Below are 62,714 nucleotides of genomic sequence, written 5' to 3'. Positions count from 1 at the left end.
GGCTGATAGCATTCTCTATCACTGGCTGACCCATGAGCATAGTTAAAGGTCATCCTTATAAGTTACTTTGGAGAAGTCCAATATAAAATGGTAAATTGAGGCAATTAATTCAAATTAATCTATTCCTCTTGACTCTTACACTTTTTTTAACCTGAACATTTTAGTTGAAAATGGTGATGGATGTCTGAATTATCCAGATAATTACTTCATTCTCACTTCGTTAATGCCAGAGCTGTGTCTTCTTGTTAGAGGGCAGATGAACTACTCCCTTACTGCTCAGAGAAGCTAGAACCTTCCTGAAAGGAGGGAGGTAGACAGGTGAGGAGTTTTATGACTAGAGCAGCTTCTGAGTTCATCCCACTGATGACCCCCATCTATTGCTCTCCTCAGCTAGATGCTGTGCTTCCATCTCAGTGCTCCCCTGCCTTATCATTCTTGCATGGGTGGAGAAGAGGTGCTCCTATGTGTGTCTCCTCCCACATGCCCTCACCTTACTTGGGTCCCTCTCAGTACTCTCACTACCTTGCCCTGGTCACCAAGCCTTAGCCCTCATTTCCACTTTGTCTCCAGGTTGTCTGTTCTATTCCTCCTCCTTCTTCATATTTTCTTTATCACATCCACCATTTTCGTACTCCATTATCTCTGAACGAATGATTGTTTTGAGCTATTTTGTGGCCTGTGATGCTGGCACATGTGGAATATACCAAAATGATTCCCCAGATAGCCTGAGTATTAATTTTGATAGGGCTTCGATAACAAAGTACCACAGACTGGGTGGCTTAAGCCACAGAAATTTATTTTTTCACAATGCTGGAGACCAGAAGTCCAAGATCAGGGTGTTTGCAGAGTTGGTATCTTTTGAGGGCTTTCTCCTTGGCTTGTATGTGGCTGTCTTCTCTTCCCTGTGTCCTCACATGGTCTTCCCTCTATGTCTGTTTCCTAATCTCCTCTTTTTATGAAGACACCACTCATATTGGATTAGGGCTCACCCTAATGACTTCATTTCACTTAATTTCCTCTTTAAAGGCTCTTTCTCCAGGACAATCACATGCTTTGAGGTACTGGAAGTTGGGACTTCAAAATATGTCTTTGTCTGCTTGGACTGCCATAACAAAATACTGAGTGCTTAAACAACGGAAATTTATTTCCTTACAGTTTGGAAGCTGAAATTCTGAGATCAATATGGTAGCATGGTTGAGTTCTGGTAAGAGCTCTATTCCTGGCTTGTAGGAAGCCTGTGTCCTCACATGGCAGGGGAGTAGGGATGGGGTGAGGAGAGGAGAGGGAGAGAAGTTCTGCAAATACCATTACATTAGAGATTAAGCTTTCAACATATGAATTTTTGGGTCAACACTGTTCAGTCCACAACAGCATATGAATTTTAGTGTGTCTGTGGGGGGATACGCTTGAGCCCAGAATAGTCTGAATAGGGGATTAAAAACACAAGTATATGATTTCCTTACAGTGGGCTGTGATATGGACCCATACTTTCTTTGTTTCTTGAGAAGGGTTTTGAAGAGCTTCAAGAAGATCCTGTTAGTTGACTACTTTACTGTAGACTATGGTCCAAATAGTTTTGTATCTGCCTCACAGAGCTAAATATGGCTTCCTCAGTGTCTGAGTGCTTCCTGAGTTGGGTTTTGGCCATGGTGCTTGTTGCACTGGAAGAATATTGTTGGAGAATGCTCCTAGGGCATATTAGTGGGCAGCATTGCTAATGCATTCCGGGGGCCACACAGCCATGAAATCCTGGGACATTTATTCCAAGGGTAAGAGAAATCCAGAAAACAACTATCCTGGGACATTAAGACAGTCTGTCAACAATAGCAAAATAACCCAGGAAGAAGAATGATAAAGCTTGTTGACTTTTGCTCTCTAGGAGCTATTTTTCTTCTTGCAGAGTAAACTCATCTCTGGGGGATTAAAGGCAGCCTCCCAGAGAGCTATGGACTCCCTTCCACCTCCAGGCCAGCAATTCACTTAGCTCAAGAGACAATGGTGCCAGTGACCTGAGTCTAATCTGGAAGGGCAGATTAATGCTTGACACTGTGGTTGCTTTGGGTAGGGAACAGAGAAATAAAGGTGTCTCTGGCAAGAAAAGATTAAGTATAAAGACTGTAAATTAGGAAAGAATCATTTATGTGAGATATCAAGCTTCTTCAAGGAAGTGCTGGAAGAAATATTTTTGGTTATTTAGGAGATTTTAAAAAGTGACACTTTGGATGTAAATCAGCCTATGAAAAATAGTATGGTAATAGTATATTTGGTAAAAATGATATCAAAATATGGCAAAAATAGAATTATATTGCTTGGCTGAGTAGTCTGATTGAACCCAACCATAGTTTGATTCCATTAGGGTCAGATAATTATACTGTGTGATTTTAATTATTTTAAATATGTTGGGGTTTGTTTATGACCCAGTCTATGGTCTATATTGTTAAATATTTCATGGTTACTTGAAAAGACTATATTCTACTGGGTTGGGTGTAGTTTTCTATAAATGTCAGTCAGATTCTGTTGGTTGATGGTGTTGTTGAGTTCTTTTATATCTTTTCTTATTTTGTGTATTGATTCCATGAATTGCTGAGAGTGGGGTGTTAAAGTACCTGACTAGAAATAAAGCTGGGACTCAAAAACCAGAAAGAATGAGGCTTCCTCCTATCAATCAATCAATGAATCAATCAATTAGTAAAAAAGGCATTTTGAGATACAGATGGGCCCAGTTAAGAGAATTGGATGTTTTCTTTAGGTGTGATATCAGTGTATATAGGCTTATGCTGATATACTGAAGCATTTGTAACTTCCCTTTATCAAGATTTTCTATGTTTGATTAATTCATCTGGTTAGCCAGACTTGGTTCAAGGCAACCTATGGACTAAGGAGGATGGCAGAGCTTCCACATGTTGGATGGTCTACTAAGGAACTTACTCTTGTTGTAGAACAAGTTGATGGCAGGCAGCCCCAGAAACCCACCATTTTTTCAGAGTTGGGTACTGGTGCTTCCTTTGCTCATGTATCTATTCTTTTTAGGAAGTGGACCAGCAGAGTGGTTAAGAGCATAAATTCCCAAAGCCAGAGCTTGGGCTTACATTGGCTGTGTGATGGGGACATGTTATTTAGTGTCTTCCTTCTCTTTCCCTACCTATAAAAAGGGAATCATAATAGATGTTCCTGCCTGATAAGGCTTTGTGATTATTAAATGAGTTAATGCAGAGAAAGTACTCAGCCCAGCTCAGGAACATGGTAAAGCGTAGGTAAGTATTAGTTATCATCACTGGTCTGTCAGTACATCCTTTCTTCTTTTTTTTTAAATGCTTATTTTTGAGAGAGAGAGAGAGAGAGAGAGCAAGTGTGTGTGGGTGGGGGGCAGAGAGAGAAATACAAAGATATTCCCACAACATTGTTTGTAATAGCAAAGTTTAGAAACATATTGAATGTCCATTCACAGGAGACCAATTCAATAAATTACTGAACAAATACATAATGGAAAACTATGCAGTTCTGTATGTGCACCAATATAGAATGATCTCCGAGATACACCGTTATGTGAAAAGTAGATGAAAATAATAGTTATAGCATGTTTTCTGTGTAAAACTGTGTATACATGTACAATATTGCTACATACAAATGTATGCTTGTATATGCTTATGCCTTTTTTTTCTTTTTATGAAATTTATTGTCAAATTGGTTTCCATACAACACCCAGTGCTCATTCCAAAAAATACCCTCTTCAATACCCATCACCCACCCTCTCCTCCCTCCCACCCCCCATCAACCCTGTTTGTTCTCAGTTTTTAAGAGTCTCTTATGCTTTGGCTCTCTCCCACTCTAACCTCTTTTTTTTTTCCTTCCCCTCCTCCATGGGTTTCTGTTAAGTTTCTCAGGATCCACATAAGAGTGAAAACATATGGTATCTGTCTTTCTCTGTATTGCTTATGCCCTTTTTATTAGAGTTCTTCAGAGAAACTGAACCAGTGGGAACCTAAATTTGTGTAAGTGTATATACTTAGGTGTATATGTGTGTATATAGTATATATATATATATATATATATATATATATATATATATATATATATACTATATGTGTATATAGTGTATATATACTATATGTGTATATAATATATATATATATACTATATGTGTATATATACATATATGTGTATATATGTGTATATAGTGTATATATATAATATATAGTATTATATATATTAAATGTATTTTACATCAGGAGTAAGTATTACCTATTAAAAAACAAGTAAAATATAATTTTTAGAGAGTGGTAATGGGTAAGATGGTGACGGTGTGGCCTAGAAGATGGGGAGGAGAGTGCAAACCTTGCTCAGAATTTACTCTTACATTTAGGAAGATAAGGAGTAAAAACAAGTTGCTCCAAGTGAACCTTATGGTAATCAAGCACCCAGAAACATTTATGTTCCAGTGTATCTTATATGTGTTTTTGATGCAAGGAGGCACGAATGGTAGAAAAGTTTGTAGACCTATGAGTCGCACAAAGTACCTGGAACATAGCAAATATTCAACAAGTTTTTATTGATTGAGTAAACAGAGAGGTGGACCCCTCTGCCCAGTTATAGATGATGAAGTTCTTTTGAGCTTCAAGGAGACTGCAAGGTGAAATAAATAAACTTTCCCGGAGACTGTATGAGCTCTGGGAAGTCCCCTTGGCATTTGTGTGTTTTGCAAATATTTCAAATATGATGTGTTTGTTCAATGAATAGATGAATGAATTTGTTGAACAAAACTTTTCCATCTTCTGTATCTCGCGTGGGAAGGAGCTATCTTTGTATATGGTGGCAAATATTTAATCACATGTCTTGATTGATGGAGATTCATAACTTAATATTTCTCATCTATCATTCACAATTTGTTTCCTTTCTGTTTTGTTTGCCTATGAGATGTGACAATTAGACTGTTTTCCTCTAAGGTAGTTTCCATTGTTCCATGGAAAGATCACCTCTTGGGGGCACCTGAGTGGCTCAGTCGGTTAAGCGTCTGACTTCAGCTCAGGTCATGATCTCGCAGTTTGTGGGATCGAGTCCCACGTCAGGCTCTGTGCTGACAGCTCACAGCCTGGAGCCTGCTTCAGGTTCTGTGTCTCCCTTTCTCTCTCTGCCCCTCCCTTGCTCACACTCTGTCTTTCTCTGTCAAAAATGAATAAACTTAAAAAAAAAATTGAAGAAAGATCATCTTTTGTATTAAAGCACAGAGTTAATAGGAATGCTTCTGGATGCTCAACTGGATTTGAAAAGGGTATTGGTATCTTAAGAGAGTACACATGTATTTTAAAAGATCAAGAGAATATCTATGGCAAAATTATTTGCAGCTTACTTTTAAGAAGTTCTGTTGGCACACACACGCACACACACTTTATTCACAACTCTCAAAAAATTACTGAATAAAGAAGGGGAAAAAATCCATATTCTCTTGGTGCAGTAGATGGTTTTTGGTAATTTCTACCATCTGTGTGGCCAGACTTAACTTGGAGAATGTTCTTCTTTAGTGCTATGTGAAATTCCTCTGGCTCTACCCTTTAAAGTATTGTGCTACTCTGACCACCAGCACAGAATCCACTTTTTAATTCATTTTTATGGTTAAGTAGTGTGATATAACTTTTATTTGAGTAAAATTCTTGGGGATTTGAAAAAAAAGGAGTAGTTTAGAATTGGAAATATAAACACCCTGGTACATAAACCACTGGCTCACTTTTTCAGCAAAATAACCTATTAATTCATACCAATGAACTATAAAGCTGCGAAGGGGAGAATATATTTCTCATTTCTCAGCTATCTGAAAACTGTCACTGGGCCAACCTTAATCAGCTTTCCCATTATCGTCTAAATGTACATTGAAATGTAGCATCATAAACTAAATGGATATTTTACATTATCATGTTAGATTTTCACTGGTTGTATAGCTGTCTGATATTATTTTCTATTATTTTAGAAGCCAACCAGAGCTCCTTTTATACAATGCTTACACAACTCTCCAAATCAACTTTATATAACTGAAGTCACACAGTGTAGTTAACTGTTAATTTTTCCTACTCTTTATTATTCTATTGGTAATGACCCAGTTACAACAGAGATAGTTATTGATTTAGAATATTAGAAAAAATAAATAGAAGACAACTTATGTTTTATACAGCCTAAATTTTTCACTTGTCACACCAATGTTTTAAAAAGTGAATGAATTAACATTGCTAGTGTTAATTATCTGTAAGAAACTTACTACTCTAAATAATTAGGTTTTTTTCATACAAAGAGAAAGAAGCATCCCAATTTAGGTATGGAATTAACCTTCTTTGAACTCAGGAAAACTATACCTGTGAAATTAGGCCACAGTTAATCTTCTGATTAAAACACATGGATTCAGCTTATACAATTGTGTAAAAGTTATTTAGTGATTTAGAGGATGCTTCCTACAGATAAACTTTCCCCTCAGGCCCTCAGTAATGAAGAAAAAAAAATAAAGAAAAAAATGCTTCTCCCACAACAAAAGCAAAAAGAAATAGACACTTTCAAAGAATAAGTTTTAGATTTGCTTAAATTCAAATTTTTAAAAAACAGATTGTATGTACACAATGCAATCAGATAACAAATAGCCAAACAGGACTCTGAATTGCAATAAGCCTAATAAAAAAGAAACATTGTGGCCCACTGGATATGAGATAGCCCACCTAGTCCTTTGTCTCCACATTTTCAAAAGCAGCAGTCACAGTGACAGACTCCACTATGGGGCAGTCTGTACTCTTCACAATGATGACAGAAAGGGTAGGATTGGCTGCATTGCACTACAAATTGATTACGTTCAATTTACTTGTTTTGAACCTGCTGCCACAGTAGGAGAGACACTGGAATGCTTGCACAGATGTCACAGGACTTAGTGACATATGACACTATATTTTCAGAAAATGAAGGTCAGCCCTTGGGTTTGGTCAAAGCATCTCTAATTGATCTTCCACAGGGTACATATTTTCATGGAGGCAGTGATACCCTATCACTAGGGTCTGATAACTGACCACTCAGCAAGTTGATGTTGGGGCAGTAAACTGGAGAGAAGCATGCTTCTGTTACTCAAAAGCACCTCTCACCTCCTGCTTTTTATCCAGGATTGCAGGAAATACTCTTCTTAATATAGGAATATATAAAAACTACAGTGGAGAAAACTAATCATTTAATAAACTTGGGGGCACACAGAGCCCTTTGTTGATCTGATAAGAGCTAGTAGCTTCTTACTATAAAAACCTAGATGTCCAGCAAATTTTGCACAAAACTTCAAGGGAGTGAAGCCCCTGAAACCCATCCATGGACCCTAACAACTCCTTAGTTAAGATGCTTACTGTACCAGCTAAAGGATAAGGTTCATACTTAATTCCTCTTTGTATCTCTAACCTTTCTAGTGCAGTGACGGGCCTGGAGTAGATTTTCAGGTATTTTGGGAATAAATAATTTACTGGGGGTTGGAGTTGGTGCTCTCATTCACAGGGAGCTCCAGAGCACCTGTAGAAAACCTCCTAGAGACTCAGTGCTCTCATGTCGGCCATTGCCAGAGGTCTACTGCTTTCCTGTTACTGCCTCTTGTCTGTGTGTTCAGGAGAGAAGGATTCCAAGAAGATAATGAGTGATGGATGTGGGTGACAATCAAATGCAAGCAACAGCAACCCCAACCTGACTACACTGGATAAGTCATGAGTGAGGTCATTGCTGTCAAGCTGACCCTGTTTTTGGCTCTTGCCCATTATGTTAGAATATTAGAATATCATTGTACTTCAATAGATAGTATAGTTAACTGCTCCTGTGTCACCAAGAAATCTTTGGAGTGAGCCAGAGAATCAGTGCACTGAGGTACAGGTCCAGAACCAATGGTCTTGGCACGGAATCTGTGCTATAGAAAGAATACAGGAAATGGCTTCAAATTTATTCAATGCTCTGGCTTTAGAAGCATGTCTTTTTCAGGGTGAGGAGAGGATTATGATTGCTTTGTGTGTCTGTGTGACAGGGGGATGGAGAAGGAGGTCCCAAAGCTATGGACTCAAACCATGCTTTGAGAGATATTTTGAGGCTATACTTTCTAAAGCACATGTGACCTGTGACATGATTTTAACTCCTGGTCCAGAGCCTTCAGTATTGTCTCAGAGATCCCCCTTCCCCCCCCCCCCATGCCTTGGTAGTCCTTAAGAGTGGAGTCACACTGAGCCATGAAGCAGGATGTGTCATTGATAGCTAATCAGTGCAGATATCAGGTTTTGATGAGAATGCCCCAGTGGCAAAAGTTTGGCTCAATTACAGTACATCAATAACACAAATGTGGCAAGTCTCCAATTACAGATTGTTTTTACTGCCTGCTTCTTACTCTGTCCTGGCCTATAGATACTATGCATAGTGACTGGCCAGGGTCAGGACTGAGGGAAGATGATCCAAAGAAGAGAAGATCTAGGCTCTGCTTGTTGTGAGCTGGTAGCTGGGGTCAACCAGGCAAGCAAGGACCACAAAGGGGAGAATGGCTCCACATGGTGGCCCAGGCAGATTGTTCAGGCCCTGTCCTAGTTCCTTCTCTTTTGTTCTTCTGTGAGCCAAATGTCACTCTTTCTCTAGGGTTTGCTTTCATTGGACCTCCTGGAAATCTCCCCTAATATCTCAGCTCCACCTCCCCTTCTGTGATCTCCTGTTACCAAAGAGGAATTATTACCCACGTGGCATTTAAATGTTCTCAATAGTCTGCAGTGTTTCTGGTCATTCTCCTTCTAGTTAGATCCTTGAGCACAAGATATCTATAGACACTGTCCCATGGGGCTGAGCAAGCGTAGAAATCAAGAATTTGTAGATTGAGTAAGTTAGGTATCCGACTATTAAATAATTAGAGAGCTAACAAGGCTGAATCCAAATTATTTTATGAACATTGGCATGGAGAGGGCATGTAGTCTCCTCAGCATTTTTCAAACTTTTTGAAGATGACCCAGATTAAGAAATTCTTTTCCCACCACAATAAAGTATTCACAAATATAAGTAATAAAAGCAAAAGTTACCTGAAACAAAACTTACCCTTACTACATGTGATGCACTCTGATATTTTCTGTTATGTTCTATTTCATTAAAAAAAAAATGTTGGTCACCACCCATTGAGTTGATTTCATGATCCACCAATGGGTGGCTACTTTTTGTTTGCAAAACATTGGCTTGCCTCATGGGATTGTAGTAAACCCGATAAGGAATTCTACCCTCCTTTCATTCTTCTCTAAAAACCATAAAAATATTTTCTATTCGTACATAGTTTACATAAAATCCAGAGCAAATACTTATAACAGTTCTGAAGTAGGTTTAACTGTATTTCACAGCTAACAAGTGGTGAAGTTGAGATGTAAGACTCCAAATCTTGGGCTCTTTTCACTTTATCATGCTACATCCATTATCATATCTGTGTCTTTCTAGTTGTAAGTGCCTAAAGGACCAGGGATACACCTAGCATCAGGCTGCATGCCCAGGAAGTGCCTGGTGAATACCTGATAAACAGAAGGTTATAATAAGGTTTGTCAAAGGCCATGCCTCTTATGAGGTATGATTATACTTCATGTATAATCTCATACCTATGACGGTATATGAGCCATTGGTCGATTGGGTGGCTCTGGAAAAGTCTCCTGAGCTTAGAGGGCTTCTTCAGTGAACACATAAGAGGGACTGACAGAGGGATACTGTTTGATTCCTCCCTATATTTGAGCTTTTCCTAGAGCTCCCAAAGAAAGTTCCAGAAAGGCATTAAAAGCACCAAACAGGAAGATCTTTATTTCTGCTAGTTTTCCCAAGCAGCTGGTTTTCCAAGTCTGTTATTTGTAGACCTGGCTTCTACCAAACCCTAAATCCATGACCAGTAAACTATTGAGAACATGCCCCAATTTCTGTTGGACCTCTCCAGCTAAATCTGATGTCCTTGGGAAACACAAACATCTGTCCTAAGGTATATATATATATGTGTGTGAGGAGGTAAGGTAAAAGAGTTAAGACTGAACAGGCACTGAATAATCATCTGTTGAATGCATCAATGAATGACTATATGGATGAAAAAACTCAAAGTGTAAGCATATGCTACACATATGTAGATATTCAGGATTTTTTGTATGTGCTCGTATGAGGCTGTTTTCCTCAGTGACCTAGGAGGGGGAAATGTGACAGTCCTCTGGGTACTTGGAAAGGAAGGGACAGGTAGAGAGAGGAGTTGAGAGAGGAGTTGAGAGAAAAGGGAAGATAAGAACTGGAAAGAAAAATGAGAGGGAAATATGTGGCTAGAATAACAGGAAGAGGACCCAGCGACACTGAATGTTGATCACAATCTTTGTTAGTTCTAGAATTAACTTTATCTTACCTGTTACTCTGTATACTTTGTTGGATTCAAAGTACATGTTTCACTGGATGGAAAGTTCCTGTTTACTTATTCTTTCTGACCTAATTTTAAAAGGCTATTTAACCATTTTGGTAAGTTTCTTATAGCTGATATACCTCTGAGCTGAGGTGAGGAATGGGAGGAAGGGGTGTCATGGTGGCTTCTTAAATCCAGTTCATGTGGAAGGACTGAGAGGGGAAGTCTTCTCTAGCATTGAATCAAACAGAACCCTCTTAGCAGGAGCAAAATAGGTGATGTTGCAATGAAAGGATTCACCTTTCAACCTCATGTTTGATATGGTTTTGGGAAAAGAACAGCATTCTGTCCAAAAGTCAAGTCAAAAGCTTCTCCACACATTGATTTCCCAATCCAGGACTGGTAATATCAAATAAAACAAAGGCCCTTTCCCCAAATGAAGGCATTAGTAAATATGTCTTTGCTCTCCTGGGAATTCTGTTCTCTCACAACATCTTTCTGAATAATCACTTTCCATCGAGAGGTGAGTTTAATCTTTCCATTGAACTATATGGTGATGGAAGAGGCCAGTGGTTCCAAGGGCAGAAGAGAAGTCTGGTACTACCCTTGGGCATGGGAGAAACATTAGGATCAAGAGCACAGCTACTGGAGCCAGACTGCCTGATCTGAATTTCATTCTGCTACCAGCTATGTAAGTTACATAACCTTTCTGTGCTTTATATGTGAAAGAGGGATAAAATAGTTTTATTTCTAGGAATAAATAAGTTAATACAGGTGATGCACTTAAAACAGTGACTTAATCAGGCATTTAATAGGTCCTAGATATTAGAGGATATAAGAAAAGAAATATTCATTTTCTAAATTCAGAGTTTATTTTGGTAATTTTTTTTCATTTTAATGATGACTAGTGGCTTCCAGAATCTTGTAATGATAGAACTGAAAGGAATGTTTATTTTACAGATCTGCAAAAAAGCCCAGAGTTGAGCTCTCTAAGGCCACATAGCTACCTAATGGCACATTCAAGTCTTAAAACCAGACTTCCTGATTCTAGACCATTCCCCACTGTACCATACTCCTTCCCTAGAGGAGGATGTCCAGGACCAAGAAAGTTCTATCAGAACAATAATTATAATCAGAACTACAGTACCTCCCCCAAGGACTCCCATGTCACTCCAAAGACAATCTTAAGCCGACTCATTCATTCATTTGTTCATTCATTTACTCACTCAGCACTGAGTTAGGCTACCCACAGAAGGTACAGAAAAGTAAAATATAGATGTTGTCCTTAAAGGACTTCAATTGAAATTGGGGCAATAAGGTAGGCAGAAATTAAAGTGATACAATAATGTAGTTATTTCTCTAAGGTGAAAAGTATTGGAAAGGTTAGGCATCTTTTGCTGTCTAACCAATCACATGTTCAATAAGAAGTTTCTGATAGGGTCAGTAAATTTACGAATGACTAAAATAAATGAAGCCAAGTAGATCTCCTATGAGTTGGACTGTGCTTAATGTTTGCTGTAGCTATAGGTGTCAGAGGCTTCAAATTTCTGTCGTGTCTGTTTTTGTCTCCCTGTTATCCGGGGATTCCCTACCTCTTCCTTAGACAGAGTCAGTGGTTTGTGGTGGTGAGGTGTTGGGAAAGGGAAGCGCTCTGTAATTGTATGGTAAATCTCAGTGCTTTAGTGTGCCTGGGTCCTTGGGATGTGACGTTCATAAGTGCTTCTTAGAATCCCCCCATCCTGTAAGTAAGAAAGGAAGGGTCCAGGGGGATGGAGTCAGTGGAGTGTACTTCTTCCAGGTAGCATAAATCTGGTTAAATCATTCCCCTGGAGAATAGGACTTTGTTATGGAAGAGATTCTGACTTTATTTCAAAAAAAAAAAAAAAAAAAAAAAAAAAAGAAAAGAAAAAAGAAAATTTCTTTGTTGCCTGTCAGAGCTATGAGGTTATCTTTCTTGGCTCTTCACCATGAGAACCTGGTGGGGTCTGAGAAGTAAAGCCCATGAAAGCAAGAGAGACCCCTAAGAGCGCTGACTCCAAGAGTCTATTTCTCTCATACTAGCCTACACTCAGCTCTAGTGATTTGTCAAAATTAGCATGAAAGTGTTCCTATCAAAGTATGGCTCCAGTGCTCCAGGTAAGCAGATCTCAGTAACTCTCTGGATTCCATTCTATGTCCAGTTTTCTGGGTGGCTCTTTGCCATGCAACCTCAGCTCCCTCACGAGTCCAAGAAAAAGTTATTAATTTTTAGTTTGTTCAGTTGTTTTTCTTTGTAAAAGATTGGGAGTGCTGACAACATCTACATGTATGGCTGAACCCTGAAGGTCCAACTTGATTAGTTTTTTGCATTTGCATATGCAAATGCCGGCACCATTTATTGGAGAAACAGTTCTTTCCCCATTAAATCTTTTGGCATTCTTGTCAAAAACCATTTGACCATACATTTGAGATTTTATTTCTGGACTTTCAATTCTGCTCCCAATCTTTATGTCTACTCTCATTCCGGGACGACACTTTATTGTTTGCAGTAACACTGTAGTAAGTTTTGAAATTGGGAAGTGTATCCTCCAAACCCACTATTCTTTTTAAAGATTGTTTTGGTTATTGCATTTCCATATGGATTTTAGGGTCATCTTGTAATTTTCTGAAAGAATCCAGCTGGAATTTTGAAATAGACTGCATTGAATCGAGATCATTGGGGAGTTTTGTTATCTTAATAGTACTGTCTTCCAGTTCTTAAATATCAGATGTCTTTCCATTTATTTTAATATCTTTCAATGATATTTTATAATTTTAGGTGTACAAATGTTATACTTTATACTGTATTAAATGTATTCCTAAATATTTTATTCTTTTAATACTACTATAAATGGGATTGTTTTCCAAATTTCATTTTTGGATTGTGCATTGCTCATGTATAGAAATAAAATAATTAATTTTTTATTTTAATCATTTGAGTATAGTTAATATACAACCTTATATTAATTTCAGGTGTATAACATAGTGATTCAACAGCTCTAAACATTATGCTCTGCTCACCACAAGTGTAGCTACCATCTGTCACCATACAATGCTATTACAATATCATTGACTGTATCTCCTGTGCTGTGCCTTTTATTCCCATGACTTATCAATTTCATAACTGTAAGTCTGTCCTAGTCCCCTTCACCCATTTTGCTCATCCCCTTTCCCTCTGGGCAACCAATTCTCTGTATTTAGAGGTCAAATTCTGCCTTTTTGTTTGTTTTTTCATTTGTTTTGTTTTTTAGATTCTACATATGAGTGAAATAATATGGTATTTGTCTTTCTCTGTCTGACTTATTTCACTTAGCATAATATCCTCTAGGTCAATCTATGTTGTCTCAAATGGCAAGATCTCATCCTTTTTTTATGACTGTGTAATAGTCCATTGTATATGTGTGTGGGTATGTATGTATATACGTGTTTATGTATGCCACATCTTCTTTATCTGTTTATCTGTTGATGGACACTTAGGTTGCTTCCATATCTTGGCTATTGTAAATAATGCTGCAATGAAATAGGGGTGCATATATCTTTTCAAATCAGTGTTTTCATTTCTTTGGGTAAGTACTCTGTAATAGAATTATTGGATCATATATTATTTTTATTTTTATTTTTATTTTTATTTTTATTTTTATTTTTTTGAGGAACCTCCACACTGTTTCCACAGTAGCTGTACCACTTTAGATTCCCACCAACAGTCCACAAGAGTTCCTTTTTTTCCACATCCTCACCAACACTTACTATTTCTTGTCTTTTTTATTTTAGCCATTCTAACAGGTATAAGGTGCTATCTCTAAGTTGATTTTTTTAAATGTTTATTTTTGAGAGAGAGAGAGCACAATAGGGGGAGGAGCACAGAGAGAGGGTGACTGATGATCTGAGGTGGGCTCCATGCTGACAACAGACAGACTGATGTGGGACTTGAGTTCACAAACTGCGAGATCAAGACATGAACCAAAGCCGGTGGCTTAACAAATTGAGCCACCCAGGCACCCCTCTAAATTGATTTTTGTATGTTGATCTTGTGTCCTGCAACCTTGATGACCTTGTTTATTAGCTCTTATGATTTTGGAGTGTTTATTTTAAGGTGGTCAGTTAAAGCTTCTCTACGGTCCAGTGAAATTGGGATTTAAAATACCTACAATATTTACCCATTAGAACCATTGTTATACTAAGAAAGCACAATCTTTTTTTTTAACATTTTATTTTTTTTTAAGAGAGACAGAGAGAAAGAGAGAGAGAGCAGGGGAGGGCATAGAGAGAGGGAGACACAGAATTTGAAGCAGGCTTCAGGCTCAGAGCTGTCAGCACAGAGCCCCATGTGGGGCTCAAACTCACAAACTGTGAGATCATGACCTGAGCTGAAGTCAGACGCTTTACCAACTGAGCCACCCAGGTGCCCCAGAAAGCACAATCTTAATAAGATGGTGATGATAAGATAAACAGTAGCTAGAAAAGTCATGTGGTCCAGATGATTCGTTTTTATTATGGGCCTAACTAACATGAGCATGTTTATAGGCTGAAGAGAAGGAACAAGTGGGAAGAAAGAGATTGATATTTGAGCAAAAAGAAAATGGCTGGGGTGCCTGGGTGGCTTGGTCAGTCAAGCATCTGACTTTTGATTTCAGCTCAGGTCATGATCTCATGGTTGTGGGGTTGAGCCCCGCATCAGGCTCTGTGCTGAGAGCATGGAGCCTGTTTGGGATTCTCTCTCTCTCTTTCTCTGTCCCTTTCCCACTTGCGTGATATCTCTCTCTCTCTCTCTCTCTCTCTCCCTCTCAAAATAAATAAAGAAACTTAAAAAAAAAGAAGATGGCCGATAAAGTGTCAAAGGAGTCAGAAGGGGGTGAGTTAAGTGTAGGCACTGACTTTAGATACCTTAAGGTTTACCTTATGTTCTTAGACGTTGAGAAAGGAGTCAAGGGTACAGATATGAATGAGAATGTGAGCTCGAATGTACATTAAAACTGCTGACTAAAAGCAAGAAGGTGATGGAGAGTAAGCTTGATGATTTCAATTTCTCCATGACATAGGAGCCTTGGTGATCTGCTGAGGGGAGGAGTTTTGGGGAGAATGGCAAAAGTTTGGAATAATTGTTGGGGAGGTTGAAGAGCAGTCTGACCAAGAGCAAACCAAAGGGTTAATAGGTGTTGCTAAGGGACATGTGCATATATAAAGAGACATAGAAGTAATAATGCTGCATCAATCTTGGGCTAGAGATTTACCGTACAGTTGCTGTAGCAGGGAAAGTATATTAACAAAAAAGTGTTAAAGATGCTGGTAAAGAATAATGGAGACAACTAGTCATGTTATCACAGACTAGGTTGGCAAGGGAGCTTTAGAAGGTCCCCATAGAGTGTGAAAAAATTGTGGCGTTAAAGAACTGGAGGTCCTTACAGTCAAAAAGTAGGTTTAGTGGAAATAAAGGTACAAGGAAAGTAAGTAGAAAGATAAGATGTTAAGACCCATAGTAGAATAATGGACTTCAGAATTTCTGATGTGGTACAGCTAGTAAGATTCCAGATGTGACTTGGCCAATTATAATAGAAGTGACAGCCACTGGAATTGTGGAGGTCCAAGTCCGTGTTTCTGGATGGCTCATTTACGTGAACCTTGATATCACCCAGAATTATGATAGTAACTGGGGTAGAGAGAAAGATCCAGGTCCTGTCATTGTCAATTAATGAAGAGCGGTAACTGGGAAGTTGGTAGATGTCATTAACAAAGTGAGGCAGAGGTTGGTATACCTGAATGACCCAACCTCATAGATTCACATTTACCCAACATACCTGAGGGGATACAACATTCCCATTAAAAAGAGTGACACACTCTGGAATGGTTCTTAAGGTGAGGGAACATCATAAGAGAATGTTTGGGGGTGACATAGGGGGATAGTCCATATCTATGCTAGAAAAACTTAGTTTGATAACTCTGATTATACCCCATTAAAAAGTGTTAATTTCCACTGTCCCTCTCTTCCTAGCGAGAACTGCTCTTTTACGGATGGGTACAGAAATTCAGGGAGAGTTCCTGAGGAGCATGTAGCTTTTATCCCATCCATACTCCTGCTTGCTACTGAAGACTATATAAAGACATGAATCTAGATTGCTGACAGATCTTTTCAAGGAAAAATGCACATAATTTTCATAATTACACTCAACTTGATACAAAAGAGCCTAAATTCATATATTCGCTTTTTATAACTGAGATGTTACTTATAGTGAAGTGAACAGATCTTAACTGTTGGTGAATTTCTACAAATGCATAAGCCCTCAAGCTATAGAATATTTTCATTACACCAGAAAGTTCTCTGGTGACCTTTCCCGCTCAATTCCTGCCCTTCTTGAGGCAACTGTAATCCTGATTTCTAGCATCAAAGGTTAGTTTTGCCTGTTTTAGGACTTTATATTAATGGAAACACAGCAGGTACTCTTTGGTGTCTTTTTTTTTTTTCTGCTGAGACTAGCAAGGTTTAAAGTTAGAATTTGGGGATTAAAGGAAGTCATTTTAATGGAAAATTCTCATTAGTACTAAGGTGGCTAAATTCAGACCAGAACAAAGGCAGGTGTGTGAAAGATCTCTGGTGTGTTTCCACCTCCTGTATAGTTTGCCAAGAAAGGCTAAGACAAATTTTAGTTAAGCATTACAGGAACTATCCTGTGGCCAAAGCCCAGTAGGCTTTGTGGCCCCATCACCTGAACTCCCCATTCCTGAACTCTTTATTGTCTCTGAAATGTATCAGAGGAAACAGTTCCTTTCTGTACCTTCTGAGAGGGATAATAAACCTGCTATGTGCTTGGTAGGATGGTACTGTTCCTGCCTCAGGGCATAAAAAGAAAACCCTAGAATATATTCTCCAATGTAAAAATGAAATCCCAGCTTAAACATGGTATCCTGGAATAGATTTCTTAACATCTGTTTTAATAGAAACCAAAGTCTGAGCAAGTATCTTTCCCTTCCTTAAAACTGTGCTTATGTACGTGGTGATGCTATGGATGAAATGTTTGTGTCCCCTCCAAATTCAGCTGTTGGAGCTCTAACCCCCAGTGGGGTGATATTTAGAGGTGAGGCCTTTTGGAGGTAAGTAGGTTGGATGAGATCATGAGAGTGGGGTCCTCATGATGAGATTAGTTCATTTATGAGAAGAGACCCAGAGAGAAGTCTTTCTCCCACTCTCTCCCTCTCCCTCTCTTCTTCATCTCTCTCTATATCTCTCCCTCAATATTTCTCCCTCCTCCCTTCTGTCTCTCAGTATACTGCCCCTGCCCGCCATCTTCCTCCCTCTCTCCTTCCCAAGAGAAGACTTAGAGTGAAGTTATCTTCTTGGCATCTTGATCTTGGACTTCCAGTCTCCAGAACTTTGAGAAATCCATTTCTATTGTTTAAGCCACCCAGTCTGTGGTATTGTGTTCTGGCAGCCCACGCTGATTAAGATAGGAGGTAAAATTTATTAAGCACTAACTACGTGTGGGACCCTCTGTCACATGTAATCTTTGAAACAAAACTAGGAGGTAGGTACTAGTATCTCCATTTTGCCAGGAAGGAAGATAAAGCTCAGCATCACACAGCTGGTAAGTGATGACAGATATCATCGAATCACCCTCTGCTCCAAGGAAGTTGTGCCCATTTATTTTCTCACTACAACCCTCATACACTTACTAATCTTCATAAATAACCCCAACCCTTTAAGAAATTCCTGATGGGTCTGTCTCACCATAAGGTCTTGATATCATTGCTTCCTTTTTTGAGCTAATGGTTGAGAATGGTGACAGCTTCTGCAACCAATGAAATATTGGCTTTGATGCTTCCGTATCAGCATATACTCATCTACAGGAGGATTCTTAAGGAAACAGAAGGGGGCTGGGTACTTGTACAGACAGGCAATGGTGCCTTGGCAAGGGAAGGCACCATGGGCAACATTTAGGGAGGCAGCTGGAGGGAGGGATATTCTGGTTTTGTCTTGTCTCAATTGCCACATTATTCTAAGGGGGTCTTGGATCAGAGATGAGATTAGGGGAGCTGAGACTGCTTTGGGATTGAGTGGTATGTCCCTAATACAACATACATTTTGACTGAAGTCTGCTTACTAGGTGAGGAACTTAGGAGCAGAGTCCCACAAAATAGGGGCCTCAAAACACAAAACAAATAAAAATACAACTGAAGGAATACACAAGGATGTATCATCTCTTCCCTATTGCTTTCTCAATATGGAAAGTAGTGGCATTGGCCTGAGTCAGTAGGATAATGTCATGATGGTGAAGGCCGTCTTGGATGGGTAGCCTTTACTAAGATAGGTACATATCAGTGTTACACAGCTGGGAAGAGGCTGAACTAGTATTTGAACCTAGTTTCTTTCTCTCCCTTTCAGATTTATTGAGTTATAATTGACATAAAATTGTAACGTATTTAAAGTGTACACTGTGATGATTTGACATATGTATATACATTTTAAAAAGATTTCTCCCATCTAGTTAATTAGCACATCCATCACCTCACATATTTTTATGTGTAATATATATTGTAATGTTATGTACATATTTTATACATATATATACATATATATACACGTATGTATGGTGAGAATACTTAAGTTCTACCCTCTTAGCAAATTTTAATCATAAAACAAATATATAGTGTTACTAACTATAGTCACTGTGTTATACATTAGATCCTTACTCATTTTATAGCTGAAAGTTTGTACCCGTTTACCAGCCTCTCCCTATTCCTTCCCCCCACCCCTGCTCACTCCCATTCCTGGCAACCGCTTTTCTACTTTATGTTTCTATGAGTTTGGTTTTCTTTTTAGCTTCCACATATAAGTGATGCCATGTGGTATTTGTCTTTCTGTGTCTAACTTAATTCACTTAGCATTATGCCATTCATGTTGCTGTAAATGGCAGAATTTCCTTCTTTCTCATGGCTGAATAATACTCCCTTGAATATATAGCCTATATCTTCTTTATCCATCTGTTGATGAACACTTAGGTTGTTTCCATATCTTTGCTATTGTGAATAATGCTGCCATGAACATGAGAATGCACCTATCTCTTATATTTCCTTTTTTCATTTCCTTTGGATATGTACCCTGAAGTAGGATTGCTGGATCATATAGTAATTCTATTTTTAATTTTTTGAGGACTCTCCATGCTGTTATCCACAGTAGCTGTGCCAATTTATATTCCTACAAATGGTGTTAAATGTTTCCCTTCTCCCCACATCCTTGCCAATGCTTGTTAGCTCTTTTCGTTTTGAGGAGAGCCATTCCAACAGGTGTGAGGTGATTTATTGTGGCTTTAATTTGTATTTACCCAATGATGAGTGATGTTGAGCACCTTTTCATGTATCTGTTGGCCATTTGTATGTCTTCTTTGGAAAAATATTCATTTCTGCCTATTTTAAAATCGAAGTGTTTGTTTTTTGCTATTGAGTTGTGTGATTTCTTTATATATTTTGAATATTAACACTTTGTCATATATATGATTTACAAATTGCCTTTTTAGTTTTAGTTTAAAAATTTTTTTTTAATGTTTATTTATTTTTGCAAGAATGGCAGAGAGTGTGAGCAGGGGAAGGGCAGAGAGAGGGAGACACAGAATCTGAAGCAGGCTCCAGGCTCTGAGCTGTCAGCACAGAGCCCAATGCAGGGCTCGAACTCACATACTGTGAGATCATGACCTGAGCTGAGGTCGGACGCTTAATCGACTGAGCCACCCAGGTGCCCCTGCCTTTTTAGTTTTTGATTATTTCTTTTGCTGTGCAGAAGCTTTTTCATTTGGTGTAGTGCCAGTTGCTTGTTTTTGCCTTTGTTACCTTTGCTTTTGGTGTCAAATCCGAAAGATCGCTGCCAAGATTAACGTCAAGGAGCTTACCACTGATGTTTTCTTCTAGGAGTTTTATGGTTTCAGATCTTAAATTTAAGACCTTAATCCATTTTGAGTTGGTTTTTGTAGATGGTACAAGATAGGGATCCAGTATCATTCTTTTGCATGAGGTTGTCCAGTTTTTTCAATTACCATTTGTTGAAGAGACTATCCCTTCCTTACTGTATATCTTGGCTCCTTTGTTGTAAATTAACATTTTTTAAAAAGTTTATTTATTTCTGAGAGAGACAGAGCATGAGTGGGGGAGGGGCAGAGAGCCAGGGAGACACAGAATCTGAAGCAGGCTCCAGGCTCTGAGCTGTCAGCACAGAGCCCGATGCGGGGCTCGAACTCACAAACTGTGAGATGAAGTATCATCTCTTCCCATGACCTGAGCTGAAGTTGGACACTTAACCTACTGAGTCACCCAGGTGCCCCTCCTTTGTTGTAAATTAAATGACCTTACTGGAGATAGGAGTTTATTTTTGGATTCTTTGTTCTGTTGATCTATGTGCCCATTTTCATGCCAATACTATCCTATTTTGATTACTATAGCTTCATAATATATTTTGAAACTAGGAAATATGAAGCTGAATCTGGTTTCTTTCATTATAATAACTATATTCTTTTTACTATGTAATTTTTCCGCTTTACCCTAAGGGGTTTCCTACTGCCCTGTTACATTGGCCCCAGTAGGTATATAGGTAATTTTCTTAATTTCCCACAGCACAGCTGGGAAATATTTTTTAAAACAGTTGATTTATTCAGATTTTCTATTCCGTCTTAGGTCAAATTTAATCACTTGTATTACAGGAAATATATTCATTTCTTCTAGGTTTTCCAGCGGATTAGTATAAAATTGTTATATTCTTGTAATTTCCTTCTATCTTTTACATATGTAAAACTCATTCCTAATTTTTTTTGTGGCTTCTCTTTTTCCCTTGATTAATCTTGTGAAAGGTTTTTATTATATTCAATTAACAATGAAAAAGAAAAAATAGGGGGAGTTTGGGGAGTTGACAAATGCCACCTATTTGATAAATATTTTTTATGAACTCTCTGCCATGCACTGATCCTAGTTAAATGCTGCTGATAGGTGGGGTGACCATATGCCCCAATCTATGCCTATTTCAGGTATAAAAATTAACAGAACTCCCTTTTACTCTCAACAGTAATTTGGGCCAAATTAAAGTTGACATGTACAGTGGTGGCTTTAAGATAAATTTTGGTGGAGTTTTGAAGATGGAACCCTGGTTGGAAGGACTTACAAAAATGGAGGCGAACATCTGGAGACCATAAGAGATGATTATTTTGAAGAGTTTTGCTATAGGAAAGGGAAGAAATGAGGTAGGAGGCAGAGGAAATGGAGTTGTTTGCTATTTTACCTGTTTCTGCCTTTATTATTTTTATTTCTTCTTTATACTTTCTATGGGCTTATTTGAGTTGTTTATTTCCTAGCCTCTTAGATTAATGTGTAATGCATGGGAAGCCATATATATCTTTCCATGAACAAAACATATAGGTTCTGATATGGGGTGCTTTCATTTTCATTAATTTCTAAATTATATGAAATTTCAACGTTGACATTTTCTTTAAGCAATGAATTATTTAGAAGTGACTTAAAATATCTAGATGCCTGGATTCAATTTAAAAAAAATTCTAGTTTCAGGGCACCTGGGTGGCTCAGTCAGTTCAGCATCTGACTCTTGATTTCAGCTCAGGTCATGATTTCGTGGCTTGTGAGTATGACCCTCATTTCAGGTTCTGTGCTGACAGTGCATGGAGCCTGCTTGGTATTCTGTCTCCCTCTTTCTCTGCCCCTCTCCTGCTTGCTCTCTATATCTCTTTCAAAATAAATAAAAATAAACTTAAAAAAAATTTTTTTTCTAGTTTTAATACACTATTTTCAATTAAGTGGTCTATATATCTCTATGTATCTTCTTTGTTTAAAAGTTTTTAACGTTTATTTATTTTTGAGAGAGAGAGGGAATGAGTGTGAGCAGGGGAGGGGCAGAGAGAGAGACCAAAACACAGAATCTGAAGCAGGTTCCAGGCTCCAGCTGTCAGCACAGAGCCCAACGTGGGGCTTGAACTCAAGAACTGTGAGATCATGACCTGAGCAGAAGTTGGATGCTTAACCGACTGAGCCACTCAGGCGCCCCTCTATATGTCTTTTTTAAAAAAAATTATTGTAATTTCCTTTCTGACCTTCTATAGGACCAATTTTTATAAATTTTAACTGAGTAAAATGAACAAATTGTGTATTCTCTATTGAGTATGAGTTCTATGCCTATCTATTAGCATCAATTTGTTAACTATATTATTTAAGTCCTCTGTATTGTTACTCACGGTACATCGTAGTGGGAGACTTTAACAGACCTCTCAGATGTGGATTTGCTAATTTCCTTTTGTGATTTTACCAATTTTTCATGTACTCCAAAACCATGTTAGGAGCATTTAAGTTCATGATTATTAGATCTTCATGGTGAATTATTTAAAATGTGAAATATCCTCTTTTAAACTTGTAATCTTTTTGACTTTCGATTCTGTTGTGTGTGATGCTGATGCTGCTCTTAGCAACTTTCTGTTCGTGGTTGCCAGGAATATGTTTTCAAGCCTAGAGTAATCACAGTTTTGGCTTTTCCTGGCAAGCTGCATGTGGCTGGATTCATAAAATCCAGCCGATTTTACCTTTTATAAAACAGACTAATCCAGTTCATATGTATCATTATTTTGGATGTATTTAGACTTATTCCTGCCATGTCATTTTGTGTTGCAGTTTAACATCCTTTCTCTCATTTCCGCTTCAGCCTTTCCATGGATGGCTGGGATTTCCCTTGTTCCTCTTTTCATTTACTGGTTTGAAAACCATACACATTTTATTTTTATGCTTCTAAGAGGTTACACTTAAATTTTTATCATTATGTTTAAATTTATATTTTTCTAACAGCGTGAGGCTGCTCACTACCTACTAACTTTTTTTTAAATTATTTTTTTTAACTTTTCACTTGTTTTATTTTTTATTTTTTAAAATTTACTTCCAAATTAGTTAGCATAGAGTGCAACAATGATTCCAGGAGTAGATTCCTTAGTGCCCCTTACCCATTTAACCCATCACCCCTCCCACAACCCCTCTAGCAACCCTCAGTTTGTTCTCCATATTTATGAGTCTCTTCTGTTTTGTCCCCCTCCTTGTTTTTATATTATTTTTGTTTCCCTTCCCTTATGTTCATCTGTTTGTCTCTTAAAGTCCTCATATGAGTGAAGTCATATGATTTTTGTTTTTCTTTGACTGACTAATTTCACTTAGCATAATACCCTCCAGTTTCATCCACGTAGTTGCAAATGGCAAGATTTCATTCTTTTTGGTTGCCGAGTAATACTCCATCGTATATATATATATATATATACCACATCTTCTTTGTCCATTCATCCATCAATGGACATTTGGGCTCTTTCCATACTTTGGCTATTGTAGATAGTGCTGCCGTAAACATGGGGGTGCATGTGTTCCTTCGAAACAGCACACCTGTATCCCTGGATAAATGCCTAGTAGGACAATTGCTGGGTTGTAGGATAGTTCTATTTTTAGTTTTCTAAGGAACCTCCATAATGTTTTCCAGAGTGGCTGCACCAGCTTGCATTCCCATACCTACTAATAACTTTTGACAAATCTTCTGATACTTTTATTTTCCTGAATTCTTCATTAGCATCCCTGCCTCCATCTTCTATATCCCATGTTGACATAATCTGAATTTTGACACCAGAATTTTGTTTTTAAAAAATAATTTTAGGGGAACCTGGGTCGCTCAGCCAGTTAAGCATCCATCCGACTCTTGATTTCGGCTTAGGTCATAATCACAGGGTCGTGGGATTGAGCCCTATGTTGGGATCCACGCTGAACATGGAGCCTGCTTGGGATTCTCTCTCCTTCTCTCTCTCTGACCTTCCCCCGGCAAATAAATTAATTAAAAAATTAAAAAAAATTTATAATTATGTCTCATAGAAAAAGTAGTTGTATTATTTTCCTGCAACTACTACAGCTCGTTGTTAAATCTTGGATTCATTTTCCTGTAGAGTCTCTAATAGTTCTCTTAGCTTTCAGACAGGATCTATTGAGTTATTAAAACTCTGACTTCCTGGGTATTTGAAAAAAATCTTATATTGTTCTCACATTTGATTAATATTATGTATGAATATAGAAATTTAGATTTGAACTTCTTTTCTTTCAGTGAAGATATTATCGAATGTCTTTTCTTCATCCAATACTGTTGATGAAACACCTAATGTCAAATCTGATGAGAATGACTGTGAATAGTCGCTTTATCACCCTCTCTGGAAGCTTCGGCAACTTCTCTTCACCCTCGTAGCTATCCTCATAGCTTAGAATGTTGGCTAATATTCTGAATTGTCACTACCTTTGTAATTGGCTTTTGTGTGTGTGTGCGTTTATTTTAATCCTGCTCTATATTTGAAGGACCATTTCAATCTGAAGATTTATGCTTCTTCAACTGTAAGAAGAAATTCCATTATTTTTTTTAGATTTTATCTCTCTTTTATCCTCATTATTCTCTATTAGATAGATGCTATGACATACAGAACTTTCCTCCATATATCTTCAAGTTTTCAACTTTTCTTCACCTTGTGCTTCATTCCAGATATCTCATTTCCTTCTCAGCTGGGTCCAGTCTTCTAATCCTATCTACTGAATTTTTTATTTCAGTAATTACATTTTTTTTATTTCTAAGGTTTATGTTTGGTTTGTTTTACACCAGACTGTTCCTGATTGTCACTTCTTCTTATCACTCTATTAATTTTTCATGATCGTAATTCTTCTGTTGGCTTGTTATCTATTTTTCATGGTGGCTTCATGTCAGATGTTGGTGATTTTGGCTATGGGCTCATCTTTGTGGTTTGGATACCCTGTTGGAGTCTTTATACTTCTAGTCCCATGGCCAGCCATCAGGGAGGTATTGGGGTAGCTACTGAGGTTTGTGCTCCATAATGTTTTCTGTGAGAATAGGAGAAAGGCTGCGTGTGTGCTGGGTAGGATATCTTAGAAGCCAATATTCTGGGCTTAGTCATTCCATCTGGGCATTTTCAGGCTCTACTCTCCTTGAGCATGGCCCCTGCCCAAGAATAGGCCTGAATGGATGCGGAGGAGGACAGCAGGCTGTACCAGGCACAACCAGTGTGGGTACCCAACTCCTTTCCCTGTCATTTGCATTGAATGCCTCCTCTCGGAGCCTGGCTTCCACCACCTGGAGGCATGAGATAGGCTTGGTGATGCCCCTATCTTCTGTGGCATACTTTCCAAAAAGCTTCAGAACAAATTCCAGGCTGCTGTTATCTTCTTCAAACTAATCTGGTGTATTTTTAGACCCTCAGGAATTTTTCATAATTTTGATTAGCTAAAAATTTCTCTTTGAATTTACAGAGTAAGGTATGTATTCTCATACTCAAAAAAGAAATGTAAGGCTTAGAGTAGAAATATAGAGAGCATTGGGGAAGGAGAGAACATCGCTGTCTGCAATTAGTTTCCTATCTGGAAGGCAAAGCTTCCACTTTTACTTTGGGTTATTTGCCTTTTTCTCATCTATACTAGAGACAGTAAGCAATTGTCACTTATATTGTAAATATTTGTTACAAATGCCTTTTAATTTTGCTTATGGTCACTTCTGAGATACAGAAATTTTATGTTTTTATGAGGACAAACCTGTCCATTTTTTACTCTAAGATTTCTGGATGTTGTGTAATGCTCAGGAGGCCTTCCTAATACATAATTGAAACCTATTTTTATTATAGTGCCTTTTAATATTTCATGGTTCAATCTTTTGTGATTAGATATTTCATGTTTAGGTATGGATTCATCAGGGTTTTAATTTTGTGTTTCGTGTGAGATTTGATGTGTGTCCCATTCCCTCTTTTCTAAGATGAAAGCTTTTATTGCTAATTTCCTTCCTTGCTCCGTTACCTTGTTTTAGGTGGGTGGGTGTGCAGGGGCAGTTAACATTTTTTAGTGCATAGGTCATCAAACCATAATGAACCAAACTGGTATTTGATGGATGGACTGTGCAACACTCAGAGTTCTTGAACTTTGAGATGAATGTAGTACCTGCCTGGAATTTGGGGAGGAGACGAGTGTGAAGAAATGTAGGTACATGAAGCCAGAGAAGCTGACTGTGGCAGAGAGCACCAACCACTGAAATGATTTTCCGGTTTTCCCCTTGGACACATAGCTAGAGTTCATCTCCCTGCCCCCCTCTCTACATAACCAGGTGACTACTGTTCTCTCCAGTAACAGTGTGAACAGTCTTCATGCCAAGCCCATAAAAACCTCTCACTTGTACTCCTTTTTGAAGCCTGGATATATAGGTGATGAGGTTCTAGGAGATAGGGTCACAAGATGAAAGGATTTTAAATACGGACAAGGCCGTGTGGAGGAGAGTTGCCTCCTGGCCAGAAACATTCTCCTTGGACTAATACTGAAGTGAGAAATAAGCTTCTTTGGTGTCTGCCCAAATAAGACAGGGGATTTAAGTTTCTGGAAGATATGCTGTATTGAGTTAGGGAAGTTTCCTTCCATTTTTGACTTACTGTTGTTTTTTTGTTTTTTTTTTAATTTTTTTTTTTTTTACATTTTTATTTTATTTTTGAGAAACAGAGTGAGACAAAGCGTGAGTGAGGGAGGGGCAGAGAGAGAAGGAGACAGAATCTGAAGCAGGCTCCAGGCTCTGAGCAAGCAGTCAGCACAGAGCCTGATGCGGGGCTTGAACCCACAAACTGTGAGATCATGACCTGAGCCGAAGTCGGATGCTCAACCGACTGAGCCACCCAGGCGCCCCGACTTACTGTTGTTTTAATCAGTAGAGGGTACTGATTTATTTTATTTCTTATTTTTATTTTTTTTAACATTTATTCATTTTTTTTTTTTGAGAGATAGAGACACTGTGAGTGGGGGAGGGGCAGAGAGGGGGAAACACAGAATCCGAAGCAGGCTCCAGGCTCCGAGCTGTCACCACAGAGCCTGATGTGGGGCTTGAACTCACAGATGGCGAGATCATGACCTGAGCTGAAGTTGGATGCTTAACTGACTGAGCCACCCAGGTGCCCCTTATTTTATTTTATTTTTTTAAGGTTTATTTATTTTTGAGAGAGAGAGAGAGAGAGAGAGAGAGAGAGAGAGAGAGAGATAGATTGGAGGGGTAGAGAGAGAGGGAGATACAGAATCTGAAGCAGGCTCCAGGCTCCAGGCTGTCAGCACAGAGCCGGATGCTGGGCTCGAACTCATGGACCACAAGATCATGACCTGAGCCAAAGTTGTATGCCTACCCGACTAAGCCACCCAGGCACCCCTGTTGTTTTATTTAAAAAAATCTGACAACTACTTAACTCTAGAGAAAAAACTGATGGTTACTTCAGAGTATCATAGAAATATTATTATGCTTAAATCCCCCAGTGTAATAAATTATAATTATTTTGTTGAGTTTTGATTTAACAATGTCACCATTTTCTAATTTATTTATATTTGCTTTTATTTTTATGAATTCCTTCCTTCTACTTGGTTTTATTTTGTTTTCTTTTTCTAATATCTTGAGTGCTGTTAATTTTTTGTTTGTTTAATTAGAAAGGTATTCAGGGGTAAGAAGTTTCCTATATTCCATGAGTACTGATTCATAATATTCTTTTATTATTTGCTAACTGGTGTGTTAATTCTTAAAGTTCTCCATTAAATGATTTCTGTAATAAACACTGAAATTGTGTGCCTTATGCCAGTCACTGACCAGCAGGATTTTGGAGTGTTCTGGGCCATACTTTACTTTTTGTAACTTATATCAGGGTAATGAATGAGGAGGCAAAGCAATCCCACATTCCTCTATAATATGTTTGGTATTTTTGAGGTAGGGTTTTACCCATGCAAGTCTCTTTATAGGTAATCTATTTCTTTTTCAGTATTAATTGGAAAAATGTACATATTGAACAATAGCTGTATTAAAACTTTTGAATTCTAAAATAATAAAAAATATGAAAGCCTTAAGCTATGAAAATTGTATATTTCTGTCCTTAAATATTTTAATGCCTATAGGTGAAAATTAAGTATCTTATTAATATGACATGGTGATTTAGGTTTCTTTATTATGTTTATCTTTAGAATAAGTTGCTGGATGGAAACTTAGTATGACCATAAAGTAACCTTTACATGATTTGCTATGGGGATTTAAAGATGCATTTTCTTCTGTCCCCTCTGATCACCTCCTTATTAAAATCAAAGTAACATCTTTTTATGCATAGTGAATTTGTTCCTTAGGGAACTATCAAGTATCATCTTTGGTCTATATTACTGCACTTTAGAATATGGACTCCAGTGCTAACATTTATCAGCTCTGTGACATTTGGCGACTTTCTTATTCTCTCTGTGCTTCCGTTTCCTCAGATGTAAAGTGGGGATAACCAGGGTCTCTGCCTCATAGGATTTTCCCAAGGGTTAAGAGTTCAAAATTTAAAGTTCTTAGAATAGTCCTGGGGATGATGTTAGTTCTATGTACATTAGCTATTTTTATTATAATCTAGAAGCAATCACAGCTAGCTTCTCTAAAAACTTTTTTTTTTTTTGCTAATATTCTCATTATTAAACTGCCCTTTAAGTTGTTTTTTTTTTTTTTTTTTTTTTTTTTTACGTTTATTTATTTTTGAGACAGGGAGAGACAGAGCATGAACTGGGGAGGGTCAGAGAGAGGGAGACACAGAATCTGAAACAGGCTCCAGGCTCTGAGCTGTCAGCACAGAGCCCCATGCGGGGCTTGAACTCACGGACCGTGAGATCACGACCTGAGCCGAAGTCGGCCGCTTAACCGACTGAGCCACCCAGGCGCCCCAAACTGCCCTTTAAGTTTAAGGGAAATTATATAAACTGTCACAATCTTATCACAAACCCAGGATTTAGGTATTGTTATGCTATATGAGAAGCTAAGAGTGTGAAATAATTTTGAGGTTCACATGGTAAAACGTGACAGAATTGGGATTTGAACTTATGTCTGTCACTGAAGTCCACACGCTTCGCATTATAACACTCAGCCTGATGTGACCACTCTCTATAAAATCCAGCACCATAAACTTTTCCTGTCATTACCAAACCAGAGCTTCATCTTTTTTGGTACGCCAAAAAGTTTGTACTTATAGCACCAAGGTAGTATGTCTGTAGTTCTTTTAAGACAGTAGATAGCCCAGCACTGTTGACCTGGAGTAGTGCTCACACTAGCTCTGCCTGATGAAGGACATTCACTCTTTAGAACCACAGAGAGGAGAATGCAGACATTAATGGTTTACTGCTGCTTATCTTAGTTAACCCCAGATAATTTGTCAATCAATACCTAGCCTTTTGATTTTCTCTATGTCATAACTCTCCCAGCCCCTGGTTTCAAATGGGTGTTGAAGATTGCCTGTCTCTAACTCTCTGGGCAGTCTCTTGGCATGAAGGCACTACACAATATCACACGGGTTCCTGGAGTTCATGTAGGAACAGGAGGATAATGGGTGCTTTCTGAGGGAGAGATAGGAGAGGTAGTTGCTGGGAAAATGCATCCTAGGCCTGAAAATAATTAAGGCTTTGATTGTGGCCATTCAAAAACCTATGCCCAGACTATGTCGGTACCTCCATGATGAAGCCAGCATTCTCTGGCCCTTCTGATCCCACATGCTCACTAGTGTCTCCTTCCACCTCTCAGAGCAGCCTCCCATTACACCATTACACAGTGCTGCCCATTGGACTGGATTGTGTTATGCATTGTCCAGTCTCTCCAACAAAATAGTATCCCCCATATCCTCTGCCAAGTGGGGACCATGTAGTGACCATTATCTTCTTTTTTTTCATTATGCTAAAATATACATACCGTAAAACTTAACCTTTTAACCATTTTTCAGTATACGGTTCAGTGGCATTAAGTACATTTACACTACTACGCAACTAATCACCACCATCCATCCCAAGAACTTGTTCGTTATCCCAGAATGAAACTCTGTACGCTTTAAACGACAACTCCCCAGGATCCCCCTCCCCCATCCCTGCAGTCAGCATTCTACTTTCGGTTTCCATTAGTTTGACTACACATATGCAAGTGGCGCCAGTCATGCGATCTTTGTCCTTTTGTGTCTGCCTTCTTTCACTTTGCATAATGTCTTTGGGGTTCACCCATGTTGTAGCATGTGCCAGGACTTCCTTTTTAAGGGTAAATAATATTCCATTATGTGTATACACTGTAATTTGCTTGTCCATTCATCCATGGTGGACATTTGGGTTTTTTTCCCACTTTTGACGATGGGGAATAACACTGCTATAAATGTTTGTGTGCAAGTAAGTGTCCGTTGAACCCTTGCACTCAGTTCTTTGGGGGTATATGACCAGTAGCAGAAGTGTTCAATCATATGGTAATTCTGTGTTTAATTTTTTTGAGGAGGCTCTATGCTATTTTCCACGATGTGGCACCATTTTACATCCTTACCAGCAAAACACAGGCTTCTTTCTGATATCTCTACATCCTCCCAACATTATTTTACCATTATTCTGATTTAATCCTCATGACAGGTGAATGACAATTACTCTATCTGGAATCTTTATTGTACTTCACAATTTGTTTTTGCATATATGAGCCTTTGAACCTTTATAATAATCTTTGGTGTAAGTATTATATCTATATAATTATATATAAGTCATATATAATTATATAAATATATATAATTTCTATATAATTATATAGAAATTGATGTTTGGAGGTGTTTCAAGATCACCCAAGGTCACAAAACTAATATGTGGAAAAGTAAAAAATATGAACTTTCTATTCCTGATTCTTTTTATTATTTGGAGAATTAAACAGACAATACTCTGTTCACTGAAATCAAAGCAAAAGGAAAACTCACACATTGAGAAAATATTCCCAAAAAGGATACCTACTATTCTCCCATATGTCCTAAGGTATTAAAGAAAATAAATGGCTTAAATAAGCGGCAGAAAGGATTTAGGTTAGATATTAACTGGGTGGCTTATGTTGGTGAGACTTTGAAAAAGATTACCAAAAGATACTTTGAGATAATTAAAGTCCTGAAAAATGCTATGCGCATTGGATTCCATCCCAGTATGTGCCTGAGGGTGCAGGAAGTGATTCAGTGAATCCTTGTTAATTATTTGAAAGCAGGGGGATAAACTGGCTGTCTTCACATAGTTTCTTTGAGTGAATTCTCTGATTCTACAGCAAAGATTCTACCGAATGCATTTGTACTACTCAGGAGTGGTGTTCTTTGGTGTTTGGGGATAGATCTTTGTTTTCTTGACCCCTTCATCCTTGCTCTCTGGAGAATGCAGGCTCCCTCACTCAATTCCATTTCAGAACCTTCATTCATTCAGTCCTCTGGGGAGAAGTCTGATATGACCTGACTCACCTGGAGTCTTGAGCTACTACTGGGGCAGTTAACTTTCTACACCAGTGTTGGTTTGGTTTCACTCTGCTCCCCAGGGAGATTTGAAGAAGATGAAATTTTTGCCCTGAGATTAAAGGGGACAGTTTCAGTGGGTTTATGGCTTGTCAGTGTTGTAGGATAAAGAAGAGACAAGGTAGCTGGTTTAAGACAGTAAATAGCCTAGCTTTTCCAACGGGCCAGCACTGTTGACATGGAGTAGTAATTACACTGCTCCTTGCCTGATGCAGGACATTTAGTCTTTAGAACCACGGAGCAGAGAATCCAGAGCAGGTGAGAGTTGCTGGTGATGACCCCATGCAACCAACTCTGTTACTGTGCAGATGAAAAAGCAGAAAGATGAAAAGATGAAAAAGGAGAGGTGTCAATTATTTTTCTTTTACATTTCAGAGTTGGAAATTGAAGAATGCAATGGAAAGCAACAAGAAAAAGGCAAGGGTGTGTACCCATCAATCCCAGATGTAGGGAGACATTCCTTCTGAGTAGCTGTGCCTTCAGATGCCCCATAGGGTCTGCAGAGTTTACAGAACAATTTAAGAACACTTGAGACCAAATATAATCTCAATAAACGCACGCAATTAAGGCCAACAGAACCTGGCTTAGTACTTAGCTTATCCTCCTTGTCACCTTCAAGGCCCAGATAACTTCACATAATGTTAGGAAACAACCTCCTTGATCTGCCTCTTTACCTCTGAGAGCAGTTGGCAGCTTCTGTAGGGATCCCTGATCAGTGCAAGATCAACACAAATCCATGAACCTCAATCACTCTGTTTTCACCCACTCTAGATTGCTTTCTCTCTAATTTAATTGCTTGAATTTCAGTGTCTGTGATAAGAACTCAGGGGTAATATCACACACCTCTGGAATCTCTCTACCGATTATGGGCTGTGCCCTGCAAGTAAGGATAGCAGGATTTGGCCAGTTATGAATACAGGGTTCTCTCGGCACTGCCAGGATCTTTATAGAGAATGTCATGCTGTGCACACTCCCCTGAAGCTGGCTCGATTTCACAATTTTTCACACCTATTGTGATGTAACCCTATCTCGAACAAGGTCCCTGTCCAAGTATGCTTTGATGTTTTATGTAATAAGTTGCAGAATTCAGGATTTAAACATCAAAAGTAGAAATCCACAATTTTCTTTTTTATTCTGTAAGATTTAGCATGTTCATTTTTCTTTAATCACAACAGAGCATGGTGAGCAAAATGTATTGTGGTGGATTATGAAAATATTTTTCTTTTTCCCTATATTGTACACCTGAAACTAATATTATACTGTATGTTAACTAACGGGAATTTAAATAAAAACTTAAAAAAAATTTATACAATGAAAATTTATTGTATTTATGAATCAGATCCATGTTTTAAAGAATCTTTCCAGGTGTAGTGGGGGTTATGGGACCTCTGAGGGGTTTTGTGACATTGGATCTTAGTCATTCCATCACTTCGATGATGAAGTGAAACACTATGACTTCCAGGTTGTTGGCTACATTGAGGTTTTATGGCTGTATGAAAGGCCTAAATTCGTCATCATTTAACATGGATCTGTAGAGCCTGGGGGATGATTCTGATACTAGCTTTATTGTTTCAAAACCTGGGATTTGGAGCTGGAATGTGCCAAGAAATCTCTACTTGAGTTAAAGGGAAAGCAGGTGGTCCTTCAGGAGGGGAGGGGGCGTGTGTGTTATGAACTCCCTTGTGGTTTCTGCTTCTTGGGTATTTTCCTCAGTGTGACTCACTAAAATGCTCTTTGTTCTTTGTTCCAGAGTCAGAGACATCCCTGCCACGCGGCACAGAGATTTATAACTCTGAGCAAAGGTTTCAACAAATACTATTTCTTTACTCCAAAGTCCATCTATGTGTGCTTCCTGAAATAAAGAACAGAGCATTTCTGTCTTCTGGTCTCTAATCCCAGGAGCCTTAGCAGCAGAGGCTGGGGGAGTTCCAAAAGGTCTTCTTATAACTCTGGAGATAATGACTGGCTCAAACAAGCTGGCGCCGTGTGGGGACACCCATAGACTTTATTTATCTCTCTCTGTCTCTTTTTTTTTTCAGGCTGACATAGTGTCTGCACTGACATACCCAGTCCAGAAAAAAGAAACTGTGTCTGTTATAACTTTTACTTAAGTGGTATAAGTGGAAAGATGATAATGCAAAGATTTGTTGAAAACACACTTCTTATCCAGACAATCCATTGTAATGTTTCAATTAAAAAGTTCTACTCACAGAGATTTAAAAAAAAAAAAAAAAAGAAGAAGGACAAGATCTGGGATTAAGTTTAACGACCTGGAACATGCAAAGAACATAATAGAATTTCTGATTCGGTATCTGGGATGTGGGTATATGATTTGAGATATAAATGAGACTCGTTGATGGCTATTATTACCCTGCCCCCACCACATCCCCTCCCATGAAGATAGGCAACAGGGAAGGTGCTTAAATTCTTTCAGGGCCTATGGTTGTCACTGAGCAATTTACTTCTTTGGTATCTCACATACAGATGGCTGGTATAACACACAAAGCTCACCTGGGTGCCAGACTGGGGAAGTGTAGTTCAAGTATCTCCAATCCATGTGACAATGTTATCTGAAAAACATGTGACTTGAAGCCAGTGTAATGACACTAAACCCACTCTAGTGCACATTTTTGTATAAGGCATCCATTTTGGAGCCCAGACCCAATGCTAGTAGAACTCAGTATTACATTACAGTCTGATTTAGCACAAGGTCTGGCGGCAGAGTCCAGGTATGGTAATCTTGGAATTACCTAATCTGGGAAGGAGCCAACTGGCCTATGGAATACCTGAAAATGAAACACTGTCTACCAGAGATGGGGAAGTATATCCACCTTCGAAACTGTTAAGACACTCTTGAAAACTGAAAACCACACAAATGCCAACAATGTCTTGGTTCCTGTGAAGTTCACTGTCTAGTAATAAAAGGAGATAAAAAATACCCATCTTAAATAATTTAAGTGGTATACTAAGGGTATATCCAGGGCACTGTCAGAACACAGAAGAGGGACAACACTTATCCAGCCAGACAATGAGGACCAGGGAAGGTTGCCACTATATCTAGTTATAAGAAGTTCGGAGTACAGTTAATGCATCTTGTCTTGAAGGTGACACTTGTCCTCCAAATAACTCAGACTCTTCCCAGAACCATTCCAAAGGACTTAGCTCTTCCCATAAATGCTCTATGTATTTATTCATCTCCATCCTCAGTGAATGGAAGAAAGGTCAGAAATGTGTCACTGCTTTGTAACCTAAGGTCTTCTGCCTTGTCTACTGAATGAGTTACTGAATTAATATTCCTCCCTACACAAATTTTTCTTTAAAAAGTCTGTCCTTTCCTGCCTTGCAGTCTGAGCCCCTACTTCTCTGTACATAATTCTTCACAGATCTCTATCTAACCACTTAGACAAACTGTTTAACTTCATTTGACATTATTTTTTCTGGAAGAGTAAAGCAAAATTGCCTTAGATAGATTTTTTTTGGTTTTACATCATGAAAAATTTTACCCCACTTGCTATTTGCTGTTTTCCTTTTCCCATCTTCTGCATTCTTCCAGGAGGCCTCCTGAATAGTCCATGCTTAAGCTAAAGAAGACTGACAGTTATTTTCAGTACCAAGTCTCACCTAATAACGAAAAACCTAGGCACATTTTCATTTCCTGTAAAGTTAGCTGAGTCAGGTGAGCTGAAAAATCAGAGAACGGGCTCTATCTGGGGCTTCCGGGAAAACTCAAGGCCCTAAAAGTGAATGTTCTCTTCTAATTGCCTGACAGAGCTATTTAACATCCATGACTTAGCGTTTTACATCCTGGACAGGGTCTGACCAGCCTGACTTAACGACAAAGTTAGTTTTGAAAACCTCTTATTCATTTGTCTTTTCTCATTGGCAATGTCCATGAGTCCATTATTCCTACGGACTAGAGAGGAACTCAGGAATTACAAGGATGGGCCCTTTTGGTTAGTGGCTGGCTAGGATTTTGTAGTGTATCTTCTGAATGCATTCACTGTCCTACAGTGGGTCTCAGGGTGTGGAATGATTTGTTATTGAGTAAGGGCCATGCTTAAAGTTTTCCAGCCCGTGTTTGGATGCAATGCAGGGTCACTTCAATTACCTTGGAAATGAGAGTGCTGGTAACCAGTGTAGAGACTATTTTGGAATAAGATAATAACATCTAAAGCCACTTCCAGTTTGATAATAAATATCATGTACTGATTGATATGATGGTGCAGATTTTCTTGTTAGATCTGCTTATGGAGTGAATTACACCAACAGAGGTTTTAACAACATTGTTGAAATACAATTCCCATACCATGCAATTCACCCAATTAAAGTGTATAATTCAATAGATTTAGTATAATCACAGAATTGTATAGTCATCACCACAATCTAATTTTAAAAAATTTTCGTCACACCAAAAAGAAACCCCATAATCATTAGCTATAACCAACCAATGTCCTCATTTCACGCCAGCCCTAGATAACTGCTAAACTACTTTCTGTATCTATAGATTCGTCTGTTACAGACATTTCATATAAGTGGAATCATATAGTATGTGGTCTTCTGTGACTGGCTTATTTAATTTAGCATAATGTTTTTAAGGTTCATCCTGTTGTAGAATATATCAGGGCTTCATTCCTTGTTATTGCCAGATAATATTCCATTGATGCATATACATTTGTTTATTCATTCATCGTTTGTTAGACATTTGGATTGTTTCCACTTTTTGGCCATTATGAATAATGCAGCTAGGCAGTGTTGTTTACAAAAGCCAATACATGAAAACAATCTGACTGCTCATGGACAGATGAATGGGTAATGAAGATGTGGTAAATCTACAATGTAATCTTATTCAGCCATAAAAAAGGAAATCCTGTCATTTGCAACAACTGGGATGAACCAAGGACATTATGCTAAGTAAAATAAGTCAGACAGAGAAAAATAAATACTGTATGATCTCAGATACACGTGGAATCTGAAAAAGCAAAAAACAAACTCATAGGAAAAGGAAAGATTTGTTGGTTACCAGAGGTGGAAGGGGGATCGAAAGAAGGTCAAAAGGTACAAACTTCCAGTTATAAGATAAGTAAGTACTAGGGATGTAATGTACAACATGATGACTATCATTAACACTAATGTATAGTATATATGGAAGTGGTTAAGAGAATAAATGCTGAGTTCCCATCACAAGGAAAACACTTTTTTCTTTCTCATGTTCTTTTTTTTTGTGATTATATGAGACAATGAATGTTAACTAAGCTTATAATGGTAACCATTTAACCACATATGTAAGTCAAATCATTGTACTCTATACCTTAAACTTATACAGTTCTGTATGTCAGTTATATCTCAATAAAACTGGAAAAAAAAACAAAGCAGCTATAACACTCATGTTCAAGTGCTTGCATGGACATACACGTCTTCATCTCTTTTGGGTATACATCTAGGAGTGGAATTGCTGGGTCATATGGTAACTCTATGTTTAACCTGCTAAGAACTGAGAACACCAGACAGCAATGGGAATTTTTCCTAAGAAAATGTTAAGGACTGATAATAAAAGGAGATCAAGTTTGGGACTGAAGGGGGCTATCTCACCAGACTGCTTTAAGTCTCATAATACATATATGAAAGGTAGTAACAGAAAATATTACATAGACAATACTTAGAAAGCAAAGCTGCAAGTAAACTTTCCATTAGTCATAAAATCCCAAGAGTTATTCTGGTTCAGACAGGAAGGTAAGTAGATTTTTCTATTCTTGTAAATTATTTCTACATGGTATGTTTCAGAAGCACTTAGGGTGACATTGTATATAGATTTCACTGCCCAGAGTAGATCTGAATCTTGTAAAGTTGTGCTGTCCAATGTGGTTATATGTGGCTTTTATAATTATATTAGTTAAAATAAAATAACACTTAAAATTCAGGTCCTTAGTTGTACCAGCCACATTTCAAGTGCTCAATAACCACATGTGGCTTGTGGCTACCATCTTGGATGGTTCTCTCATTGTAGAAAGTTCTATTAGACAGGGCTATTCTAAAGCAGTGGTTCTTAAATGGATGGTGATTTCAGCCCCCAGAGAAATATGGCAATTTCTGGAGACACATGGTTATTTTACAACTTATGGAAGGGAGGGTGTGACTGGTATCTACTGAGTAGAGGCCAGGGATAATGCTAAGTATCCTATAATGCTAAGGGCAGCATCCACAACAATTAACCTTCCACAAATATCAGTAGTGTCTAGGTTGAGAAACCCTATTCTGCACTGTACATTCAAACTTGGCTAGCCCTTTTATAAAAGTAATCAAAAGAATTACCTGTATAACTTTTAAGAAATCCATGTGCATGAGCTGTACCCCTAAGATTCTGATTAAGGATGTATGAAGAGAATCCAGGGATCTGTGTTGTTCAAAGCTTTCCAAGCGATTCTTCTGATTGGCCAGATCCAAGAACCATTGCGTGAAAGTAAACTGGCTCTCAGCTCTTAGTTCAGATGAAAATCACCTGGTAAACATTAGCAATACTCCCAGAATAGATTAATGGCTCCAAGGCCATTACCTCTTCTGTTTAATTTCTTCAATTACCTATCTCTCAATTAATGGGGTCATTAAGCACTTAAGACTTGCATTAATTTCCCTTCTTTAAAAAAATTCCTTCATTCTGTGTAAATCCAGGTTGCAAATGATTACATCTTGTTAATTATTGTACACTTTCTGTTTACAAACAGAACAAATGACCTAGAAAATGTTTGGCAGCTGTCTTTGTTCACTGGTGTTTAATGGAAAATAGCTGAGCAAACACGCACACTGGCCGTGTAGGCGGTCCAGTGCAATGTGTCATGGCCCATTGCTTTGCTACCAACTGACTAAATACATGGAAGTGGGGCTTCATTTTAAACAGTTTGAAGTGGTATACTTTAAGGTCAATATAATTCTGCTGAACTTAGAAAAGTATAAAAATAAATTAATTTTAGTTGTAAGACTTTTTTTTTTCTATTTTCCATCATTCTGTAATAAATTACAAAAAGGGAACAGTCCTTGCTCTTAAACCTAAAAGGTAGCAATGAAAATGAAACATCAGCACAAGTATCTGTAAGAATAGATGTTAAATATTGTAAGAGGATACAAGTTTGAGAGGAAGAGATCCTTCTGGCTGGAGAGAGCTGGGGAGTTTTCATGGAAGTAGCAGCACCTTTAGCTTTCCCTTCACTTATTCGATATGTTTGTGGATTCCTACCTCATGCTGGGTCCACCATATTAGGAGCTAGGGATAAGTAGGCACAATCCGTCTGTGTATTGAGTTTCATTTCCTGGAGGCTAATAAGTCAGCCAACAATTATTTATTGTGTCCCTACTGTGAGCCAAACATACAGACAGGTGATGATGATTCCAAGTGATCAGTGTTAAGGAAGGACACGGTACAATTAATTATGGGTTGGATTTTTATCACACTGAATCCTCCTTTCTAAGCACAGACATATCTCTGACCTCACTTGCAAGGCCAGTATCATAGGGCGCTCACTCACCCTCAGTGATAATTTAATCACGCAGCAGCAGATATTTAATAACATTCTGCCAGGATCTGGTGGATCACTAGGGTTGACTGGCATCCTCCAAGGAATCAGTAAAGAAGTGTAATTAAGAAACTACTGACCTGGGTGCTGGGTGGCTCAGTCGGTTAAGGGTCCAACTCTTGGTTTCAACCCAGGTCATGATCCCTGTGTTCTCAGATGGAGCCCTATGTCAGGCTCCACGCCTAGTGTGGAGCCTGCTTGGGATTATCTCTCTCCCTCTGTTCCTGTCCCCTGCTCACGCTCTCTCAATCTCTCTCTCTCTCTCTCTTTCTCTGAAATGAAAAAAAAAAAAAAGAAACTAATGAACTGATCCTCAGTTTGTTAATACTTCTGATGAAGTTTCTGAGAGAACTAATATGTATTGACTCTTGTCTGTAAATCTGAAATCTGTGTCAATTGTGAGATAATTTCAGGAATATGATTACCATATTGGACACTTTGTAGTGCTGGCTTTATTCAATGTCAAAATAATATGAAATTATAAAACATTTCAAACATCAAAAGTACCAAAAATAATATAACAGATAACTATAGATACTCCCTATAATGCCTAAAAGATCACAACATTTTTTTTTTTTTTTTGCCTTCAGTTCCGTCTCTGTCATTTTCTCTGGGACATAAATGAAATAAAACATTAAAGATATAGTTAAAGTCTCCCCTTGCACCCCCCCCCCATTCCCTCAGGCTTTCTTCCTGCCCAAGGAGACCAATAACTTGAAGCTGATCAATTAGCATTCTAATTCTCATGTATTAAATGAGAATTTAAAATAAAATTTTTAGCTGAAAAATGGAAAGTTTTCTATATATGTAGGCATGAATAAACAATATATACTGTTCTTTGTTTAGTGTTTATGTAAGTGTACAATATCGTACATAGCCTTTGGCAACTTATTTTGATTCAAAGTTATATTTTTCAACATATTTAGGTATATGTAGCTTCAGTTCATTCCTTTTCACTGCTGGACAGGAACCAATCCATTCCACCTATAGGTCTCTTTTCCCTGGAATATTCTTTATATGGGTTTTCTTTTCTAGATCAGTCCTGCAAGAGGTCTGTCCGCATTATTAGTTTAGGTATTTATTTATTTATTTGTAGCAATCTATTTTTTCTATTTCATTACTTCTGGTTCTTTATTAGTTTTGAATGTCTTAAAAGGTTCCATCTTTATTTTTTTGTCAGTTTTTTTGAAGTACAATTCACATACAGTAAGATTCACTGGTTTCAAATGTATAGTTCAATGAATTTTGACAAACACATGCAGTGGTGTAACCACAAACATGATCAAGAACACTTCTATCACCCCCAAAAGTATTCTCATGACATTTTGCAGTCAATTCCTTCCCTCCTACCCATAAGCCCTGTCAATTACTCATCTGCTTTCTGTTATTACAGCTCTACTTCTTCTAAAATTTCATGTAAATATAAACAATATATAATATTTTGTGCTTGTCTGCTTTCAGTTAGGATGATGCTTTCAGTTAAGATGACCCATGTTATTACATGTTACCAGTAGTTCGTTTTTAGTGCTAAATAGTATTCCATTGTCAAAAGTGACCCTCTTTTTTTTTTTTTAATTAATTCATTTCAATTCAAGTTAGTTAACATACAGTTTAGTCTTGGTTTCAGGAGTAGAACGCAGTGATTCATCACTTACGTAGATTACCCAGTGCTCATCCCAACAAGTGTCCTCCTTAATGCTCATCACCTGTTTAGCCCATCCCCCCCAACCTCCCCTCCAGCAACCCTCAGTTTGTTCTCTGTGTTTAAGAGTCTCTTATTGCTCCCTTTCCCTATGTTCATCTGTTGTGTTTCTTAAATTCCACATGAGTGAAATCATATGCTACTTGACTTATTTTGCTTAGTATAATACACTCTAGTTTCATCCATGTTGTTGCAAATGGCAAGATTTCATTCTTTTTGATTGCTCTCAGCACAGAGCACACTGTCAGCGCAGAGCACAGCGGGCCTTGATCTCATGAACCATGAGATCATGACCTGAGCCAAAACCAAGAGTCAGACCCTTAACCAACTGAGCCACCCAGGTGCCCCTCATCATTTATTTAGGTCTTTAATTTCTTTCAGAAACAGTTTTATAATTTCTAGTATACAGGTATTACACATATTTTGTTAAACTTATCTCTAAGTATTTCATATTATTGATGCTACTATAAATATTTAAAATTTCAACTTCTAATTGTTCAGTGCTAATACACAGAATTTATTTTTTATATTGACTTTGTATTCTGATATTTGCCAAACTTGATTGTTCTTTTTTTTTTCCAAAAAGTCTTTATTACATACAGATGGGAGGGGTTCAGTCCTTCTTAGCTGCAACTTTCTGCATGGCTACCAGGACTTTGCACAGTGAATCTCTCTTGCTCTTGGCAGGGATGTGTGTCCCCACCCTTTTCTTGATGAACTTGAGAGAGAGCCTGTCCTTGGAGACCTTGAGCTGATTCATGGATCGCCATGGCTCCATGGCCATGGCTCCATGGCTCTATGGCTGCTCATATGGGCTTGCTGCACACCTCTAAGATCCTGTGCTGCTGGAACTTGGAGTGCTTGGTAAGGCTCTGGTGGTGGTGGCTATGCCTCGGCTTGCTCACGTTCTTGGTCACCTTGTGGCCCTTGGTAAGGCCCAGGGCCATAGGATAGTGCAGAGCCATGGTTGCTAGTCCTTAATGGCTCCTGCTGTGGAAGCACCAAACTTGATTTTTTAAATTCTAATGGTTCATTTGTGGATTCCATAGACAGCTTTACTTCTTTTTTTCCATATATGGATGCACTTATTTCTTTTTCTTGCTCTATTAAGCTGGGTAGAACCTGCAGTAAGATCATGAATAAAAATGGGAAGCATGAATGTTTATGCCTTTTTTTCTGACCTTATGAAGAACATATTCAGTCTTTTATCATCAAGTATGATATTAGCTGCAGATGCTTTTTATCAAATTGAGGAAGTTCCACTCTATTCCTGATTTGGAGTTTTCATCATGAATGGGAGGTGAATTTTGTCAATGGATTTTCTGCCTTTATTAAAATGATTATATGGTTTTTCTACCTTAATTTATTGATTTGGTGAAATACATTGATATTTACTTATTTTTAATGTTTATTTATTTATTTTGAGAGAGAGAGATAGAGCATGTATGTGCATGAGCGGTGGAGGGGCAGAGAGAGAGGGAGATAGAGAATCTCAAGCAGCCTCCAGGGCTGTCAGCAGAGAGCCCAATGTGGGGCTCGATCTCACCAACCATAAGATTGTGTCTTGAGCAGCAATCAAGAGCCAGACAATCAACTGACTCAGCCACCTAGGTGCCTCAATAGATTTTTAACTTTTAAAACCAACTTTGCATTCCCAAGATAAATCCCATATGGCAGTTTCCCTTTATATATTTCTGGACTTGATATGCTAATATTTTGTTAGGGATTTTTGCATTCATGTTTGTGAAGGATTTGGATTTGTAGTTGTTTTCTAATGGCTTTATCTCATTTTGGTATTAAGATAATGCTTACCTCATAAAATAAGTTGTTAAGCATATTCTCTTCTATTTGGGGGAAGATTTTACGTAAGATTGGTATTTTTTTTTAAATGGTTATTCATTTTTGAGAGAGACAGTGAGCATGGGCAGGGGAGAGGCAGAGAGACGAGGGCACCCCTGTCCAAAGGAGGCTTGCTGCTGATAGCAGAAAACTCACAAACCAGGAGATCATGACCTAAGACAATGTCTGAGGCTTAACCAGCTGAGCCACGCAGGTGCCCCAAGATTGATATTATTTCTTACTAAAATGTTTGGTATCATCCACCATGGGAAACTTATGGATCTAGAATTTTCTTTTGGGGGAAGTTTTAATCTACAAATGCAATTTATTTACATGGCCTAGGGCTAGTCATGCTATCAGTTTCTCTTGAGTGATCTTTGGTAGTTTGTCTTTCAAGGAATTTGTCAATTTCATATAAATGGCACAAATTGTTCCTAGTATTCTTTTATTTTAAAATATGTAGTATTTGTAGTGTTGTCACATCTATCCTTTCTTATTTGTATCTTCTTTCTTATATACTTGATCAGTCTGACTGATCAAGAGTCAGACTTGTGGGAGTTTTGTCAGTTTTATTGGTCTTTTCAATGAACCAGGTTTTAGTTTCACTGCTTATTCTTTGTTATTTATTTTCTGTTTTATTGATTTCTGCTCTGATGTTTACTATTTCCTTCCTAATACCTATGAATTTAATTCATTTAATTCACTTTTTTATTATCTTAAAGTAAAAGTTTATAATATTAAATTGAAACCATTTAATGATATAAATTTCCTTCAAAGCACTGCTGTAGCTTTGATTCATAAATTTTGATATATTATATGCTATTATCATATATATTATATGCTATACATGCTATATAATATGCTATATATAATATGCTATGTATCATATATATAATATGCTATATTATATCACATATATTATATGCTATATATCATATATATTATATGATATATGCTGCTTCATAATTTTCATTTAGTTCAATGTATTTTCTAATTTCCCCCATAGTTTCTTCTTAACTATTATTTGGAAGTATGTGTTTAATTTCCAAATACTTAGAGATTTTCCAAATATCTGTTTGTTGATTTCTAATTTAATTCTACTGCGGTCATAACACATACTTTTTATGATTTATCCTTTTAAATTTGTAGAGACTTGTTTTGTGTTCTAGAATATGGCTTATCTTGGTAACTTTTGTGTGCACTTGAAAAGATACTGCATTCTGCTGTTGCTAGGTGGAATTTTTATTAAATGGCAAATAGGTCAAGTTGATTGATGATAATGGTCAGGTATTCCACACCTTCACTGATTTTCTTTTTACTTTGTCTATTAACGTTAAAGTCTCCAACTAAAATTGTGAATTTGTCCATTTGTCCTTTCATTTCTCACAGTTTTTGCTTCAGGTATTTTGAAACACTGTTGTTATTTGCATACACATTAAAGAATATTATGTCCTCTTACCTAATTGACCCTTATATCATTACGCAGTTACCCTCTTTATCCTTAGTAACGGTCTTTGTTCTGAAATCTGATTCCTCTCATATTCCTATTCCACTTTAGTTTTCTTTAGATTGTTAAGCATAGTATATATTTTCCACTTCACTTTTAACCTGTGTTTTTATATTTAACGTGGGTTTCTCTTAGACAACATATAATCAATTCTTGTTTTTTTATCCAATCTTACAACCTGTGCATTTAATTGGAATGTTTAGACCATTTATACTCAATGTGTTTATTGATATGGCTAGGTTTATATCTAACCATCTGCTATTTGCTTCTTATGTTCCATATGTTTTTTTTTTTCTCCCTATTTTCCTGTTTTTTTTTCTTCCTATTTACCTACTTATTTCAACTAGAATTTTCATGGTGTGATAGATTAATTACAAAAACCCTTTCTTGTCTTTATGCGTTCCCATACCACACACTTTGCAAAATGACTGTGAAGATCTAGCCATCAAGTGGAAGAGTTTATTTTCCTTCCCCTTGAATCAGGGCTGGCCCCGTGATTCACAAGGTATATATTTTTTATCTCTTCAATTTCAATCTGTGCATATGGTGCTCCTTTTGTATGTATTTTATAAGTCTCATATAGCTGGATTTTATTTTATATTATTCTTTTATATTGCCTATAGCTATGGTCTGTAACTTTACATTCTAAATCAGTCAATAAACCTATTTGTACTTATATATGCTTACTTTGTCCGAAACTAATCAATTTTATAGTCTCATTATACCAAATAAGATAATTCTTTTAATTGATTTTAACTTCATATTTAGCTATGCTAAATCTTTTCTTTCAAATCATGTTGACATTGTCAACAGTGTTAATTCTACATAATCATTAAATTTGTTTAAATAGTATTCTACTTTTATTTTGAGGAATCCTCAATTACATATTATTTCACAGATGTGTCATCAGTGATTATTTAAATTTATGCTAATTATTGAATTAGCAGAGATTCTTTTCTTCTCATTTAATCCTTCTGGTATCAGGAATTCTGTTGGCTAACATGGATCAAATCACAAGGCCAACCAATATTTAAGGGGAAGGGAAAAAATTCTCCCACTTAGTGGTAAGATCTGCACTCTTTTTGCATTTTAACTCTTCTGATACTTACTTGCCTTCCAAAAGGTTAGGAAATCACTGGTATGTCTTAAAATTGATGGTGTTTTAAAAATGAGTTTGCTACATACACAGTAATGCCAACTTAGCTCACTTGATTAAGTGTTCATTAAAACATTACTCCTTCATTAAGAAATATGCATTGAGTACCTGTGTGCAATACACTGTATTAGGTACAAGCTGTCTCACCAGCTGTGAGACAGATGTGATTCTGGTCCTTACCTAACCTACAGTGGGTCTATAGTCCATAGTCACAAGGTCCTGTCAGTTTGATGTTCTACATAATGTTGAATCTGACCCCTCTCTATTTCCTACCTCTGCTCTAGTCTAGCTCAAGCCCTTATGTCTCATATCTGTTAGTTCAACAACCTCTCTCCCTACAAATCCATTTTCTACAAAACTTTGTGATTTGACTTCATCAGTTCTTAAACTTAGTTCCAGGGTGAAATTTAAACTCTATAGAACATCATGCTCTGTCCTTCGTAATCAAGTCCCTGCTACCCATAGGCTGTATCTCTGAACAAGCTTCTCAATTTACTCTTGTGTGCCACTGACCTGATTTTAGTTCTCTGTGCATTTCCTGCTATGTTTCTCTTTTTTGCCCTGGTCTCTATTATTCAGACATACCTCCATGTCCTCTCTCTCTGCTAGGCCAACTCCTCCGTATCCTTTGAGGCTTACTTCACTGCCACCTCCTGGAGCTTAGAAGAAGGGGCAGAGTGGAGGCTTCAGGAAATATTGTGAAAAGGAACTTGAAGGCAATGAGGGTAGAGCTGGCAGCTAGACTGAGGAAGGGCTGGGCAGGAAGGAAATGATGCTGGAGCCATGATGGCAGGATGAAACCTGGGCTTTGGAACAGGAACAGGACAGAGAGCTCCTAAGGATGATGGAGAAAAGAAGAGTGTGGGTTGGTGTGGGAATTCTTAGCCTTCTAGCTGTTTAGGAGGAGGCCATGATGAACCAGGATGGTTCTGGGAAATGGGAGCAGATACAGCGAAATGGAAAGAGTCCACACACCATTGACATTGTCCCATGTACCACATCTTGCGATATATATACCACTTATTTGGAAAACATTTCAACGATATCATTTTTAACAGCCATATAGTAATCCATGATATAATCAGAATCCCTTATTGATAGACCTTTACATGGTTTCTAGTTTATGTGATTTTAAGCAATGCTGTCCTGAATGTCCCGGTAGCTAAAATTGTTCCCAGCCACAATAATCTCCTTAAATGAAATGACAGGGGGTGGGAGAGTGGTTGTGGGAAAGGAGAATGCTAGAGCAAAGGATATTAACAATTTTAAGACTTTAACTATGGAGTTTTCAAATCGTCCCAAAGATCACTTCCATTGAAAGTACTTAGCAGTGTCTCCTCCCCCCATGTCCTCATTAACATTGGGTATTATTTGAAAAATAAAAAGGTCAGGTTTAATTGTATATTAAATAGAAAAGACATCTTCCTTTAAGAAGTGGCAGAATATAGATGGGAGATCTTCACTATGTTCGTGCTGCCTCCTGGTGGCACCTGAAAGACCTGGACAAGGCAAAAAACCCAGTCAAACTGAACTATCTGAACAACTCATCATTGTTAATTAATCTAGGGCTAAAGTAATAGAAAGTGGGTAATAGACACATAGAAAAAAAATGGACCTGACTTTAGGATATTGGAGGATATGGAAACCAGAGGAGAAAATTCTTACCCACATGATATAGCATGTGGTCTGATGCGCAGGAGGCACTCAGAGATGCTTTGCTAAAAAGAATGATGGAAAAAGAAAATTAGTGTTTAAATGGCTAGTTGCTTGGGTGCCTGGGTGGCTCAGTTGGTTGAGCATCCAACTTCAGCTCAGGTCAGGATCTTGTGGTTCGTGAGCTGGAGCCCCACAAAAGCTCACTGCTGTCAGTGTGGAGCTGGTTTTGGATCCTATGTCTCCCACTCTCTGCTCCTCCCTGCTTGTACTCTCTCTTTCAAACATAAACAAAACATTAAAAAAAATAAATTGCAAGTTCTCAGGGGGCATTTTGTGCAGCTTCCTTAAAGGGGAGGAGGGAGCTACTATATTTTATGCATTAAATTTTTTTTTTATGTTTTATTTATTTTTGACAGAGAGAGAGACAGAGCATGAGCAGGGGAGGGGCAGAGAGAGAGGGAGACACAGAGTCTGAAACAGGCTTCAGGCTCTGAGCTGTCAGCACAGAGCGCAACGCGGGGCTCAAACTCACAGACCGAGAGATCATGACTTGAGTCTAAGTCAGACGCTCAACCATCTGAGCCACCCAGGCGCCCCTATATTTTATGCATTTAACATCCATTTCTCCTATAGGATGGTGAAGACAATAAAGATCAAAGGGATTGAGAAATTTGCCCAGTGCCACAGTCTTCTAAGGTAATTGTTTCACTAAAAGAATGCTCTTAATGGTAGTTGTCTACTCTGGATCTTAGATTGGTTTAGCAAACAGGGTCATTTTTACTTTTGTATTGTTCCTGTATGCAAGACACTATGCTCCCTATTAGGGATGAAGGAGGAAAGGAAAAGGAAGAGCTGAAAATGCAGATGACACAGGTGTGGCCCTAAAAGGAGTTGCTAACCTACTTCTGTTTTCCAGAGTTCCATCCTCTGCTCTGCACACACATTCTGGGTAATCACATCCACGCCTGGGGAATTCAAATACCACCTGTACAGTAATGCATTTGCCCATTTAATCTTTCCCTTAAGATTCACTGAGGAAGGGGTGCCTGGGTGGCTCAGTTCCTTAGTCTGAGTCTTGATTTCGGTTTAGACCATGATCTCATGGTTTGTGAGTTTGAGCCCTGAGCCCTGCTTGGAATTCTCTCTCCCTCTCTCTCTGCCCCTCCCCTGCTCACTGGTGTCTGAGCACATGCATGTACCCTCTCTCTCAAAATAAATAAACCTAAAAAAAAGATTCACTAAGGAAAAGCAATTTGCTCAGTATGTCTCCTATGAGACTTGATGTTGTAGGATAAACAGACATCAAATAGTCACACAAATGAATATATATTCATATATTATGATAAGCAAAGGAAAAAGTCCATGTTGCTACAACAAAATATAACTTGGGTGTTAGTGGTATTTAAACTTTATTGCTCTTATATTCTTAATGCTCTCATATCTATAACGATTGATTGAGGGGCTGACTAGATTCTTCAGTCTCCTTCCCCTCCTCTTCCTCCTTGTCCTTCTTTTTATTTTTAGTGCTAAAATTAGAGACTGCTTGACTTGAAAAAAGATTTCCTACCTAGCCTTCTCAGAATTATCTACTTTCTGAATTTCTGGGAAGTTTAACAAAAAGGCCTTATCATAAATTACCAAATTATATGTGCTATTCTTTCATTTAAATGTGACTTAGCAGATATATTTATTTTTTATATTTTTAAATTTTTATTTTTTATTTTATTTTATTTAAAACATTTTAAAAAGTTTATTTATTTTGAGAGACTCTCTCTTTGAGAGAGAAGCGGGGAGAGAGGAGGAGAAAGAAGCTGACAGTGCAGAGCCCGATGTGGGGCTCGAACTCATGAACCATTGAGATCATGACCTGAGCCTAAACCAAAAGCCAGACACACCTGTCTGAGCCACCCAGGCACCCCATTTAGCAAACATATTTAGAAAATACATTGTTAATGTTAACATTGCTTTCCAAAGCCTTTTTCTTCTTTTTTCATTTAATTTTCATTTCATTTTTATATAACATATATAAAGTGCATTCATCTTAATTGTACAGATCAATGAACTTAAAAAAATTTGTTTAATGTTTATTTATCTTTGAGAGAGAGAGAGAGAGAGAGAGAGAGAGAAAGAGAGAGAGGAGAGAGGAGAGAGGGGGGAGAGAGAGAGAGAGAGAGAGAGAGCGCACATGACCAGGGGAGGGGAAGAGAGGGAGGGAGACATGGAATCTGACCTGTTAGCACAGAGCCTGACTCGGGGCTTGAACTCCCGGACCGCAAAATCATAAGCTGAGCTGAAGTTGGACGGAGCCACCTAGACACCCCCAAATCAATGAATTTAAAAAAAAAAAAAAAAATTTTTTTTTAACGTTTATTTATTTTTGGGACAGAGAGAGACAGAGCATGAACGGGGGAGGGGCAGAGAGAGAGGGAGACACAGAATCGGAAGCAGGCTCCAGGCTCTGAGCCATCAGCCCAGAGCCCGACGCGGGGCTCGAACTCAGGAACTGTGAGATCGTGACCTGAGCTGAAGTCGGATGCTTAACCGACTGAGCCACCCAGGCGCCCCAATGAATTTTTAACATGAAGACACAGGTAGCCATGAAATCTTTGATAACATTTATTTTTATAATGTGTTAGTTTCTATAAAACCCTGGAGTTGAAGATTTGGTGAATTCAATATCTGAAAAGTTCCCACATGTAACCTAGTTGCCAAAGTGAGTTCTCATTTTCAAATCATTTAGCCAAATCTGCCTTCTTTTCCACCAGAACAAGTCTGACTTTATTTTTCATTTCAAATCAACATATTAGTAAGCATCACTATGATAACCATCTTACTTTGTAATTCTAATTGTAAGACAGATTGCTAAATAAGGAAAAGACCCTTGCCACGAGTTTGTAGTCTGGTTGAAATAAAGTGCCTCTGCTTTAAAACTTCTTACCTACATTTTTGGGTTGGTTTTGCTCTAATAGAACTCTCTCTTGGGAACATTGTATTATTTAAAAATGTCAAAGAGATGAACTAAAAAATGAGAGTTGTTCTTAATACTAGCTACAGTTGTTGGATAAAATACAGGATGTGCAGTTAAATTTGAATTTCAGAGACTAATAATTTTTCAGTGTTTTAGTATATCTGGGTAATCTGCATATTAAAAAAATTTTGCTATTTGAAATTCAAATGTAACTAGGTTTCTGTATTTTTAATTCCTAAATCTGGCAACTCTACTCTTGTTTTACTCCATATTATATTTGCTTATTAACAACCTAACATGCACCAAAACACTCCATTTCTAATGCTTCGCCTTTCAGAAAAATATGAATAACACAGGGAAAGACAAACATGGAAGTTTCACTGATGCTAATATTTTGAACTACTGACTGGTGTTTGAGAGGAATTTATTTTTTTAAAGTTTATTTATATTTGAGAGAGAGAGAGAAAGCATGAGTTGTAGGGCGGGGGAGAGGCAGAGAGAGAGAGAGTGAGAGAGAGAGAGAGAGAGAGAGAGAGAGAATCCCAAGCAGGCTCCACACTGTTAGCATGGAGCCTGATGTAGGGCCAGAACCCACAAAGTGTGGGATCATGACCTGAGCCAAAGTCAGACACTTAAGCCGAGCCACCCAGGTGCCCTTGAGAGGAATTTATACTCAAGGGCCAAACCAAACACTATGGTAAATAGAGGTAATAGAGACATACCTTTTTTTAAATAGAGATCTAGGAACTAACTGATTCAGGCTTGTGGGTAGCTTGTTTCTCAGGCAGATAAATACTAGGGAAGACTATATATAAAAGGTGACGATCCAGAAATTGAATCCTCTAAAACTATTATGACAGTGCCCCTTGGGAAGTCTTTGGGTATTTCTAAATACAGAGTAATCCAGTTTGATGACTACTGACCCAGACTCCAGGGAAGTCTGAGAGGAAGTGGCCTTTGAGCTGAGAAATGAAGGATGAGTAGGAGTAATTTAAGTACAGGGGGTAGATAGTCTGTCAGATGTTCACAGAAATTCCTCCCAGCAGATCTCAGGAAAAATCATATAAGTTAGAAAGGGAGGGGTGATAATTGAAGTTAAAATGCCCCCAGGTCTTTGTATCATTTAAGAGGAGGATGAAGGAATTGGCTCATTTCAGAATTCATTCCATTAAATAAATGTTACAAAATGTAGGGCAAACACTAACAGATAGTACCAGAGTGAATAACTGCCCAAGTTGTAGAGAAGAAAATGGCAGGTGTGGGTGTGGGTGGGGTAGAGAAGGATAAGTTAATTTTTTTTTCAACCAATCTCAAAGAAAACATTAATGGAGAAACCTAGAAAAAGTATAAAAACCTTAACACTTAAAATGGTAGGAATGAATCACATAATATTAGAAATCACAATCAATGTCAATAGACCAAAGGTAAAAAGAAGCTTCTAAGTCTGAATAAACATTGAACAAACAGAAAACGAGTAAACATTGGGCTACATGTTATTTACAAGAGACACTTAAAACATAAGACACAGAAGATTAATAGGAAAAAGGAGAGAAAACAATAAACGAACCAAAGCAATAACAACTAAATGAAAGCTGGCATGACTAAATCAATACCATGCAAAATGAACTTTAAGGAAAAACTTTCTGGACTTGAAGAAGTATATTAAAATTGATAAAATGGTAGATTCCTCAGAAAGAAATTTTACACGTTTATGTACTTTATAAAATATATTCAAAATATAATAAGAAAATATTGGCAGATTTACAAGAAGCTGACAAAAAAAATCACTTTCTGTACCTTATATTTGGGCAAAATTAACAACTATTCTAATGGATATATGTTTAAAAAAATTTTTTTTTAACCTTTATTTACTTTTTTGGCACAGACAACGGATGGGAGAGAGTCAGAGCGGCAGGCATGGAATCCGAAACAGGCTCTGATCAATGGGCACGGAGCCTGACGTGGGGCTCGAACTCGCAGACCCCGAGACTTCGACGTGAGATGCAGTCAGACGCTTAACCAACTGAGCCACCCAGGCGCCCCATAATGGATATATGTTTTAAAATGACCAGACACTAGGCCATAAAACAAGTACCAAGAAATTTTAAGTAATCAGTATTATATAGACCATAGTCTCGACCACTATGCAATTAATACAAGTTATAAATTTATATAAAAAAGATAACAATATACCTCATGTTATCTAGAAATTTAAAAAAAAGTATCTTTGCCCCATAGACTACAAAATAAGTCTCAATAGGAATTAGAAAAATTTTAAACAGAATAATGAAATTATCATATTTTATCATTACCATATATTATTACCATAAAAACTTAAGGGATATAACTAAAACAGCTGTTACAGGAAAATTCTATAGCTTAAGTACATTTTTTAGGAAATGAGAGGTTAAAATAAAGCCACTAAACATTCAACACAAGAAGCTAAAATAATTAATAGAACAAACTCAAAGAAATTTTTAAAAGGGAAAGAATATGATATAGAAAAGAAATATGAACTAGAGAATAATTAGAACAAGAAAATCCAAGAAAGATTAACAAGATCTGTCAAGAAAAAAAGTGAGAAGATATAAATAGATACAGAATAAAAGAGGAAATGGTCACAGACACAGATTTTATATTATTTTTTCTCTTTTTTAAAGCTTTTATTTTGATTCTAGTTAGTTAACATGCAGTGTTATGATAGTTTCAGGTGTGTAATATAGTGACTCAACAATTCCATATATCACAAGGTGCTCATCGCACTGTATGTTAACTAACTGGAACACATAAGGGTCCATGTAATCCCTTCGAATTGGGGTTTTTGTATTCTTTGGGTAAATACCCAGTAGTGGAATTACTGGATCATATAATATTTCTATTTTTATTTTTTTGAGGAACATCCATGCTGTCTTCCACAGGGGCTACACCAGTTTTCATTCCCACCAACAGTGCATGAGGGTTCCTCTTTCCCCACATCCCCACCAACACTTACTTCTTGTTTCTTGTGTTGTTGATTTTAGCCATTTTGACAGGTGTGAGGTGATAGCTCATTGTACTTTTGAGCTGCATTTCCCTTGATACAAATGATGATGAGCATCTTTTCATATGCTGTTGGCCGTCTGTATGTCTTCTTTGGAGAAATGACAGACACAGATTTTAAAATAATGTGGTTGTACTATTAAGACTATATGTTAGGGGTGCCTGGGTGGCTCAGTCGGTTGAGTGTCTGACTTCAGCTCAGGTTATGATCTCACAGTCCGTGGGTTCCAGCCCCCTCAAGGGGCTCTGTGCTGACAGCTCTGAGCCTGGAGCCTGCTTCGGAATTCGGGTCTCCCTCTCTCTCTGCACCTCCCCCACTCTCACTTTGTCTCTCTGTCTCTCTCTCAAAAATAAATAAACATTAAAAAAATTCAAAGACTATGTTAATAAATTAGAAAATCTAGGGGAAATGGAAAAATTGATAGAAAAATAAAATGACAAAATTCATGCAAGGAATAGAAAACTTGACTAAACCTGCAGAAAAGAATTTATACGGAACTCAAGATTTTGTCTTCCCCCAAATACCCATACCTAAATGGTTTTACAGCTGAGTTCCTATTCTTTCAAGGAACTGTTAATTATTGTGTAATATAAAGTGGTACAGAATACAGAAAAATAGTGACAGTTGCATAGCTCATTTTATGAAGTTAAGTATAATTTTTTAAATTAGATTTTTCTTTTTCTTTTGAAATAATTTCAAATTTGCAGAAAAGATACAAGAAGAATAGAAAGAACATGCTCCCCACCCAATAATCTGAAAGTATATTGCTGACATCATAACCCAATCACCCCCAATACTTTAGCATTTATTTATTACCAGCAAGGATGTTTCCTTGCATCACCCCTATACATTCATTGAGATCAGGAAATTAACACCATAGAATACTACTATCTAGTTAATCAGAGATCCAATTCACGTTTCTCCAAAACAGAGATACATAATTAAATGCAATAATATACCTAAGTAAGTGATTAATAGGTGCTCAATAAATGGCCATTACTTTCACTAATCTGTAAATTCATTAGGGGCTCCTGAGTGTCTGTCTTGGGCAGCCATAGGGTAGGTCTGCCCATGTACTCCGCAGTCCTTACACAACTAGAGAAGTGGGGTGATCATACCCCAATGTCCCACACTCTCATGACAAATTTACATTCTTTACACCACCTTAGTCTGGCTCTGAGACCCCCTACGAGGCTGTCATGGAGGCTTTTAGCCTATCCTACATAAATAAAGCTGGCGTCCACGTGGAGCTTGTAGCTCAGATTGGGCACTGCCCTTCCTGGGCCCGACGCAGCAGTCTCTGCTTTGCCCTGGGGCAGGAGGAATTGTACCCACCTGTGAGTCTCCCACCCCTCCTCTCCTGGTAGCCTCCACGCTCCGCACATGCGCCCTGAAACCTATAAGGCGGGGGCGGGGAGGGGGACGCCAGGCGTCAAGCTTGCTGCCATCTTGGGCTCTGGCGCTCTTCTAAGAGCCGTGGGAGGAACGGCCTGGCTGGCGCTTCTTTGTAAGTCTGCATTTTTATTGTTAGCCTGCTGACACCCACCTCACCTTTTTCCTTTGAACTGTCGGCGCTTTGGTCCCAGAGGAGTGAGCAGTGGCCCCCTGCCTCCTGTGGGGGATCCTCCAGTCCCCCCTGCCCTCCCTGTCCTCTAATGGCGTCAGCTGTTCAGCTTGCCGTGACAAAATGCCGTTTTCAGGGAGGGTGTCTCTCAGGGTCGTTTCCATAATGGCTGAGACTATGGCCGGGGGTTTTTACTTGTGGAGCCGGAAAGACGCCAAGAGCATGGAAGTGCTCTCTTGAAGAAGCTTATTTTTACTGAGTCACGTAATTGTAATACGTTAATACACATTCAGAAATAACTTTTGGAATTTTGAAAAACCAATGCAGACCCTTTGCAGCGTGTCAGCTAAGTAGAAGGTAAAATTAACCCCCCTTCTGTTCTTCCATGCCACTCTCCTCGTTTACCCTTCATGCCTTTTGGGCACCTGCAAGCACGTATTCATGTACCCCTGTAGGATATCGTGTTAGTATTCTCTACATGTTACTCTGACCCTCCTCCCCGCCCCCCAACTTTACAGGATTCCTAAGACCTATTCACCAGAGCCAATGGAGGTAGATTTATTTTTGAAATAATAATTGAAAGGATAAGAGGTGTTCTATAATTATTCCACCATTAATATACATTTAGGTTGTGTGGTGTGTGTGTTTTATAGCTTTACCGAAGTATAATTGTGGTACAAACCACACATGACGTATCCAATTTGATGATATTTGAAACAGGTACTCATGAAACCACTGTAATCAGGATGATAAACCTTTCCGTTATCCCCCACAGTTTCTTCTGGTCCCTGCCCTTAGGCGCACTGATCTGCTTTCTGTCACTATAGTTGGTATTTTCTAGAATTGCATATAAATGGAATACAGTATACATTCTCTTTCTCCGATTTCTTTCACTCAGAATAATTATTTTGAGATTCGTCTATGTTGTATGTATCAATACTTTGTCCCCTTTCATTGGTGATCGTTTTCCATTGTGTGTCCTACAACCATTGTATGGTTCCACTTTGATAAGAGACAAACTGTGGTTATTCAGATTTGAGTATTTTATAGACCTTTCTGCAAAAGTGAGTGAAACAAGCTTGATATGTTAAGGAAAATGGACAATATTTATTGATGATAAAATTCATGCTTTAAAGCCAAAATTATAAACTTGGAAAACTTGTGCCTGTCACTGCAACCTTTAGAGCTTCCCAATATCGGTTTTCTGATGTGGTTGGTTGTGATATTTGATTTTTGAAATGTTGGGTAATTGCGGTATGTCAGTATGCAGAAGTTCTGCATAATTCTGAACCAGTATTTTCAAACAAATCAATGTAGTACCTTTAAAATCATTCGTGTTTTAAAGTTCCATTCAAAGTTCGAGATTAAAGGATTTAAAAAAAAATTTTTTTAACGTTTATTTTTGAGACAGAGACAGAGCATGAATGGGGAAGGGGCAGAGAGAGAGGGAGACACAGAATTGGAAGCAGGCTCCAGGCTCTGAGCCATCAGCCCAGAGCCCGACGCGGGGCTCGAACTCACGGACCATGAGATTGTGACCTGAGCTGAAGTCAGACGCTTAACCGACTGAGCCACCCAGGCGCCCCTGAGATTAAAGGATTTTAAAGTAAAATTACAAAAAGCTCACTTACATGGTTTTCTGTATTGTATTTCCATACTGTAAGTAATGTCTAAGAAGTCACCCCTCATTGAGTTTTTGTGACTATCAAAGAAGAGTCTCTTCGGCTATGTGAAAAAGCTATTAAAATACTACTCACTTCTCTAATTAGGCATCTGTGTGTGGCCAGATTTTATTCACATACTTTACCCAAAGCAGCCTATTGCTACACACATTATAGAAACAGCTGTGAGAATCCAGCTATTTTTCTGTTATACCGACATCAGGACTTGCAAAAACTGTAAAGGCATGACCCTCTTCTCACTATATTTTTTGGTTTTGAAAAATATCCTTCATGAAAACATTAATATTTAATGGGTTTATTATGCTTTGAAATGAATAAATTCAAAATGTTTTCTTTTTTTTAAAATATATGAAATTTATTGTCAAATTGGTTTCTATACGACACCCAGTGCTCATCCCAAAAGGTGCCCTCCTCAATGCCCATCACCCACTCTCCCCTCCCTCCCACCCCCCATCAGCCCTCAGTTCTCAGTTTTTAAGAGACTCTTCTGCTTTGGCTTTCTTCCACTCTAACCTCTTTTTTTTTTCCTTCCCCTCCCCCATGGGTTCCTGTTAAAAATGTTTTCTTAATATGGTAAACATTGTCAGAAGCTACATAAACACTCTTTGGGGTCTGTCTTGTCTTGGGCAGCTCTAACAAAACACCTTATGCTGGATGACCTAGTAAACACCAGAAACTTCTTTCTCACGGTCCTGCATGCTGGGAAGTCCAAGATCAAGGTGTTAGCAGATCTGGTGAGCACTTCCTGACTTAACAGATCTCAGATGCCCATGTTCTTGTGATCTCATATGGCAGAGAGAAGTTCTCTTAGGACTCTTATAGAGGCATTAATCACATTCCCAAAGGCTCCATACTCATGCCCTCTAATCCTGATTATCTCCCAAAGGCCCCATGTTCTGATACCATCACATTGGGAGATAGAGTTTCAATATAACTGGGGGGGGGGGGGGCACAAAAACTCAGTCCGTAAGAAGGTCCTCATTTTTAGGAATATAAGCGTTCTGAGACCAAATATTTGAAAACCATTGGTTTAATAGAACTGTTTTTGGTGTTTGAGAAAGAGAGGTTAGGGAGGAGTCTAGAAACTTCTAAATTAGGGGAAAGCTATAGTTTAAATGGAGTGGCCAGGGAATGCTTCACCTAAAAGGAAACCTCTGACAAAAACTTGAAGGCCGTTAGGAAGCACGCTGATCTCTGAGAGCAATAAACCCAAAACCCAGACTCGGGAAGTTCAAGAAATGGAAAGGCACTGTAACAGGTGTAATGAGTGTAGTAGGAATAAGGTAACAGAAGAACGTGTGTGGAGGGAGAAGGGGAGTCCTGGTGGTAGTGGTTACATGTTGTAGGACTTCTAAGCCATTCTGATGGCTTTAGTTTTCACTTTGAAAATAGCTACTGAAGTTTTTGAACATAGTAGTGCATGCGGCATCCTATATTTTAGACAGGTCCTATGATCCCACTCATGTAGAATTTAAGAAACAAAACAGATGAACATATGGGGGGGAGAGAAGAGATGGAAGCAAACCACAAGAGACTTTTAACGATAGAGAACAAACTATGAGTTGATGGAGGGAGTGGGGTGCGAAATGGGCTAGATGGGTAACAGGTACAAAGGAGCGCACTTGTGATGAGCACTGGGTATTGTATGTACGTGATGAATCACTAAATTCTCCTGAAACCAATATTGCAGTGTATATTAACTAACCAGAATTTAAATTAAAAAGGAAGGGGCACCTGGGTGGCTCAGTCAGCTGAATGTCTGACTCTTGATTTCGGCTCAGGTCTTCATCCAGGCTCTGCGCTGAGCATGTAGCCTGGTTAAGATTGTCTGTCTTTCTTTCCCTCTGCCCCTCTTCCCTGCTCTCTCATGTGTTCCTTTCTCTCAAAACAAAAATAAAGAGAAAAAAATGTCACTTTACCTCACAAGGTTGATGTGAGGATTAAGTGATTTAAAAAGGTCATTCTGGTTACAATACTGAGAATCATCATGGAGGGGTAGGGTTAAGGATAGAAGCAGAAGACAAGTTAGGAATCTAGGCTGTATCTGCAGAGATGGAAGAAAGTGTGTGTGTATAATATTTTAAATGTGCTTTGGACATAAATCCAGTAGGATTTCCTGGTGGGTTGTGTGTAGGATGCAAAAAAGTGGAATCTAGGATGATTGAAGATAGTTGGCCTGAGCAAATCTTACATGTGGTAGATTATATTGATTTTACTTTTGTTCAAGCTTCATTTTTTTTTGCCAGTGATTTTATACATGTTTAACTAGGTTTTGTCTCTTGAAAGCCTTCTTTAGCAAAACAAAATTTCTATTTCCTCTTAATTCTGTTAGGTAGTTTAAAAAATTCTTTTATCTGTCTGGTAGTTTTGCTTTTAGTAAAGCCATGTTTCATAGCCTTCCCACTATTGACATTTTGGGCTGGAACTGAGTTCTTTTTTGTGGGGGGCTCTTCTGTGCATTCTGTGATAATGCCTAGCACCTGGTTTACATGTGCTGCATGCCAGTAGCTACCCCTGCCCTCATCCCTGCCCAGTTATGACAAGCAAATCTATCTCTAGACGTTGCCAAATGTTTATTTACTGTAGGACAAAAAAGGGCCATGGTTGAGGACTAATTCAATAAAGAATGTTAAATGGAAACTCTGAGTTTGAAATATGCAGATTAAAAAAATACTGTTTTATTTCCACTGCATCTGTGTCCTAAAAGACCTGAATCTAGAAATCAATCTGAAAAGAGAGGAGGAGAACCAGGGCACAGATGCTTAATCTGAACCAGTCTTTTGCAACACGGTAACTTTGCCAGGGTACTAGTCAGAGTTTTATCAGAATGATCTTAAATTTTGAAAAAGGGACAATTAGTAAGCTGATTCTATCACAAGGGTGCTTTACCTATTTTTATTTGTATGTTTTGGATTTGTGTCTTTCACTTTTAGTTCTTATACATAATTATGTGATTTAGTTGAAAGAGCAGTGTGAAACAGTGGGAGTTGTGTATGTAGAGGACTGGACTGAATCAAAACCTAAATTCAAGCTCCTGAATCCCTTTTATCTTCACTGTTGTTTTTTTTTTTTTTTTTTTTAAGTTTACTTAGAGAGCACGCGTGCACCCTGAAGACGGGCAGAGAGAGAGGGAGACAGAATCCAAAACAGGGTCCAGGCTCTAAGTTGTGAGCACAGAGCCCAACATGGGGCTCGAACCCAGACTGTGAGATCATGGCCTGAGCTGAAGTCAGATGCTCAACTGATTGAGCCACCTAGGCACCCAGGTTGTCTTCACTGTTTTGAAATGAAAAGTGGCAATCTCGGTTAAACTAATGTACTGAAAACCTCTAAAAATATTAAAGTGTTACAATAAGGAGCTATTAATACAAAGAAAGACATTTACATTTCTTTTAGAAGATTTAAAGCTTAAAAATTTAAAGTTACATATATGGATCAACTATATTTCTATCAGGTTCCACTGGTCTAGACTTTCTGGATGTGAACTCCTAGAAGACAGTTGCCAAAATGGTCAGAGTGACATCTGTAAGATCTATTCTATAGAATTGGGGAATTCTAGTGTGGAAAGTGCTTTCCATATCTATTTTCTTAGTGTTTATAGATAGTATTTTCCACAAACCCTACGGGAATGGTGATGCTGTGAATTTTTAAATTTAATTCAGAAGTTTGAACTTTTGAATTTAGTTTTTAAAAATAGCCTTTTTAAAAAAGAAAACATTAAAATACGATAAATTTAAAAGCAGATATAAGCACTAATTAGCATCATCAGATAAATTTGATTATTTAAGGTGTAGATTTCTTTATCTGAGCCTGTCTGTATCTGATCATATGTTGTGGAACTATTACATATGTCTGAGCTTGATTTTCTCAATACAGTGCTATCAAACACGATAATAAGGCAAATTATTTTATATGTATGTATAGCCTTATAAGGCAAGTGATAATGTTATCATTTGTTGGTTTTATAATTGTATCAATTTATGAAATTATTAGAAAACCACTTATGAATCCAGTTTATAGAAGTTTTATGTTTTCTATTCCTGCATCTTATATTAGGTTAAGAAGGATTTTTGCTGCTGTTGCTGCCAAAAAAAAAAAGTTTGAAAGTCCTAATTCAACCCTCTCACTTTAAAGATTTGGTATGATTCTAAGAAACAGTTCCCCAAATCTCACACAATTGAATCTCATAAAACTCCTTTCCTGATGTCTTAATCTTGAATACGCAAAAGTACTTTCCATGAATATGGTAATTGTCTAAAGAATAGAATATTGAGTAAAGATTGTTGGATGTAGAACTTAATTTAAATTAGGTCTTTAAAGGTCCATTGTATAGAACCATTGTTTAAAACCAATCATGTAATTTTCTCTGAATTGTTACAGTTTGACCTTCAGAAACACAAGGGTAGGAGCTTTATCCGTGGCATTGGAAACTTTCTTCATAATCCTGTTGAGCAAGTATTGAAGAGGCAGGTGAAAGAGACTGACACCCCCAGAACAGGTTATTCTGTCTACGTGATCAAGAATCTTTCCCAAAGTAGTGCACTTTGGTAATCATCACACAGGACCTATGAATTTACGTGTCAGTTCTTTGGGGCCCAAACACCTTTCTCCTCTTGAGATTTCTTTGTAATAAATCCTGTCTTCTCCTGCAGAATTAGCATAGATTCTTATGGCCAGCAATTTCTTCAGGCAAAGTAGATGTACTGTTAGTTCTGTCAACTGTGACTATTTGTTTCTCAGACAAGGCCTCCCCAAGTGCTTCAGCAATCTGTTTCTAGATGTTCCTGGCATTGGGTGAGAGCATATGCAAACCAGGCTCGGATTTTGTTTTTTTTTATCTCCTCCCTTCTGCTGTGAAACTCCACATGAGGCCATTTGTATTGTTTGAGGGAGGGTTAGTTAGGCTTCTGGTAGTTTATTCTATTCAACTTCTTTGTGTGTTTGGGCTTTCTTTGGCTTATACTGTATATACGCCTTCATTTAATGAAGGCATCCTGGCAAATCTGCTTCTTATACCTGAAGAGTGGTATGTTTCCTGAAAGACAAGTATTTTTTTCCTTTTCCAATGTTCTCAGGTGAGTGGTCACATCACCCTTTGGGTGCATGCCAGGAAGAATGTTCTTGTGTTCTAGCACAGGATCCTTTCTTGAGTACTTGGTCTTCCCTTTATGTAAGGAATAATAAGCCTATAAATTGACTTAAGTCTGGGAATTGGGTAAAGGCCTGTGACTTTAAAGGTTTAAGGTGGTTTAAGGCCTTTCTTGTCCTGAAGACAAAGTTTATTCTTGTTATTGGTTTATTCTAATGAAAGTCTTTAGTGTATTGCCCATTGATTCTTTTATTCCTAGACACTCCAGGATCAAATAAGCATAGGCTATAATTTATAGATCAGACCGTGATGATTACCTCCAAATTAATTATCTAGGAGGAAATAAAAACCATAGTTGTACCCAGATGTTCCTAAATCTTAACTCTTTCTCTAGCCTTGCAGTGGCCTGTTTCAATTTTTGGACTTGGGTTTTAAAGGTTAGAAAGGGCTTCTGTTTATCTTTGAGATCGTATTTATACTTGGATAAGATTTTTATTTTTTTGTCCTATATGTTTCTCTTTCATGTTTTTACCTTTTTCCTCTGAGTTTTGGGCTTTCTCTCAAAATTCTAGTCCATTTATCTTTATTGTGTGTTCACTTTCCCCATTGCAGTCTTAAATTTCTTACATGTATTTCTTTGTAATCTCAGTTGTTGCATCTTAATGATTACTTAGTCCTATAAGTGTAGTGCTCTCTTTTGGCCTTTTGAAAACAAATCAGACTTTTGAAAAGCAATTTTTTTCTGTTTCCTTCAGCATATTTATTCCTTAGGGGAGCATTTCCTTGGTTTCTTTTAAGTGGTTTTCTCTCTTTTTTGTTAGGTCCAGTGTTTTTCTCATCATGGAAAGAGATTGATAGTTGTGAAGTGTTAACTCCAAGTCAAGTAGAAGTTGAACTGAGCTGTGACCTATCACAATAAGTGTTGGTTCTTGCCTGAATTTGGGGAATATTTTATCCTTGAATATTTGTTTTACTATTTTTAGAATTGTAACAATCTAGAGAAAATTAGCTGGAGCCATAGTTACAGCTTTACCTCTGGGCTAAAGATTTCTTTTCCTTCCACACTTTTTGTGGCCAGCCATACCAGGGAAAAGGTCTGGATTTACTTAACCTGCCTTAGGGTCTTAATAGGCCTGGCTTTCCTTAATGGTGTCTAGGACTTAGCCTATTGCCCTCCATCAAAGAAGTATCCAGGAGTTGTATAATGAT

The 62,714-nt window shown here is 38.0% G+C and overlaps 1 protein-coding gene and 1 long non-coding RNA gene across 2 annotated transcripts; one reads left to right on the top strand and one right to left on the bottom strand.

The window, feature by feature from the left end:
• The first annotated feature begins 10,542 nt into the window (after positions 1-10,542).
• On the top strand, positions 10,543-37,094 carry LOC109267827 (uncharacterized). Its single transcript, XR_002080299.2, has 4 exons — positions 10,543-11,060; positions 13,361-13,513; positions 32,113-32,160; positions 33,488-37,094. It is a non-coding gene; the product is annotated as an uncharacterized LOC109267827 (long non-coding RNA).
• A 4,523-nt stretch (positions 37,095-41,617) lies between these two features.
• Positions 41,618-42,114, bottom strand: LOC128773641 (60S ribosomal protein L36-like). Its single transcript, XM_053890885.1, has 2 exons — positions 41,825-42,114; positions 41,618-41,790 (listed from the first exon to the last, which is right to left on the bottom strand). Exons 1-2 carry the CDS (start codon positions 41,967-41,969, stop codon positions 41,618-41,620), a joined length of 318 nt encoding a protein of 105 aa, XP_053746860.1. The 5' UTR covers positions 41,970-42,114.
• Between the last annotated feature and the right edge of the window lie 20,600 nt (positions 42,115-62,714).

The sequence above is a fragment of the Panthera pardus genome, unplaced genomic scaffold, assembly GCF_024362965.1.
Source record: "Panthera pardus isolate Hobbes unplaced genomic scaffold, ASM2436296v1 HiC_scaffold_26, whole genome shotgun sequence".
In the NCBI taxonomy this organism is placed as follows: domain Eukaryota; kingdom Metazoa; phylum Chordata; class Mammalia; order Carnivora; family Felidae; genus Panthera; species Panthera pardus.
Note: the sequence above shows the minus strand (reverse complement) of the source record. Positions and strands in the feature narration are given on the sequence as shown.

Coding starts and splice junctions, on each gene's coding strand:
- LOC128773641 (XM_053890885.1), bottom strand. CDS start 41,969: ATGGCTCTGCACTATCCTATGGCCCTGGGCCTTACCAAGGGCCACAAG. Junction 41,791..41,824: donor CAGGATCTTAGAGGTGTGCA/GCAAGCCCATAT, acceptor AGAGCCATGGAG/CCATGGCCATGGAGCCATGG.